General features: G+C 38.2%; 1 protein-coding gene across 1 annotated transcript; it reads left to right on the forward strand.

Annotated features, from left to right (window-relative positions):
* Window positions 1-921: 921 nt before the first annotated feature.
* Window positions 922-25,606, forward strand: LOC308655508 (ATP synthase F(0) complex subunit C1, mitochondrial-like; the record flags this gene model as incomplete). The annotated part of the gene is made up of 4 exons (XM_081305599.1): window positions 922-934; window positions 24,450-24,577; window positions 24,930-25,111; window positions 25,452-25,606. 4 exons carry the CDS (start codon window positions 922-924, stop codon window positions 25,564-25,566), a joined length of 438 nt encoding a protein of 145 aa, XP_081161725.1. The 3' UTR covers window positions 25,567-25,606.
* Between the last annotated feature and the right edge of the window lie 42,456 nt (window positions 25,607-68,062).

A 68,062-nucleotide genomic window follows, 5' to 3' on the forward strand; every position in this document is an offset into this window, starting at 1 on the left:
ATCATTAAAATTGCAATGATCACATCTATCTATAACATTGCTAGAAAAAGTGGAATAAAGTATGTCAACATGCTTGTATTTAACAGGAGTCTGATTTACATTTGTGAAATGATTGTTGAATTAGGCAGAAAAGATAAGGATATAAATGATATTTTTATTGGTTATTTCATTTGGCAATTGTTTAGGGTGCCTATTATATTCCAGGCCGAAGACAATTAAAATATAACCCTAACCCTAGCACTAAAAATTATATCAATATTTGGTATTAAAACTGAATGTACTGACTATTATATTATCAATATTATAATTTCAAGCAGGAGCTGAAAATTCAGCTCTTATATACCTAACAAATTTTTGTTAAGTGAGGGGAAGCCATTGGAAGACTGTATGAAAGGTTTACTCTGTTCAGATTTATGGCTTAGAAAGATTATTTAGGTGATAGTGTGGGGGGAGTGGGGACACAATACTCAATGCATGGAGAGTTAGGATACTGAAATTAGGTGGCGTAGAGTAATGGTCTAAAGTAAGACGTGTGGAGATAGCCCAGGTCTGGCTTCGCCATATTCTGGCAGTGTTATCATGGATGATTTACTTAATCTCTTTGCATCCCAGTTTTCTTAAACATAGAATAAGAATAAAAATAGTATCTACCTCACAAGATTGATGTGACATTTATAAGTGTTAATAGAATACAACAAATAGTAAAATAACTGCTGTATAATGAGACCAAATAAATGCTATCTTGTTGTCATTGTTAAAATATTAGTGCAAAAGAGAAATGATGAGGACCTGGGCTGAGGCAGAGGCATTGGGGATGGAGAAAGGGGGAAGGTGTCAAGTAAGTGGAATTGAAAGGACTGAGTAACAGAGTTAAGGTGAGTTTAAAAGCAATGGAGGAAATATTGGCTGGTGGCGGAGAAGATGGCGGCGGGAAGTGAGTAAGCCGCTCTGAGCCCCGCGCCGCGGCGTCTGAAAAGATGAGGTAAAGATCATTAAAGGAGATCTGTCGACAAAAACCCAGCACCGTGTCATGATAAGGGCCTAGGTGGAGTGAATCAGCCACTAATCCAGCCAAGGTGAAGGGAGTACAGCAGGACTTCAGCGCGAGCAGTAAGGCTGCAGCCCGAGCCGCCTGGCTCCATCAACCCCTTCTACTTCTCCCTCCCCTTCTCCTCTCCGCCTTTCCACCTTGCTTCTTTCTCCCCAGCCGTCTCTCCTCCCAAGCTCAGTCTCTAAATTTAGATCTCAACTTCTTTCCCCCACCCCGCCCGCTCTCCTGCGTGTCCGGTACCCGGACCGCGTGGCCTGAGGCGCTGCCTCCCCTCCCCCAACCCGCACCCCCTCCCCGGGGGTCCCGAAGGCCGCCGCTGCCGCCGCCGCTGCTGCCGCCGCCTCCCACAGAGCACCACAGAGCAGACGCTTCACCGCGCGATTGAGCTGCCGAATTATATGAAACAGCTGATAAGATGAGCGACAATTTAAAATCCAAGTGATCCGAGAACACGCACTGAGCTCTGGCCCGCTGAATTCAAACTCCCGGTCACCTGCTTCCCGCAGACAAACAGCTATGACTCGGCATTAATTCATCCCGCTGAAACAACGGGTCAGCCCTTCTCATCCTACGAAGGTAAATGCCTACCGAGCCTTCATAAGTAGTGGCCACAGGTTTGAAACGGGGCTTGGGAGAGAAGGACCCACCCGTAGAATTAGTCTCCCGGCAAAGGGAAACCGTGTCATCAGACTGCTGCGGAGATAACTTTGTTGAAACAGGTGTGTGATCCCATAGCCTTGCCTCTCCACACATCGGGAAAACTCTAAGAGCCCCTCCCAGCTCTCCCCTAAGGGCACCTCCCAGCTCTCTTTGTGAGTGCTTCAGCCAGCCCGAGGGAATCAGAGGTGGTGCGGGTCTCGCAAGCGGAAATACCGCTCCCACCTGGGCTGATTGCTGAGGCCTCTTGCACCACCTACGGGAAGTGGATACCAGAGGGCAAGTAAAAGCCGCTGAGGATTCTCAGCCCCAAACTCTACAAGCTTAGGGTCTGAGGGAATGGCAAACTGGAAGAGTGTGCCCAGTCGTTCATGAAAACAGGGCTCCCGGGAGCAGCAGACTTGGCGTGTAGCCAGTATTGTGGTGAGAGGGGCCTGGCTAGAGAAAAAGTGGGAAGTGACTAGACACAAGAGGAGGCCCTAGACACTCAGGATTGGAGACTCGCCCAGTCTGGGAGGAGCTGCTGCACAGTGATTGGTTCCCGCGTATTGACAGGAGAAACTTGACCTGGTGGGCACAGCGCCATCTACTGGAAGAGAAGTTAATCAAACTCTAAGACTGCAGTTATTAGGTTTTTTTTTTTCTTTTTCTTTTCTCCTTTTTTTTTTCTTTTTTTTTCTTTTTTTTTTTTGATTTAGGTTTTTCTTTCATTTTCATTTTTTTCTTTCTTGTTGTTTTATTAATTTTTTTTTTTTACAAAATATTTTTTAAATTTTTTTTTCTACTAATTTTAACTTAAATTTTTTTAATTATTATTATTATTTTTTTTAAATCTTTTTCTTTTTTAGTTCCTATTCTTTTTCTTCTTTAGTCTTCTCATTTTTCTTATCCCCCCTTTTTTCTTGAATTCTACCTGCCTACTCTCATTCTCTTTAGAGACTTCTTCCCTTCCCTTCAAATACCTTTCCTCCCAAGCATCAAACTAATTTATAGGAGTAAACAGTAACTCAGCAGTCAAACAGAACAAGAAACAACATGAGCAGCTTCAAAAAACAAGGAAGAAAAGGAGTACAAACAACGCAGGATAGCCTAAATATTCAGGAGGACCTAGAGTCATCAGAAAAATGGTCATATAAAGAACTCAAGGAACACCTAAGACAGATGGAATGGAACCTTAAAGAGGATACAAGACAGCAAATTCAAGCAGCGAAAGAACACATTGAGAATGCATTTCACAAACAGATAAAAGAAGAAGTTAAGCATCTTTATCAGGAGATAGAGTCTATAAAAAATAATCAAACAATAATTCTAGAAATGAAGGAAACGATAAACCAAATTAAAAACTCAATTGAGAGTATCACTAACAGAGTGGAGCAAGTAGAAACCAGAACATCAGATAATGAAGACAAAATACACCATCTTGAAAAGAGTCTAGCCAACTCAGAAAGGCTGGTAAAAAATCACGAGAAAAACATCCAAGAATTATGGGATAACATTAAGAAACCGAACTTGCGAGTCATCGGGATAGAAGAAGGTACAGAGATTCAAACCAAGGGAATGAGAAACTTACTGAAGGAAATAATTACAGAAAACTTTCCAGAAATAAAAAAGGAAACAGATATACAAATTGAAGATGCATACAGGACACCGAGCACACAAAATCACAGTAGACCAACGCCAAGACACATTGTTATGAAGATATCCAATATACAGAACAAAGAGAAAATATTAAAAGCTACAAGAGAAAGGAGACAGATTACATTTAGGGGTAAACCAATACGGTTAACCTCGGATTTTTCATCACAGACACTGAAAGCAAGAAGGTCATGGAACAATGTATTTCAAACACTGAAAGACAATGGATGCCAACCAAGAATTCTGTATCCAGCAAAATTAAGCTTCAGGTATGACAACGAAATAAAAATCTTTCATGATAAACAAAAGTTAAAAGAATTTGCAGCCAGAAAACCAGCATTGCAAAGCATTTTGAGCAAAACACTACACGAGGAAGAAATGAAAAACAATAGCCAAAACCATCAGTGGGAAGTGCCGCAGTAAAGACAGAGGGCAAGGGGAAAGACAATCATGGAGAGACAAACTAAATTTTTTTTTTTTTTAAAAAAAGGATAAACAATCAAACATGGATGGAAGTTCAAACCACATATCAATAGTAACTCTGAATGTTAATGGCTTAAACTCTCCAATAAAGCGACATAGGCTGGTATCATGGATTAAAAAAATAAATCCAACAATATGCTGCCTCCAGGAGACACATCTGATGGGAAAAGACATACACAGGCTGAAGGTGAAAGGATGGGAAAAAATATACCACGCACATGGTCCTCGTAAGCAAGCAGGGGTGGCCATCCTCATATCGAATAAAATCGACTTCAAGACTAAGTTAATCAAAAGGGATAAAGAAGGTCATTATATACTGTTAAAAGGAACCATTCACCAACAAGACATAACAATTATCAATATTTACGCACCAAACAATGGTGCTGCGACATTCACAAAACAAATTCTCCTCAAATTCAAGAATCAAATAGACCACAACACAATAATTATGGGAGACTTCAACACACCTCTCTCACCATTGGACAGATCCTCCAAACAAAAGTTAAATAAAGAAACTATAGAACTCAATACCACAATCAATAACCTAGACTTAACTGACTTATATAGAATATATCAACCATCATCAAATGGATATACTTTCTTCTCAGCAGCACATGGATCCTTCTCAAAAATAGACCATATATTATGCCATAGGGCAAACCTCAGTAAATATAAAGGGGTGGGGATAATACCATGCATTTTATCTGATCATAATGGAATGAAACTGGAAATCAAGGATAAAAGAAGGAAGGAAAAATCCTACATCACATGGAAAATGAACAATATGTTACTGAATGATCAATGGGTTACAGAAGACATAAAGGAGGAAATCAAAAAATTCTTAGAGATAAACGAAAATACAGACACAACATATCGGAATCTATGGGACACAATGAAAGCAGTTTTAAGAGGAAAGTTCATCGCCTGGTGGTCATTCCTCAAAAAAAGAAGAAACCAACAAATAAATGAGCTCACACTCCAACTCAAAGCCCTAGAAAAGGAAGAGCAAAAAAACAGCAAATGTAGCAGAAGGCAAGAAATAATTAAAATCAGAGCGGAAATTAATGAAATTGAAACAAAAGAAACTATTGAAAAAATTAACAAAACTAAAAGTTGGTTCTTCGAAAAAATAAATAAGATCGACAGACCTTTAGCCATGCTAACGAAGAGAAGAAGAGAGAGAACTCAAATTACTAACATACGGGATGAAAAAGGCAATATTACAACAGATGCTACAGAAATACAGAAGACAATTAGAAATTATTTTGAAAATCTATATTCCAATAAAATAGAGGATAGTGAAGACATCGATAAATTTCTTAAGTCATATGATTTGCCCAGACTGAGTCAGGAGGATATAGACAATCTGAACAGACCAATATCAATAGATGAAATTGAAGAAGCCATCAAAAGACTACCAACCAAGAAAAGCCCAGGACCGGATGGGTATACAGCGGAGTTTTACAAAACCTTTAAAGAAGAATTAATACCAATACTTTTCAAGTTATTTCAGGAAATAGAAAAAGAGGGAGCTCTTCCAAATTCATTCTATGAGGCCAACATCACCCTGATCCCGAAACCAGACAAAGACACCTCAAAGAAAGAAAACTACAGACCAATATCTCTAATGAACCTAGATGCAAAAATCCTCAATAAAATTCTGGCGAATCGAATACAAAAACACATCAAAAAAATAGTGCACCATGATCAAGTAGGATTCATCCCTGGGATGCAAGGATGGTTCAACATACGGAAATCAATAAATGTTATTCACCACATCAATAGACTTAAAGATAAGAACCATATGATCATCTCGATAGATGCAGAGAAAGCATTCGACAAAGTACAGCATGCCTTTATGTTCAAAACATTAGAAAAACTAGGGATAACAGGAACTTACCTTGACATTGTAAAAGCTATCTATGCTAAGCCTCAGGCTAGCATCATTCTGAATGGACAAAAGTTGAAGGCATTCCCTCTAAAATCCGGAACAAGACAGGGATGCCCTCTATCTCCACTTCTATTCAATATAGTTCTCGAAACACTGGCCAGAGCAATTAGACAGACGAAAGAAATTAAAGGCATAAAAATTGGAAAAGAAGAACTTAAATTATCACTATTTGCAGATGACATGATTCTATACCTAGAAGACCCAAAAGGGTCTACAAAGAAACTACTAGAACTAATAAATGAATTCAGCAAAGTGGCAGGATATAAAATCAACACGCATAAATCAAAGGCATTTCTGTATATCAGCAACAAAACTTCTGAAATGGAAATGAGGAAAAACACTCCATTCACAATATCCTCAAAAAAAATAAGATACTTGGGAATCAACCTAACAAAAGAGGTGAAAGATTTATACAATGAAAACTACAGAACCCTAAAGAGAGAAGTAGAAGAAGATCTTAGAAGATGGAAAAATATACCCTGTTCATGGATAGGCAGAACAAACATCATCAAAATGGCGATATTACCAAAAGTTCTTTATAGATTTAATGCAATGCCAATCAAAATCCCAACGGCATTTCTTGTAGAAATAGATAAAGCAATCATGAAATTCATATGGAAAAATAAAAGACCCAGAATAGCAAAAGCAATTCTAAGCAGAAAGAGTGAATCAGGCGGTATAGCGATACCAGATTTCAAACTATATTACAGAGCAATAGTGACAAAAACAGCATGGTACTGGTACCAAAACAGGCGGGTGGACCAATGGTATAAAATAGAGGACACAGAGACTAACCCACAAAGTTACAACTATCTTATATTTGATAAAGGGGCTATAAGCATGCAATGGAGGAAGGATAGCATCTTCAACAAATGGTGTTGGGAAAACTGGAAATCCATATGCAACAAAATGAAACTGAATCCCTTTCTCTCGCCATGCACAAAAGTTAACTCAAAATGGATCAAGGAGCTTGATATCAAATCAGAAACTCTGCGTCTGATAGAAGATAAAGTTGGCTCAGATCTACAGATTGTGGGGTCGGGCTCCAAATTCCTTAATAGGACACCCATAGCACAAGAGTTAACAACTAGAATCAACAAATGGGACTTAATTAAACTTAAAAGTTTTTTTTCAGCAAAAGAAACAATAAGAGAGGTAAATAGGGAGCCTACATCCTGGGAACGAATTTTTACTCCTCACACTTCAGATAGAGCCCTAATATCCAGAGTATACAAAGAACTCAAAAAACTAGACAATAAGATAACAAATAACCCAATCAACAAATGGGCCAAGGACCTGAACAGACACTTCTCAGAGGAGGATATTCAATCAATCAACAAGTACATGAAAAAATGCTCTCCATCTCTAGCAGTCAGAGAAATGCAAATCAAAACCACCCTAAGATACCATCTCACTCCAGTAAGATTGACAGCCACTATGAATTCAAACAACAACAAGTGCTGGCGAGGATGTGGAGAAAAGGGTACACTTGTACATTGCTGGTGGTACTGCAAATTGGTGCAGCCAATTTGGAAAGCAGTTTGGAGATTCCTGGGAAAGCTGGGAATGGAACCACCATTTGACCCTGCTATTGCCCTTCTCGGACTATTCCCTGAAGACCTTAAAAGAGCATGCTACAGGGACACTGCCACATCGATGTTCATAGCAGCACAATTCACAATAGCTAGACTGTGGAACCAACCCAGATGCCCTTCAATAGACGAATGGATAAAAAAAATGTGGCATCTATACACAATGGAGTACTATGCAGCAATAAAAAATGACAAAATCATAGAATTTTCAGGGAAATGGATGGCATTAGAGCAGATTATGCTTAGTGAAGCTAGCCAAACCCTAAAAAACAGATACCAAATGTCTTCTTTGATATAATGAGAGCAAGTATGAACAGAGCAGGGAGGAAGAGTAGGAAGAAAAGAGTAACATTAAACAGAGACTTGAGATGGGAGGGAAAGGGAGAGAAAAGGGAAATTGCATGGAAATGAAGGGAGACACTCATTGCTAAACATAATTACATATAAGAGGTTGTGAGGGGAATGGGAAAATAAACAAAGAGAGAAATGAATTACAGTAGATGGGGTAGAGAGAGAAGATGGGAGGGGAGGGGAGGGGGGATAGTAGGGGATAGGAAAGGTAGCAGAATACAACAGTCACTAATATGGCATTATGTAAAATTGTGGATGTGTAACTGACGTGATTCTGCAATCTGCATTTGGGGTAAAATTGGGAGTTCATAACCCATGTCAATCTAATGTATGAAATATAATATGTCAAGAGCTTTGTAATGTTGTGAACAACCAATAAAAAAAAATAAAAATAAATAAAAAATAAAAAATAAATATTAAAAAAAAAAAAAATAAAATAAAAGCAATGGAGGTTCATGGGAGCTCTTTCAATTCACTGGGTGAGTAGAAGAGTCTGGATTCAAAGCTGTTCTGATTTATATTTTCCTCAGTTGTTCTTCTTGACTAGGTCACACTATGATTCTATCATCCTGCATGTCCTGGATTTAAATCTCATCTACAAATACAGTAGTCTGCTGCAGTCTGGCTGGGCACAATTCAGGAGCCACTTGTCAAAAGAAACAAACTTTATTTTTAGAACCACACACGCCAAACAAAACAGCTCCTCAGGAAAAACCCTCAGAGCCCAACTGCCACTACCTGCTTCCCACAAGCCTCTCACACTAACACAAGCCTCGACTCCCACAATCCTCCTGCTCTTGAGGCCGATTGGCTAGGTCACGTGGGCGGAGCCAAAGAAGTCCCCCAATGAGCAGCTCCGTGGTCTGAAAGGGCAGGGAAACAGCCCAATGAGCATCACCGCAGAGGAGCCAATCAGCTAGATGTTGCTGGGGCCGCTGTGAGCCAATCATCAGCTGGCAGTCTGAAAGGGCTGGGAAACAGCTCAATGAGCATCTCCTATGAGCATTACCACAGAGGAGCCAATCAACTAGATGTTGCTGGGGCCGCTGTGAGCCAATCATTAGCCGGCAGCTGGAAGTTTGCTGGCAGCTGGAAGTTTGCTGGGGCCCCTTCGGCTGTGGCTCTCAACAGTAGTCCATAAAACATAAACTTAAGTTTTTTAAGCCTTCCCTTTGGGTGACAGAAACACATTTCAGTTACTAGAGTTTTTCCTCCTTTTTTCCATAATTGCATAAAACTGTCTTCTACAAGTGCCAGGATGAGAGAATGGGACTGCACACTATTCCTCCATGCCATCCGGCCAGGTCAGCATCCATTAAAGCTATCATCACCTTTAAGCTCACTCCTCAAGCCTTTTCACGTGTGACACTTCTCTTGGGCATGTCACAATCAATCATTCTGCTGCTTAGTCAGGTTCTACCACAAAATGCTGGAAACTAAGAATGTTAGGGTCTGTTTTAGTCCATTTTCTATAAAGTAACAGAACTTATCTAACTTACAGTTTTAGAGGTTAATTTCCTCCCGTTAGGCAAGGCCCCCCACCCTCTAAAGATTCCACCACCTCTCAACATTGCACACTGGGGATGCAAGCTTCCAAAATATGAACCCTTGAGAGAAGTATTGTGTCCAAACCATAGCAGAATCATTTCTTACTTCTGTCCTCTCTTGGCTACACAGTAATCATTGCATGTTTTCTGCAACACACTGGGAATGTGGGTGAGTCTAAGGTGCAAGTTCTTCACCAGTTTCTTGCCACCTGCAGGATCTGTTTTCTTGGATATCCTAAACCTAGCCAAGGTTTCAATAGAGTCCCTCAGATCCCAATCCACTTGAGAGATGGAATAAGGCAGTGCAGATGCCCTCTTCTTAAGGACCTTAGCATCTCTGCTCCCATTACTTCCCCTTAATTCTCCTTTCCCTTCCTCCTGCAGGCCTAAGCCAGGTTCTTACTTTTCTTTCTTCACTTATTTTCCTTTTTGCTTAACTGCCTTGAGTCTGTTCAGTTCCCCTCAGGCCTTGAGTTTTGAAACTCAAAAGCTAGCAAGAGGCTTTTTAAAATCCTCTTTCTTCTGTAACTTACCTTCCCTGAGGCAATGAAGGAGGGGAAAGTGTCAAAGAAAAATAATCCATTAATACTTCATAGACATTATCCAAATACATTTTAAACAGAGTCATGAGACAATAACCTACAATATCTTTTGTTTTTGAAAGTCTTTTATCTTTTCCCTAGTTGACAGATATGAGACATGGAATTTTGATAGTCATTTGACTTATTGATTCTGAGAATAGGCAGGGTTGAATGTAACGGGTGAAGAAATCTTTCAAAGACAAGAAAAACCCAGTCTCTTTGAATTAGAGAAAAAAATTAAGGTAGGAAAGAAAGATGAGTCTCTCTTCAATACCATCTTAGTGCCATGGGCTTAGGACAAGGCTGAAATTGGAAAGTGTCTATGGAAAGCTGGAATGGGAGAAGGCACTAACTGGACTAGAAAGAGCACACACATGGATTTTCCTGAGATGGTACTAGGTTATTCCTTTTTCTCATGTCCTTCGGGTTAGTGCCCACTTTAGTTAGTTAGTTCTCTCAGAACCATCCAGGGTTAAAAGGTAAATTATGTGGTGAACTGGTTTCTAGCTTATATAAGCCTCTATTGTTCCTATTTGGAAAGAGACTGGAGACATAAAAAGCCTTATTTACTAATTTTTCTCATATAACGAGGTCAAAGAAATTACTCAGAATTCTGAGATCAAGAAGGATTTTTGTTTTTAACTCTAAGACTATGAGAGTCAGTAGATTCTTTGATATAAAATCATGTTTTCATTATAAGTAAATAAAGATATAAAGGATAAATAAATATTTATTTCATTATTCACAACTATTGCTGTGGATTTATAAACCTTCTTTACTCATTTAATTTGTTGTGTCAAATTATCTCATGTTATCTACTGTCCTGTGTTTTATTCCTTTTTTTTGAATTCTTAATTGCTCTTGGGTAAAGTAAAAATATATACTACCTAGGTAAAATTTTCCTTTTCAACCATTTATATAATCTTCCATTAGGATTGTTTCTAGAAAAATGGACAAACTTAGATATATTATTCACAGATTGTGTTATGTGTGTGTGTGAATGCATGTACTCAGTGTTCTATGAAGCTGATTAGATTCTGAAGGGCAAAAATGAGAGACCTGAAGCCATAATGATTTCCAATAAATACAGTCCCTACTGCAAGGAGATGACTTGAAACACTGATGCGGGTCAAGTGTTAGTGCCATTGCTTCAAAGCAAATAGCTGCATTAGGCCTGTCCAGATTAAATTGAAGTCAGTGTTCAAATATTAAACATGCACTTAGGAGGACATTTGACAACCACAGTCAGCAGAATGGAACTCTAAGGAAATCAAGTTGTAAGAATTATCAGTTGGTGAGATCATCGAGGCATCTTAGAATCTGATGAATGAACTACAGACCAGAACAATCCCTTTTTTAAATATTTATTTTTTAGTTAGACACAATACCTTTATTTTTTATTTATTTTTATGTGGTGCTGAAGATCAAACCCAGGGCATCACACGTGCTAGGCGAGTGCTCTACCACTGAGCCACAACCCCAGTCCTCACCCATTCTTGTTACTAGAGTGTCTCAGTCCATTTGTGCTTTTATAAGAGAATATCACAGACTGAGTAATTTATAAAAACACAAAATGTATTTCTCACAGTTCTGGAGACTGGAAAGAGTCCAAAATCAAGGAATCAGTAGTTTTGATATCTGGTGAGGGAGGGTCCAGTATACCTGCTTCCAACATGGCACCTTGTTGCTGTAATCTCTGGAGGGGATGAGTACTGTGTCCTCACATGGTGAAAAGAATGGAAAAAGCAAAAGATCTTTTGTGCAGGAATTCTGTGAAGTCTCCTTTATAAAACCCTCGATCTCATGCATGAAAGAGGTGCCCTCATGGTGTAATTACCTTGTAAAGGCCACACCTCTAAGGTTACCGCATTGGAGATTAAGTTTCAACATGAATTTTAGAGGGACATGAATACTCAAACCATAGCATAGAGGATTCCTTTGGCTGTTCTCATTAGAAATCTGCAGTTTTGTGTAGGGAATGCTTTTCTTCAGCTCTCTTATTGGAAAGATAGTTATTTTATTGTTTGTTAATTTAAAACAGTTTCTTGTGGAGATGACATTACTGGTCCTCTTTTAAATGTCTTACTCTATAGCATATCTAATGGTCAATTTTTTTAAAAAAATATTTTTATAGTAGGTGAACACAATACCTTTATTTTATTTTTATGTGGTGCTGAGGATCGAACCTCATACATGCTAGGCAAGCTCTTTGCCAACTGAGCTATAACCCCAGTCCTAAGATTAATTTTGATGGAAAAATAAAACAATTCTGTTTTTGCCAATTTTAAACAGGCCTATTCAACCAATTTTAAGTGATTCTGTAAGTATTATGAAACAATTTCTTTATAATTTACACCATTTCAAGGATAAAATTTAATGGCTGTTTTGAGGAACCTGTAGAACATGTAAAAGTTCATAAAATATTTAAATTGTGAACAATATTTACAGTGATACAGGATAATGTGACTTGTAACCAAAATGTTGCAAAGATAAACATATAAAATAAGAGTAGCTTTTTAAAAAATGATGCATACTCCTATAACTTATCTTTTGGCTGTTGAATGAGTAAATTATTACTAAAGAACATTAAAAATGTGCAGGAGCTTAATTATTCCTCCAGGATATATGTGCATTAGATGAAATACTTCAGTTTCCAATGAAGAGACAGGAAAAACTGAAGACTATTGAGGCTTCATTAAATGTCTATTGCCAGTATTTCAAATATATTAGATAGTTCAGGAGATATTGGAGTCTACCTAGAGAAAAGGAGTTAAAAATTGGAACAAAGGATACATTTTCCATGGCAAATAGGACAGGAAGATATTTTATTGACCAGGTGAAGTGAAATATTTCCACTGGACTTATCTGACAATTTGTTACACTGGAATCAAGTCAGCTATTTCTCTCCATAGATAGGAGAATGAGTAAAATAGCAAGCAGGAAGGGTAAACAGATAGGTAGGCACATTAGCTTTTAATCACAATAATGAAATGCCTTACAGAGATTACTTAAAGAAAATTATTTGCTCACAGTTTTAGAAGTTCAAAGTCCATGCATGATCAGGTGGCCCCATTCTTTTGGCCTCTGGTGAGTGCAGTGCATGGTGGTACATTCATGGTGGAAGTGTGTGTAGGAGCAAGTGGTTCCATTACAAACAGGAGGAGAGAGAAAGAGTGGGCAGGTCCAGGCCTGGTCTTTTTATAATAGCCATCTCTAAGAACTACCAAAGGGATTGCATGAGAAATACCTAATACTCCCAGTGATCTAAGGACCTCCTATTAGGCCCACACCTTAAAGCTTCCACCACCTCCCAGAGTTCCACCATGGGGACTGTTTTCGTCAGTTTTTTTCGCTGCTGTGACTAAAAGGCCTGACAAGAACAACTTTAGAGGAGGAAAAGTTTGTTTAAGGGCTCATGTTTTCGGAGGTGTCAGTCTATATTCTAGCTCCATTCCTCAGGGCTCAAGAGAGGTAGAATAGTGTAGCAGAGGGAAGCTGTACACATGATAAGGAAGGAAAAAGAGACAGAGAGAGAGAGAGGAGAGAGAGAGAGAGAGAGAGAGAGAGAGAGAGAGAGAGAGAGAGAGAGAGACTGACTCCACTCACCAGATACAAAATATATACCCCAAAAGCACACCCCCAATGACCCACCTTCTCCAACCACACTCTACCCACCTTTAGTTACCACTCAGTTAATCTCATCAGGGGATTAATTCACTGATTTGGTTAAGGCTCTCACTCATTTCTCCTCTAAACCTTCTGGCATTGTCTCACTCATGAGCTTTTGGGGGATACCTCATATCTAAACCGTAATAGAGACCACGCCTTTAATTACAGTAGATTCCTGAGAGACATAAACCATACTCAAACAGCAGCAGGTATGAGGAAGAAGCCTGATCTTTCAGTTGAGTATTCATAGTAAGGTAAATGAAGGCAAAGAAAAGACAACATATCAAGTTGTAAAAAGCAAGTGGAAAGCAGATTCCATTACAGGTCCTTGTAATGATACAGCACTGACTCTTCTCATAATGATAACAGCAATACAACCAGAGTTAGTTATGACAGAGTGGTCTAAGCAGAGGAAACAAGATTTTAAAAATCACACAGTTTTGTAGCTACATTACCAGTTGAAAGAAGTATAATTAATTCAGTAAATTAAGAGTATGTGGAAAGAAGTAATATGGAATGATACAAGGGTATCCACAGGCTACAAACAGAAATGCTTATAGAGGCCATGTGGATACAGCCAATGAGTAAAGCATGCTGGGTAAAATACAGAAAGTGCAGGCTATGACAGATCAGAGAGCCCACATGCCGTCTAAATGGGCAAACTTTGCTCACTCCATCTGATGTTGCCTCTTGGAATGCAGGCCCAGATGTTGCCAGATAGTTTGTGTTATTTTTCAAAAGAAGTCTAGAATATAGATTTTTGTGAAATGTGAATTTCCCCAATGATTAAAATATCATATGGCCAGATGAAGTACATCTGCTTGCAATATCTGGACCAAATAATGATGACCCCTGTATGTTAAGATAAAGAGATTGAAATTCCTCCTGAACACATTCAGAAGGACATCACAGGATGTTAGGTATTAACACAATCATATTTATGTTTTGCAAAGATTACAGTTTATTGATAGAAATATGAAAAATGCATTGGAGAGAGGCAACACTGGAAAATAGATGACCTGCTAGACATCTATGGTAGGAACCCAAATGTAGCTGTAAGAGGCAGGGATGTTAATGAAAAGAAGGGAGATACAAGGTCAGTTTGGGATTCCCTGCGCTTAGTGACTGAGTAAAAAGGAAAGACAAAAAGAGACTGGCAATCCCGGATAATTCCCCTGTTCTGTACATCAACACTTTTCTAGAAGTCCAGAAACAAATCTCCTTTTGTGGAATGTTCTGCAGCTGCGACAGAGAACAGCAAAATATTCCAGAAGTTGTATGATGAAACGAAACCTAATTTAATGTGTTTTATGGACTTCAACCAGAAATTGTAGTACTAAGCCCTACACTATCCCTTCTGCATGACAGCTGGTTATAACTGTGAATTAGGTAGTTTTCCATTACCTTTTTTTTTCCCTTTTAGAACATCTCTTTTATAGCAATCAATTTATTTCAGATCCTCAGATCCTGGTTATTACAATGGCCACCTCATTATTCTTCTAGATTATCAGACTCCATTCTCCAACTGGTCCTTAACGTGCTCTCTCTTTCCAACTATAGCAAATTAAACTCCTTTTCTTGACTTTCAAGGCCTTCCAAAATCCAGCAACAATCCTCCCTTGAACTACTACCTAACTATAGTCTGACTTGTATCCTAGACAGTTCTCCTCAAAGTTCATTTTTGCCTTTAAGACTTGACTCTGAATGTCCTGCCTCATTCTCCCCTGCATTCAGAATGTTCTTTCCTCCTTAAAGGCCTCTATTTATTTTGGTCTCATTGTTCCTCTAGGTTCCTAAAATAGCTTGTGGCCTCTGCTAGAAGAGCCACAAGAAGAGTCTTTAAAAGGACCTCCACAATGAGGAATTGCTAGTTTTTCCCGGGTACACTGCAATGACTCTAGCAGGGTACTTACAATGACTCCAACTCAGTGTCATGGCCATAGTGGACTGGACTGGACAGACATTTCCTGTGCCAGAAACAACTGTATTTGGACCAAGTCATCTCAAACATGATTTGTCACAATCCTGACACCACGTTTCATATGGTGGCCAGTCCTCTGTTGAGGAAGGTTAAATAGATGAACAACCATTGTATTCACGTTGTTATGAGAAATCACACTACATCGACCAGTGCAGAAGAAACACCAAATCCAGATGCTCTGAATGGCTAGCAAAGGATCTCCTTCTGCTTATCCCAGATTCCAGCATATTTTTGCTAATTAACTCCATCATTGCAGGAAGTCTGTGCATGTTTTATATTAAATCAAGCAGTGTTTTTTTTTTTTCAAACTATTCTTTCACGGGCTTTAGGCATCTTTCCAAGAAGACCTCAGAGATACTTCAAATGGAAAGCACATGGGTAACCCCAGGCAAGACCTACTGGCTGCCCTGCAAGAAGCTCCACAGAATGGATTATCTTAGTGAATTTACCACAGCCCATTATCTAGCTCTCAGCTTTTGCAGATTTAGAACTGGGTTATATCAACACAGCACAGATCTATTTGTCATTAGTGGTTCACATTAATCAGTCCTCAAAGACCGATAGAAAAAGCCAGAACATCTATATGATTATCACTGTCTCAAGGCCTGGAATACTTGCTAGGAACATGAAATCTGAGTAAGGGGGGCTGGGGATGTGGCTCAACTGGTAGCGCGCTCGCCTGGCATGTGTGCGGCCTGGGTTCGATCCTCAGCATCACATACCAATAAGGATGTTGTGTCCACCGAGAACTAAAAAATAAATATTAAAAATTCTCTCTCTCTCTCTCTCTCTCCTCTCTCACTCTCTCTTTTAAAAAAAAAAGAAATCTGAGTAAGGGTTAAAGAGAGTTCTATGTGTTATGACATTCGTGAGAGGGAGATGCGTAAAGTTAGTGTTAGTGCCAGGAACTACACACAACCAGCAGTTGATATTATTGCTGGGGAAGCTGGCCGCAAACTACCATTGTCAGTGGATGTTTGTTCCAGATGTGATGGTTTTTCTTCAGTTTGGTGTTTGGTGGTGATCTATAATGGAGTTATAGCTACACAAGGCACTTAGATCTGTGGCCAAGGGTACTGCCTCCACTGGATGATGAAAATGACAACTCACATGTAAGAAGTTGACTGACTGATTGGATCTACAGGATGAGATAAGAATCAAGGATGGACTCACCCCACCCCCGCCACACACACACCAATTACTTTATGGCTTGAATAACTGTATATATAATAGAGCCATATTATTATCTAGAGATAAGGAACATTAGATCATGAATTCAGTTTTGGACATACTGGTGATTTAGGGATTTTTTTTTAGAGACCCAAACTGAAATGTCTTCTAGGCAGCTTAGATAACATATTCAGATTCGCCTTACTCAGAATCATGATCTGTGCCAGAGATGTAAATTTGGGATTTATCAGTGTATAGATAATTGAAGTCATGGGAATTAATAATATTTTCCTTGGGAGAAAATATAGAGAACAAAAGTAGAGGACCTAGGATAGAATTCTTAGGTACATCAGCATTTAATGGTTAGAATAACATAAAAGAGCAAGAAAGAATAGCCAAAAATGAGAAAGAAAATCAGGAGTGTGCTAGCATGGAAACCAAGACCAGAGACTATTTAAAGAAAAGTGTATGGATGCTGTCCAAATGGTAACGTAGGTTCTAAGTATAAAACGGCCACGACACTGCAAAGAGTTGAGTGTTTTGGATTTAGAAAAAATCTACCAGGACCAAATACTGTCCCAGGTCACTGGCAGCTATGTGTCCTAGCAGGGAGACTTGGGAAAGCCTTCTGTTTCATTTGGGCTGAATTTGCAGATTATTTGCTATACAAAGAAGGGAATGAGGAGCTTAATAGACTTAACAAAGAGAGGGGGATATCTTGGTGTAGCAATATACAAGTCTTAGATGATATTACAGAAGCAATGTTAACATAGCAGTGGAGTGGAATCAAAGTGTGCTGAGGGACCAAAGGCTTTCTCCTAGAGGAATACTGTGTGTGTGTGTGTGTGTGTGTGTGTGTGTGCGCGCGCGCGCGCGGGCGCGCACGTGCATGACAAATATGTTATTAAAGATCAGGGTAAGAACTGTATCAGAGTCTGCTAAATATATTTTAAAAAGTTATATTTATTTTATATTCAACCTTAGAAATTTCACTATAGTATGCTAGTAAGAGCCATCAGTAATGACTTTTAAAAAATTAAGTCTAGAAATGCTAGACCATTTCTGGGAATATTGGATGCCCAAGGAGACAACTTGAAACACTGACATGAGAAGAATGTTAGTGTCATTGCTTAAAAGCGAGTAGCTGCATCTGGCCTGTCCAGATTAAACTGAGGTCAAAGATCAAAACTGAGAAGTAGTAAACATACGCTGAGGATGACATTTAAAAACCACAGTCTGTGGGATGTGACTCTAATAAAATTAAGGGACATGTGCTACACTCAGGCACACATTCAACTCCCACTGCTACCTAGAAGCACCATTCTTGGCTAAACCACTCAGATATAAAGCATGCCATTCTTTTGCACTCCCTTTGGGAACAAATTAACTTTTAAAAATCCCCCAAAATGTCTGATTCATGAAGGATCAAGTAAAGGGGAAAAACCAGGTGCTTCCATGAGTAGAAGATATTTTCTCCTTTTGGGGTAGAAAGAAGGCTCAGAAGAGAAGAGGGGTTTTCCTCAAATAGTGATCCTACATTCACACACTAATCACAATTTAAAATAATTCTCAGAACTAACATTGTCTTTCTTCTCAATGTCAAAATTAAGCACAACTTTTTTTTTAAGAGAGAGAGAATTTTTTAATATTTATTTTTTAGTTTTCAGCAGACACAACATCTTTGTTTGTATGTGGTGCTGAGGATGGAACCCGGGCTGCACACATGCCAGGCAAGCGCTCTACCGCTTGAGCCACATCCCCAGACCCGGCACAACTGTTTTTTATCCACTCTCCATAGGACCAGGGTTCATTATACCAGGATGTAGCAGCTCCTGCAGTATGATTATCCTGGAATTGCAATAACCACAACTTGTATGGTTAAAGAATTTTCAATGGTCTCTGGAAAGCAGGCAAATACCAATCTGTTCTAAAGACCTGGAAGGTATGCCAAAGGAACCAATCTGCTTTGTTGCTTTCTGAAATGTCCTCAAGTGGGACAGCATTATTAGTAGGGCCACACCATAATTTGGTCAAAGACTAGAGGCTTTGGCATCAGATAGATTCTGTACCTACTATTTGCTAGCTGTATGAGTACTTTGCTTTGCCTCTTGGTGCCTGTTTTATTATTTGTGTAATAGGCACAAAAAGGAATATTGTGAGAATTAAATGAGATGATTCACATAAAAGCACCAACACAGTATTTGACATAAAGAACTCTGAATAAATGCTTTAAATATCATAAATTTAACATAACTGGCAATAATATTTCAAGTAAAAACTTATTGGAATCACAGATTTCATCAATGAACTTTATATATAATAGAAATTTTCTTCTAAAATTTAAATGACCTTTAAAGAGACTTTGATTATGATTTCTATAAGGGCAAGAATTGAGAGCCTCTTTTTCAGACAGTTCTTCATTACTATAAAACCATCCTGGGATATTTTCATCCAAAAATTCTCATAGCATCAGTGTTAGAAGCTCAGGTTGAGATGACATTGGTCTCTCTCTGGCTCCAATCCCAATTTTCATATTTAGTGGTTATAAAGTTGAATAAAACAATAAAGACATTTAAAGATTCAGCATAGAGGTAAATGAGCTTTAAAAATTTACGAGGTAAGGGGCTGGGGATGTGGCTCAAGCCGTAGCGCGCTTGCCTGGCATGTGCGTGTTGCTGGTTTCGATCCTCAGCACCACATACAAATAAAGATGTTGTGTCCGCTGAAAACTAAAATAAATAAATAAATAAAATAATAAAAAAAATTTACAAGGTAATGTAAATGTTGAAAATTCTTAAAACCAAAATTTCTGAAATACAGCTTTCATTTTTAGAGAAGAGAAACAGGGTGAAAAACAGTTATGGAATGAATAAAAAAGGATAAGTCTAGTTAATACTACAAGATATTATATTTTCATTAATCACTTATAAAATTAAAATTGACCTATCTGTAACTCCACTTAATGTATTGGTCATTGACTAAAAACATAACTCTCTTTCATTCATTCATTTAACAAACATTTATTAATAGCTACACTAAATCTTGGTTTTGTGGTGAGCTACAACAATCTTTAATGGTAAGATTTCTCTTGACAATAGAGCATCTCTACACACTGACAAAAATATGTTTATGCTTGGATCTTTTTTTTAGGATTTATAATCCATTATGTCCTTCCAAAAGGCAAATATGAATGAAGGTCAAAGTATTTTGTATCTGTTGACACAAAATAATGTGAGACCAGACACTAAAGAATTTAACTTGAAGTGAATGTTCTTATAGCATACAAAGCAGTCTTTGTCTCATTTTACTTGGCTAAGGGTGATAAAGAGTTTGAAAAGCAACAATATTGTCCGGAAAACAAAAGATCCTAGAGGCAAAAAATAACAGCTGGCTTCTAAACACAGCCCAAGTCACTGGCATCTAGTAAAGAATGGATTTAGGAATACAGTAAACTTTGTTTTCTTTGGAATTCAAACAACCAGCATATGCAAATAGCTAGAATGTTTTTCTTTCCTATTCTGTACTCTATTTTTAGGAAAGGAGATAAATAGGAAACACACTATTGCCAGAATTTTGGATTAAAAAACAAAAGAGGGTATGCCATAGATCAGAATAGATTCAGTATAATTTCTCACATATCACATACAGTTAGCTCTATATTGAAAATTGTTAAGAGTCACAAATCAAATTTAGCCAGACCAAACTTTACCATACATTTAGTTGTATAAGCAACAAGTACGTGTCAAGCCACCACATGACAGTTATAAAAAGAGTCCCACAATACAATTCTGTGCAAAGCATTCAGGGAATATGCATGGATTAGAATCTTCATGTAAGAAATTAGTGAGAGAATGTTGGAAAAGTAGTTTGGAGCCTGACTTTGAAAAGCCTGGAATAGCAAACTAAAGAATCATAGAAGAATTTTTGAGTCAAAGAATGAGGTGATCAAAGGATTTTATTGTACTCATTTGGAAGAAGTTTGCAAGCTAGTGTTCTCTCTCTCTCTCTCTCTCTCTCTCTCTCTCTCTCTCTTTTTGTTGGACCTTTGCTGAAATAAAATGTACAAAGGAGGAGAGGGGTTCTGAATTTGAAATCTTTCTGTGAAAATAGATGGTGCTAATTTGGCAGCTGTTGTCTATGTAGAAGTAAAGACAGTGAGGCCAGCTTTGGCACAAAGGTAGAGGTAGGGGTTGATTGCCTTGTTTTGGGATGGCTTTCTGGTCTCTGAGGTGGATTTCCCCAGAACGTGCTTGTAGGGTGCTGGTGTGAGTTCGGGAATAAAGAATTGCTGTTTGAGTCTACAAGGTGTGAGTGGCTCTTGATTTTGTGCCCAGCCAGACTGCGGCATTTGGCGGCCCGTGAGGGGAACATCTGAAGAGAAGGTAAGTGAAATTGCTTGCCCCTGAGAAGATCGAAAAAATGGGTGACCATTTCAAAATACAATGTGTTCTTGTTTTGATTTATTTTGTTTTTATTTCAAGTTGCCTGTTCCTAGAACTTTCTCAGGCAAACTGGGGAAAATGGTTGGCTCAAGGTTTGAAGTTGTTCGCCTCCGAGGAAGAGAAATTGTTAGAGGAAGGAGGCACCCCAGTAAGACCAAGAACAGTAAGGACATATGTTGATACAATACAAAAATGTAGCCCATGGCTTTTTAAAGAGGAGTTGTTAAATATATCAATGGGACCATCATGGTATCCTGTAGAAGGATTTTTCTTCAACAAGAAAGAGATGGCTGGGGCTGGGGATGTGGCTCAAGCGGTAGCGCGCTCGCCTGGCATGCGTGCGGCCCGGGTTCGATCCTCAGCACCACATACCAACAAAGATGTTGTGTCCGCCGAGAACTAAAAAATAAATATTAAAAATTCTCTCTCTCTCTCTCTCTAAAAAAAAAAAGAGAGAGAGAGATGGCTAGTTCTGTTTACTACACTTGTCTAAGATCTTGGTTTCTACAAAGATCTGATTAATTTACAAAGCTAAAGTGTTGAAACATCAACCACTAAATATAAAATCAAGTACTCTTTACTTATTAAGTTCCAAAAGGTAATATATTTAAACATTATGTGTGTTTTCATAAATTGGGAAATAGAAAAAAGTTTAATATTGCTTTGGTCTGTGTCTTTGCTGAAACAAGGTTACTAAGTGTTAAGATTCTATCATGTGTAATTTATATACATAGAGTATAAGAAGTTTCAGTTGGGTTTCAATCATAGTATTATAGTACCATAAAAAAACATGAAAGTATTTCATCTTATTAAAGTGGAGTAATTTGTCTAATCAGAAATTTTATAAGAGTTGTTTCAAAATGTGAATTTATAAAAAGGGTTAATGGCTAAAAAAGAGATATTAAAAGATTGAAGATGTGAAAATATATTTTAATATGGAAGGTTAAAAGAAAAAGAAATGTTTCTAGATGAGATGATCTCTGTGTGGTAAAGTAAAAAGTTGTAAAATGCCATTTAAAAAGAATTTGAGGAAACTAGACTTACTTTAAAAGCTTGAGAAAGGAAGAAAGAAAAAAAGGTATTTGTACATGGCAGATTGAGACAAAGCTTCTTAATGGAGTAAATTAAAAAAAAAGCCTTTAGTTGAAGGGCAGCCATGTAAACTAACATTAAGCGATTTAAACAGAATCTAAGCCTAGTTTAAAAGAGTGAAGCTGTAGGTGGTGAAAAAGTACATTTAAAAGTACAGTACATTACCCATACTTAACATGAACAATGAAAATATCATCTAATAACCCTGAAAGGCAATTTTTATTATACCCTTCTTAACCTGTAATTGCTAGATTGGTTGTAAATATTTTGGTAAGTCTAGACTTTGTTTTGTGAATGCAACTAAGGTACCCTTAATTTTATATTTTCTTTTTAGGAAGTTACATAAGCACAAGAATATGTGGTAAAACGAAGGTTTTATAGAAACATGTACATTGTCTGTGTACATAGAATACTTCCTGTCTGGGTTCACTACAGGGAATTATAATGGAAAATATCAAAGGTCAGGAAGTTCTAATCCTGCTCACAAATATGAATGGATGGAAGTTCCAAGAACCTGGACAAGAGATGTTACATATCTGCTTTTAAAAACCAGAAGTAGTCTTAACCATGTTATGCCTGTGGGGCTTGAAATAGTAAACTGTGCCTGACATATCTCATCTTTAATTTCTTTCCTATCTACTTCCTCTCCAAATAAAACACTTGGGTTATTGCAGCACCAGGCATTTAAATTCCAGAAGTATGTTTCCAAAAGGAGAGAGCTTGTGTTTTCCTTTTCCATCCTATAGTCAAGGTACGAATGAGCAGGGAAATAACCTAAAGGCAAGTAGTACTCATGAGGGTAGTGGGGATCTGAGGCCTCAGAATAGGCCACAGAATTAGTGTATAGGCCTGAATAATAGCAAGTTCTATGAATGCAAAGAAAAGGAAATTCTATATAAAGTACTTATTAAAGAATTTTAATGCCAAAGGATTTTATGAAAAAAAAAAAAACAGTCTTTTTCTTTTTAACCATGAAGCCTCATTTTTTTTTCTCCTAATAGAAGTCTTGAAACATAATGAGTATCTTTCTGATGATGAAACTATACACGGTCTGGAAAAGATACATATCTTTTATGATAATGGGAATTAGCTTATTCCTAATCATTACCAGAGTAAGATATTCTGAAAAAAATTAAAGATAATAGTAACAAATAGAATATACCAGATGAGGAAAACATAAAATGAAGAGATGTTAATTAAAATATATTTGTAGAAAAATACCAGGAAAAGTCAATTGAAGATTATTTGTTGCAATGAAAATATTTCAGTTCCATGCACTTATTTGGACTAGTTTTTACTTTGGGGGCAATTAATGTTAAAATCACTAATATTAAATTTCTCTTTTTAGAAGGGGTTACCAGGGTTTGAATTCAGGGTCACTCAATCAGTGAGACATATTCCCAGCCCTATTTTGTATTTTTATTTAGAGACAGGATCTATCTCACTGAGTTGCTTAGTGCCTCACTTTTGCTGAGGCTGGCTCTGAATTCAGGGTCCTCCGGCCTCAGCCTCCTGAGCCACTGGGATTACAGGCATGCGCCATCCACTTGGTTCCTTTTTTAAAGACAATCCGGCCATCTAGTGGTAAGGAGACCTACCAATGACATTTGACAGTATAAATTCCCTATGGATTACCTATGATGGATGATAAATGAAGGTCAGAGTTCTTTTGAGTAGATCACCTACTTTTTACAACAAAGAACTATCATGTAAAGATATCACCTTAGCTATACACAGTATTTTGTAAAAGCATGGTTTTTTTGCCTAATGTAGAGAAAGGGAGAACTTCAGCACAAATACACACACGAAAACACATACACAAAATGACTGAATTGATAGTAAAAGAAAATTAAATAACTATTTTATATTCAAGAGTTTATTTCATATGGTTGAGTTTCTTTGATCAAACTGAATGTTGGAGTACTCAGTTTTCTTCCTAATGGCTGTTTTAGTCCAAACAGACTTTTAACTTGAATTATTTACACATATCAACTAAAAAGTGAAATTCCAAATAATTAAGGCTTACAAATAATCAAGGCTTATTAATTGACTTTGTGAAAATCATTGTTATATACTGTGGACTCTATTCTGGAAATAGAAATGCAAATCATTCATCTAGGAATTTGAACTCACTGGTATATAAACATGAAGTGGTTTTATTTTTCTTCAATCATTGCTCTCTCAGCAGAATCTTTTTTTTTTTTTTTTATGACTTTGTAGTCATGTTTAGAGAAGCTCATCAATGAGGATTTTTTTTTTCCTTGCCTGATTTGGAGACATATGTCTTTCTAATTTTACAGATCCGCTGTAGTAGGGGTCTGATCAGGCCTGTGTCTGCCTCCTTCCTGAGTAGACTAGAGGACTCATCTAAACAGGTAAGGAAATAAGGCCCCTTTTAGAGATCTCCCCAGGAGAGTTCTTTCCGTTTGGTTTGCTTTTAGGCCTAAGGAGGACAATTAAAGGACTATGATGCTCTTAATAGTTCTGTTGCACCAAAAATGAGCATTGTAGGTTAGAAACTTGGAACAATGGGGTGTGCTTAACCACAAAATTTCACTGGCCCTATCTGAATACAGACCCTAAGGCCAATTCCCAGTGTACTTTCTGCATTCAGGATTCTGTACTTGTCAGTTTACCAGCAGTTTCAGAGCTCAGGTGGTTGGGGTGTGGAGTAGAATCAGCCATCTGTCCCAATGCCATACTTTCCTTTCTTTCTCCTCCTTCTAGACTTCCTACAGCAGCAGCTCCCCACTCCAGGTGGCCAGATGGGAGTTCCAGACCAGTGTTGTCTCCCGGGACATTGACACAGCAGCCAAGTTCATTGGTGCTGGGGCTGCCACAGTTGGTGTAGCCGGATCAGGGGCTGGCATTGGAACTGTGTTTGGCAGCTTGATCATTGGCTATGCCAGGTAAGTTTGAGGTGGCCCAAAGCATCTCCCACTGTAAGTTTCACCCTGTTTAGGCAAATCTTCAGTAAGGGGTGCTCCCTACTGGAGCCCTCAGTTTGATTTCATCTACCTCCCACTTTTTCCAGTGACCTCTAAACCAGAATCTAAATATGTGTCCAGCCAGGTTGACTTGGACTCTCCAAATTGTTGCTTTACTTGCCTACCAAATTCCTGAGATCCCTGCAGGCTAGGCCCTCCCAGTCATAGCACACTCTTCACCTCACCCTCCTGTGCCCTCTACCCCTATCCACACTCATTTTTTTCCTCTCCCTGGGTTGGCATCTATGTCTGTCCCTGGCAGGAACCCGTCTCTCAAGCAACAGCTCTTCTCCTATGCCATTCTGGGCTTTGCCCTGTCTGAAGCCATGGGGCTCTTCTGTTTGATGGTCGCCTTCCTCATCCTCTTCACCATGTGAGGCTCTGTGGGGGTCACCCACAGGTCCCTGCTGCTTTGACTCCACTGGTGCTGGAGTGTGCTGAGCTGTACCATTAAAGGATGTTTCTCTAAACCCATGCCTTTGTCTCTGTCCTTTGACCTTGGAGAGAACCTTGGTGGAAAGGTGGGAAGAGGGACTTGGGTCAGCTGTTGGTAATTAGGAAGTCCTTGGGGCTAGAGAAACCACTGCCACAACAGTGGCAACATGGAAAATTCTCATCTCACAGAGGAATGTGAATTTATCCAAATAATAATTGTACCTTCAAATTAGTATATTAATATGTAACATTTTTGAGGGACTTAATTTGCATCAAGCTCTATACCAAGTAGTTTTGTCTGTTTCTTTTTGTTTTTGTACCAGAGATTGAACCCAGGGGCGCTTAACCACCGAGCCACATCCCCAGCCCATTTTATATTTAGAGACAGGATCCCACTGAGACTGGCTTTGAACTCGCGATCCTCCTGCCCCAGTCTGCCAAGCCCCCGGGGTTACAGGTACATGCCAACACACCCAGCTTTTACTAAATGTTACAACAATGGTTTTATGAATTATAAGCACACCCATTAAACCAGTTTCATAAATGAGAGACCCATGCTTAGGGAAGCAAAATAACTTGTCCAGAGTCACAGGGCTGATAAGAGGCAGAATCCCCAGTTCTCCCTAGGCCAGCCTGACTCTTTCATTATTAATTGGTTAGCTTTGGAGATGATCATATGGTTCTTATCTTTAAGTCTATTGATGTGGTGAATAACATTTATTGATTTCCGTATATCGAACCATCCTTGCATCCCAGGGATGAATCCTACTTGATCATGGTGCACAATTTTTTTGATGTGTTTTTGTATTCGATTTGCCAGAATTTTATTGAGGATTTTTGCATCTAGGTTCATTAGAGATATTGGTCTGTAGTTTTCTTTCTTTGAGGTGTCTTTGTCTGGTTTCGGAATCAGGGTGATGTTGGCCTCATAGAATGAATTTGGAAGAGCTCCCTCTTTTTCTATTTCCTGAAATAACTTGAAAAGTATTGGTATTAATTCTTCTTTAAAGGTTTTGTAAAACTCCGCTGTATACCCATCCGGTCCTGGGCTTTTCTTGGTTGGTAGTCTTTTGATGGCTTCTTCAATTTCATCCATTGATATTGGTCTGTTCAAATTGTGTGTATCCTCCTGACTCAGTCTGGGCAAATCATATGACTTAAGAAATTTATCGATGTCTTCACTATCTTCTATTTTATTGGAATATAGGTTTTCAAGATAATTTCTAATTGTCTTCTGTATTTCTGTAGCATCTGTTGTGATATTGCCTTTTTCATCCCGTATGTTAGTAATTTGAGTTCTCTCTCTTCTTCTCTTCGTTAGCATGGCTAAAGGTCTGTCGATCTTATTTATTTTTTCGAAGAACCAACTTTTAGTTTTGTTAATTTTTTCAATAGTTTCTTTTGTTTCAATTTCATTGATTTCCGCTCTGATTTTAATTATTTCTTGCCTTCTGCTACATTTGCTGTTGTTTTGCTCTTCCTTTTCTAGGGCTTTGAGATGAAGTGTGAGCTCATTTATTTGTTGGTTTTTTCTTTTTTTGAGGAATGACCACCAGGCGATGAGTTTTCCTCTTAAAACTGCTTTCATTGTGTCCCATAGATTCCGATATGTTTTGTCTGTATTTTCATTTATCTCTAAGAATTTTTTGATTTCCTCCTTTATGTCTTCTGTAACCCATTGATCATTCAGTAACATATTGTTCATTTTCCATGTGATGTAGGATTTTTCCTTCCTTCTTTTATCATTGATTTCCAGTTTCATTCCATTATGATCAGATAAAATGCATGATATTATCTCCACCCCTTTATATTTACTGAGGGTTGCCCTATGGCATAATATATGGTCTATTTTTGAGAAGGATCCATGTGCTGCTGAGAAAAAAGTATATCCATTTGATGATGGTTGATATATTCTATATATGTCAGTTAAGTCTAGGTTATTGATTGTGATATTGAGTTCTATAGTTTCTTTATTCAACTTTTGTTTGGAGGATCTGTCCAATGGTGAGAGAGGTGTGTTGAAGTCTCCCATAATTATTGTGCTGTGGTCTATTTGATTCTTGAACTTGAGGAGAATTTGTTTTATGAATGTCGCAGCACCATTATTTGGTGCATAAATATTGATAATTGTTATGTCTTGTTGGTGAATAGTTCCTTTTAACAGTATATAATGTCCTTCTTTATCCCTTTTGATTAACTTAGTCTTGAAGTCGATTTTATTCGATATGAGGATGGCCACCCCTGCTTGCTTACGAGGACCGTGTGCATGGTATATTTTTTCCCATCCTTTCACCTTCAGCCTGTGTATGTCTTTTCCAATCAGATGTGTCTCCTGGAGGCAGCATATTGTTGGATTTGTTTTTTTTTAATCCATGATACCAGCCTATGTCGCTTTATTGGAGAGTTTAAGCCATTAACATTCAGAGTTACTGTTGATACATGGTTTGTACTTCCATCCATGTTTGATTATTTATCCATTTTTTAAAAAATTTAGTTTGTTTCTCCATGATTATCTTTCCCCTCACCCTCTGTCTTTACCGAGGCACTTCCCACTGATGGTTTTGGTTATTGTTTTTCATTTCTTCCTCATGTAGTGTTTTGCTCAAAATGCTTTGCAATGCTGGTTTTCTGGCTGCAAATTCTTTTAACTTTTGTTTATCATGAAAGATTTTTCTTTCGTTGTCATACCTGAAGCTTAATTTTGCTGGATACAGAATTCTTGGTTGGCATTCATTGTCTTTCAGTGTTTGAAATACATTGTTCCATGACCTTCTTGCTTTCAGTGTCTGTGATGAAAAATCTGTTCTTAACCTTATTGGTTTACCCCTGAATGTAATCTGTCTCCTTTCTCTTGTAGCTTTTAATATTTTCTCTTTGTTCTGTATATTGGACATCTTCATAACAATGTGTCTTTGCGTTGGTCTACTGTGATTTTGTGTGCTCGGTGTCCTGTATGCATCTTCAATTTGTATATCTGTTTCCTTTTTTATTTCTGGAAAGTTTTCTGTAATTATTTCATTCAGCAGGTTACTCATTCCCTTGGTTTGAATCTCTGTACCTTCTTCTATCCCGATGACTTGTAAGTTTGGTTTTTTTATGTTATCCCATAACTCTTGGATGTTTTTCTCGTGATTTTTTACCAGCCTTTCTGAGTTGGCTAGACTCTTTTCAAGATGATATATTTTGTCTTCATTATCTGACGTTCTGGTTTCTACTTGCTCCACTCTGTTAGTGATACTCTCAATTGAGTTTTTAATTTGGTTTATCGTTTCCTTCATTTCTAGAATTATTGTTTGATTATTTTTTATAATCTCTATCTCCTGATAAAGATGCTTCTTCTTTTATCTGTTTATGTAATTCATTCTCAATGTGTTCTTTCGCTGCTTGAATTTGCTGTCTTGTATCCTCTTTAAGGTTCCATTCCATCTGTCTAAGGTGTTCCTTGAGTTCTTTATATGACCATTTTTCTGATGACTCTAGGTCCTCCTGAATATTTAGGCTGTCCTGCATTATTTGTACTCCTTTTCTTCCTTGCTTTTTGAAGCTGCTCATGTTACTTCTTGTTCTGTTTGACTGCTGAGTTACTGTTTACTCCTATAAATTTATTTGATGCTGTAGCCGCAGGTTTCAATGAAGTTATCTCCTCCGCCGCAGTCTGATGACGTCAGTTCTCTGCCATGGTGGTATCTCTTGCAAATGGCGACAGTTCGTTTCCCTTTGCCGGGTGACCAATGCAACGGGTGGGTCTTTACTGTCTCTCCCAAGCCCCGTTTCAAACCTGTGGCCACTACCTATGAAGGCTCGGTAGGCATTTACCTCCGTAGGATCAGAAGGGCTGACCAGTTGTTTCAGCCGGATGGATTAGTGCTGAGTCACAGCTGTTTGTCTGTGGGAAGCAGGCGAACGGGAGCTTGAATTCAGCCGATCCGGGCTCAGTGTGTGTTCTGAGAGGCCCAGACTGTTCGCCCCAGATCCACGTCAGCTCAGCATTGCCTAGTGATCCTGAGCAAACAGATTTAGGTTGTTTACGACTCCCTATGCCTGCACAGTCTCAGCAGAATCTTAAGCAGATCCATAACTTTCATGTCTCCTTCAGTTAGCAAACAATGTAATTGATTTAGAACTCTAATCTCATCTTTTTTCCTTCCTCTATCCTGGCTTGACTATGGCTCAAGAGCTAGAAAAGGAGAGCTAATTATTATTATAATTATTATTATTATTATATTTATTATTATTATCATTATTTTGTCTCATTGCTTTTCTCTCCCTCTCACTCTTCAAGTTCTCTGAAGCTTGAAGACAGGGAGGAGAAATGAAAGAGAAAAGGCATCAGTCTTTTTACTTGGTTGAGCCTATTATTGAAATTGTGGTAAATGTTAACCAGGCATTCGTACCCTCTCTGTGTCAGTTAACCAACTGCTAGTTTTTGTGGGGACAATTACATGGTTCTCTAGAGGAACCACTTCCTTGACACCCTCATGTGTGCCGCACTCCATTGCCTCTTGGTGCTGGGGTCATGTCAACCAGTAGAAGGCCCATCTAGCCAGGACACCAACAGGGCTTATGTCCTACTCTCTTGATATTTGACCCATGGGATACGATGTTTTTGCTGTGCAAAAACAATCACTTCTCTCTGCCTCTATCCAGTTACCTTCTCCTTGCTTGTGCAGTTGCAGAACTGGTTATTAAGATATGTGCCTAGGAAGATGCCCACCTAGGGAATGAAATTTCAGTCTATCTGTATTATGTACACATCAATCTCTCTATTTTTTTTTTCTTGATGCACCATTCATGCACCGTTCCGGGCAGGGGATACCCCATGATAGGTTTCTAGATCATGGAACAGGAAGTGAGAATCCAGATGGAGTGTAAAAGAATCTCTGAGTTGATTGCTGAGAGTCCAAGGAGACCAAGTCCGCTGAAGTTCACTGGAAAGAGTTTCAGAGAGGAGAGAGATACAAAGACAGAAAGAACTCCAGAAATCGGCAGTCCTCTCAAGTGCTCAGCCGAATACTAATAAGCACATCACATAAGGAATGATTCTTACCTTTAGATGGGGAACAAGTGCTTTTTCCCAGGGAAGAACTACACAAACAGATTAGAAATAACAGGGCCAGGAATAATGCTGGTTTCTTGGCAGTCAAACAGGAAAATCTCAAAGTTCATCAGGAAATGGGTAAAGTGAATAAAAGTTTCTTGCCTCAATAGTGGGGAAGAGGGCTGGGGATGTGGCTCAAGCGGTAGCGCGCTCGCCTGGCATGCGTGGGGCCCGGGTTCGATCCTCAGCACCACATACCAACAAAGATGTTGTGTCCGCCGAGAAATAAAATAAATAAATAAATTCTCTCTCTCTCTCTCTCTCTCTCTCTCTCTCTCTCTCTCTCTCCCCCCCCCCCCTTTCCTCTAAAAAAAAAATAAATAAATAAAAAAAAATTAAAAAAATAGTGGGGAAGAATTAGCTCTAGACTGAGCCCTTCTTTACTACCATCTAACAATTTTATAGCAGAACACAAAAGGATCAAACTGTTATCAAGTGACTTAACTCCATTTGAGAATAAAGTCCAACAATGCTTACAGAAATACAAAAACATCTAGTACCTAACAAGTTAAAGTTCATGCATGTGACTTCAAATAAAAAATTATACAGAGAAACTATACAGAGAAACAGAAAAATACAACCTATAATGAGAATAAAATTAATCAATTGACGAAGACTGTACTGACACGGCATCAGAATAGCAGATAAGGACACTAAAATAGATATTATAACAGTGTTCTATACCATCAAAAAGTGAAATAGAGACATTGAAGACATTAACAAGACACAAGTCTAACTTTCAGAGATAAAACATTAATATTTAAGACAAAAATATTTGAGATATATTGGGTAGAATTAATAGTGCATTAAACACTACTGTGGCACATACCTGTAATTCCAGTTCCTCAGGAGGCTGAGGGTATGGGGTTGTAAATTCAAGGCAACATAGGACAACATAGGGAAATTCTGTTTCAAAATAAAAAGGGCTAGGAATATACCTCAGTGGTAGAGTGCCCCTGGGTTCGATCTCCTGTTCCAAAAAATAGTTAGAAAAAAAATTTTGTTAATTCAAAGATAGTAATAGAAACAAGCTAAAATCAGACAATGGAAAAAATGTTTTGAAAGAGAAACAAGCAGCCAAATACACATAATAAAAGGAGGTGGGGGAGGAAGAGGAGAAAGAGGGAAAAGGAGGTAAAAGTACTTGAGGAAATAAAAGCCAAAAAGAGTTTAAACTTGATGAAAAATATAAGCCTACAGAGTCAGAACTCAATGATACCAAAGCACAAGAAAAATAAAGAAACTTACACTGTTTAATTCTAGTGTGGCAGAGAAAAATCATAAAGGCAGCCAGAAGAAAGAAAAGCCACCATATGTACAGAGGAACAAAGATTAGAATGATACCACTTTCTCCACTGGAAACAATGCAAACGAGGATGGTGTAGCAACATATTTAAAGTACTAAAGTGGGCATCAGCTTAAATCCCATATCCAGTCTATGCTGGGTATGGACTTTTAAAAATTGAAGGCAGATAAATACTTTACAACATACGCAAGTGCTGAAAGAAGTCATCACCAACAGACCTCCACTGTAAGAAATGCTAAATAAAGTCTTTCAGAAAGACGGGAGGAAAATCATTCTACACTGGAAACACGGATCTCACAGTAAGTAATGATGAGCTACAGAAATGGTATCTACATGGGTAAGTTTTTTTCACTTATTATTTATTTCTCTATAAAAGATAATTGACTATTTATACAAAAATAATAAGCATGTATTATGGGGATTATAAGATAGATAGAAGTAAAATGATCACTGAACAAACACAATGGCTATGAGAGAAGAGATGGAAAAATAGTACTATAAGTTTCTCATATTTGATTTTTTTGGACAGTCATAATATTCCTTTATTATACTTTTAATGTCCATGCAATTGTTAGTGATAGTATCTTTTTCATTTTTTTATTAGTTCTAATCAGTTATTATTTGAAGTTTCTTATATTTGAGTTGGCAAAATATCATCTGAAGGTAGATCATGACATATAACAATATGTTAACAATATACATTCTAAACCTTGAAGGAATTCCTAAAATTATAATAATACCAAATGTTCAATTAATAAAATAAGGCAGAAAAGAGGAAAAAGGGAACAACAAATATATGGAAAAATAAAAAAAAATCAATCATTAACTAATTATTAATCATACTAATCATTATATTTTATAATTTCTTACTTGTATATAAGATTTTAAAATCTTAAATAATGCAGTTAATATAAATTGTATCTTTTGCAAGTAAAATTAGGATTGAATTAAGCCATCCTAATTCCAGAAGAAACCTAGAGGAGATTTTAGGGCAATGATGGGCTGGGCTGATGTTAGCCAAGGAGCTCAGAGAAAAACGGATAAAATCTGTTGCCTCATTACATTCTTTAGAAAATAACAGTTCTACCATCTTCTTCATAGCATGAACAACTAAATTTAGTATAGGTAAGTACAAAAAACATATTTTTGTGAATACATTAAAATTTATATTTTTGTTTTCTCCTCTGACAGTTCATAATAATGACATCAACAATGTTCATTAGTAAGTTTTCATAATGTAAGTTACTATGCTAGGCTCTATATGCAAAATCTTATTTCTTCAACACTTTTGAGGTTGTTATCATCTGTTCCATTTAATAAGTGAGGAAACTGGGGTATAGAGAAGTTCAGTGACTCATCCAGGTACATTTGGCTTTAATGTGGAGCTCCAGGGCTGGGGACATAACTCAGTGGTACAGAGCTTGCCTAACACATACAAGGCCCTGGGTTCAATCCCCAGTACTGCACACAATGTAGGTCTCCAACACAGGTTTGGGTAATGCCAAAGATCCTGCTCCTAGCCAAACCCTATGCTTCTCTCCATAACTTTTCTTCAAATAATAAGCACAATGATGACTTTGAAAGTCCACTTTTCAGAAAATAATAAATTAAAAAATCAGATACTCATTCTAAGCCTGTGAGTTAATAATTGGCATAATAATAATATTGTAGGTAAGAGAAAGAAGAATCTCCTAATGGTCTCAAAAGAAAGTAATTAGTATGACTTCTTTAGCATTTACTATGAGCAAATCTTGGAAAACACTATTACAAATTATACTTTTTTCCATACTATAAATTGGTCTACTTCTCTTTGTAAGAAACCAAAATCTATGAACTTTTCAGTCACAAAGATCATGGATTTCAAAAGATCTTCTATTGTACTATTTAAGTCAGAAGTAAACTATGAGATTTCTACTTGTTTTTCATTTACTTCCAATAAGAAAAAAGTTTGGAGATTTATAAGAAAATTATTTTAAACCCTAAGATAGAACAAAGAAGCACACTGAGCAAAAATCTAAATCCAAGAGCTTGTCAGAAGTGTACAAAAATCTCAGCAGGCAAATATGAAATGTTTTTGCCATACCCAGCAGACCATGCACTGAAACCCTGAGACATAAAGCAACCCATCAAAGCAGTAATCATCTAGAGAGAAGAAAATAACAGGTTTATCACTTAAGGCATTGGGCTTAAAATATTAAAGATGAGGCAATACTTTAGAAAGGACTCTGTGGCTATTGTTAAAACAGATTTTGCTTGAGGACTGTGGTTTAGTGTGTCAAAGTAACTAGTTCCCTAAAGCTGTTTTAGCCTATCCCAGTCTTCTCCTGATCTAGGAACACTTTGATTAAAGGGCTACAGACACACAGAAAACTTGGACCCTGTTTATTCCTTTGCACCCTTGAAGTTCTATTTCCAGTATCATCCTATTATACTATTGCTAGGGAAAAAATGAAAAAAGAAAAGAAAAATGCTGTAGCATTAAAGATGCCACTTTGTTTTTAATTTCAAATTGAATCAATTGGACAAGTAGTATCATTGATTTCTTTATTTTACTAAACAATGATAGTAATGTACCAACACATCATTATGAAACGTGTGGTTGATTGGAAGACTCCAAGGAATTCCCCACCCATGAATAATCCTTGAAAGTATGGGAAGGGAGACAGACAGGCTGGAATCCTGTCCCTGTTAACTGCTTCTGTCCTTGCTTTAGGCAGAATCACTCTATTTACTGATTGCTTTGGACTTTGGACTTTTATACAAGATTAAATTTTTTTTCCCTCTAGCATTGGGGTATTTTTGTTATTCTTCATCTATATAACTCGTTGGTATACAGGCCTATGTTTGTTAAATTATAAATTCAGCAACAAGATAAAGACCCACATTAACAACCTAAACCAACCATGGCCAAGCCAATTCAATCAAAAACAGTTGAGATTCTGTTTAAAAACAATCATGGCAGGATAATTCACAACATCTCTAGTTATCATCACTAGTGTAAGAAGAAAAAGGGGAAGGAAGAAAAAGAGGAGGAAATAAAATAGGTGAATGAGAGGAGGAGAAAAGTCCTTAAAGGAACCTTGAAAATAATGACCTTTCTTATGAAAACATTTTCCTTATCTTGTCAAGATTTGAGCAGATGGGGACAGTGGAATGTCTGTCTGGGGAGCTCCAACCACTCACTCCAACCACAAGACAAGGTCTCACTGAGTTGCTTAGCTCCTTGCTGTTGCTAAGGCTGGCTTTGAACTCAAACATCAACATCTTAAATGAAGACAGATGTTTATTTCTTTATTTCTTCTTGTGTAACAGTTTGGTGGTTGGTCGTACAGGGACACAAGGGCAGTTTTACTCCAAGAGGCTATTCAGGCACCTAGATTTTTTTCTATCCTGTTGCCACAAGGTATTTCTCATGTACGTGTTGCCCCAAGTGATTCAACACTACAAAGGGGATATAAAACCAGTGAAGAGAATAACCCTTCCCCTTAAGGGTAGACCAAGAGGTGCATACTTTCTTCTGTTCAAATACCACCGACCAGAGGATAGTCAGATGGCTGTATCTAGGTGTAAGAGAGTGGGAAGTAGAGATTTTATTCTGAGCAACTAAAATTTAGAATTTTCATAACTGAAGAAAGAAGGAGAGAATAGATTCTGCATAGCAACTCATAGCCTTAGGCACATGGCCTTAATTTTGTGTTTCTAAAATTAATAACCAAAATATTTCCACTTCATATTAATGAAGTTCTCTGGATACTTTCTGAAACTTTTTATATTTATTTTGTGAATATTCAGCAGATTTTAGACTGTTATCATTTTTAGGGAAAAGGGGGAAAGGACTTGGCTGTTGTCCATGTCTTAGCCAGAGCCAAATTTATAAGAGGGATGCAATGTGGGTACCATGGTGGCACTAAGTAAATTTAAGTGGTTGGAGCTCCCCAGACATTCCACTGTCCCCATCTGCTCAAATCTTGACAAGAGAAGGAAAATGTTTTCATAAGAAAAGCCATTATTTTCAAGGTTCCTTTATGGACTTTTCTCCTCCTCTCATTCACCTCTTTTATTTCCTCCTATTTTTCTTCCTCCTCCTTTTTCTATTAGTGATTATCACTAGAGATATTGTGGATTATCTTGCCATGATTATTTTTAAACAGAATCTCAACTGCTTTTTATTGAATTGGCTTGGACATGGTTGGTTTAGTCTAGGCAAGTGCTTTACCATTGAACGATAAGTCCACCCAGTGATTAGTTTAGTCCAAATATGAACAAGAGTCCATGTGAATTTTTTTTTTCTCTTTTGGTGGTGGGGTACCTGGGATTGAACTCAGGGGCACTCAACCACTGAGCAATATACCCAGTCCTATTTTGTATTTTATTTAGAGACAGGGTCTCACTTAGTTGCTTAGCACCTCACTGTTGCTAAGGCTGGCTTTGAACTCAAGATCCTCCTGCTTCAGCCTCCCAAACCCCTGGGATTACAGGCATGCACCACCATGCCCTGATCTGTATGAAATATTAATAAAAGACTTCCAATCTAAGCTTTAGATGGTGGTGGCAGCTGGACGTTTACCCAAAGTGGGGTTCATACTGTAGCCATTCAGTCAATGAGAACAAGATATTATTTTTATAGAAATAAAGTATCACTACCTCAAAGATAAGGGATAAATCTTCAAGTTAAAATACAGCAGAGTCAGAGGTCAAAGTTTTTTAATTGTGATTGATTATTCAGAACAGAACTTTCAGTTGAATATGTTCAATTGAATATGGTCCATCTGACTATCCTATCTATCTTTGATGATGTTAGAGGAAAAACCTGTGTTCCCAGAAGGAACTTTTGAAAGCTTCCATATAATATTACTTTAAAAATATTTATATATGCATATATCAATATTCAAATTATAAAACAGAATATGTTCAACAGACTTGGATACTACTTTCTAAGAATTGATGTAAAAATTGGCATTGTTAGCTCAAACTACCAAATTTCCTGCACAGAATAGTAATAAACAGCAAAATAATTAGTCTGTCTAGCTTTAGTGACCAACTTTGAGTTTTTGTGGCCTGAAAAGTCATAATTTTTTGACACCATCCAGGCATTGTGGTGCACACCTACAATCCCACTTCCTTGGGAAGCTGAGGCAAAAGAATTGCAAATTCAAGGCCAGCCTGGACAACTAACCAAGACCCTATCTCAAAATAAAACTTTAATTTCACTTTTTTTTTTTTTTTGTTACCAGAAATTGAACCCAGGGGCACTTAACCACTAAATCACATCCCCAGACTTTTTAAAATGTTGAGACAGAGTCTCACTAAATTGCTGAGGCTGACTTTGAACTTGTGATCCTCCTGCCTCAGCCTCCCAAGCTGCTGGGATTATAGTCTTGGCAGATGCTGACTCACAATAGGAAGCAGGTAGGAATGGAGGGGTGGAAGTTCACCAATTGGACAGTAGGGAATGGGGATGGGAAAGACAGAAGAATACATCAGACATAACTTTCCTATGTTCATATATGAATTCACAACCAGTGTAACTCCACATCATGTTCAACCACAAGAATTGTAATTTATACTGCATGTATGTATGCTATGTCAAAATATATTCTACTGTCATGTATAATTAAAAAGAACAAATAAGACATTTAAAAAAGAAAAAAATTAAAAATTCTTCATCTAGTTAATTAATAAGCTACATAACCATAGTCTATTTTGTTGACATAGTATTCTAAAAGAAAAGGAATTGAAACACACACACACACACACACACACACACACACACACACACACACATCTTAAGTGATGTTCATATAAACCTCCAATTAACCAAACTTTAGATCTTTAGTTCTTTGACTTTCATGAATTTGGGCCTGACAGTTTAATATCCCCTGTCTCTGCATAGCAGGGTGTATCTGGGGATCCAGGGACCTGGAAGTAGTGGGGTCAGAGAAATGGAGGCTATGGTTTTGAAACAAAAGACTAATTGAATTTAAAAATGAAGATGGAAACTTGATAAATAATATGGCTTTACTTTAAATGTAGAAAGCTATGAAAAAACATTGTGACATTAGTTATATTTCAGATTTACCAGTGATTGTTTTGGTAATGACTTTCTTATACATAAATTATAAGTAATATTGTTTTTTCAGTTTTATGGATTAGAGGAAAGAAGTGATCAATTAAAATTTACTTATTCTTCTCTGGGTCAGAGTCTGTACTATGAATATGATACATGCTTCATGAAACAGATATTTAAACAAATGATAACAGTACAGCAATATGTAGCACAGAGTTATGTAGGTTACTGTGGGGACACGGGAGGAAGACCCCTTAGTCCAGGAATGGAGACAGGGATACAGAAGCATTGTGGAGAAAGACTTCTCGAGGCAGTAAGGAATATTGAAAAGAACAGAATATTGAAGACAAATTATTTACCAGCCAGGGAGAAAAGGACATTTAGCTAGAGGGTTTGTGAAGATTAAAGTTTGGACCCTTGCTCTCATGGGGAGTATGATAGTAACAGTGTTTGTGTGGCTGGTGATAGATGATCTATACTGAGAAGTGGTGGTTCATTCCACTTTGTCCCTAATCTTCCTCATCTACATTTATGAAGTCCTCTGTTTCTGTCTTAAGAATATCTCCAGAATATGGCCACTTTATTGAATTCCATCTCCACTGTATTCGATCGATCTAAGCCACTATCATCTCTATCCTCACCATTGTAGTACCTTCCCGAGTGGAGTGTTTCCGCTGCCACTTTCACTCCCATTAAAAATAACCTTTAAAAAAATAAATCAAGTGAAGTTACTTCTTACTATGGCTCTGTATAAACTGTCTTCTGTCTGTCCACTGTCATGTCATTAGCATGTACCTTAACTATATTAACTAATTAATGAAAGGAAACACACACACAAGTTTAGTAACATTCATATAAACTTAATTAGTTAATTTTTTAATTTTCAGTTTTACTGGCTCGTGTGAACTCCATCAAGGAAAGCCTTGATGCTTGTTTGTATTTCCAGTGTTGAACACAGAGCAGAAACAAATAAGGAAAATAGGAACGGTAAAAGAAAAAAGAAAGCAATAAAAAGCAAGTGCTATGATGACTAAATATAATGTAGAATCCTGACTGAGATCCTGGGGCAGAAAACAGGTAAAAACTAAGGAACTATGAAAAAATATGGACTTTGTTTATAGTAATGTATCAATATTGGTTTGTTAACTAAATGTATCATATTAATGTAAAATGTCAATAAGGGAAAACTAGATTCAACCTATACAGGAACACTGAACCATCTTTGCAATTTTTCTGTAGATCTAGAACTACTCAAAATGACAAGTGTATTTGAAACAAACAAAGAAAAAAAGGAAGAAAAAGTAGCTAATATATAGCTGGGGAAGTAGGCAGGAATCAGTTAAGAAGTTCTTCATATGTTATTCTAATGAGTTTGGCTTTTTCCCCAAAATAAGTGAATGAAAAGAAGATTTGTATTCTAGCAAATAATGCTCTAATGTTAGAAAAAAAAATCTTTGTCCTAAAGAGCCAAGTAATCAATATTTCAGAATTGTATGCTATATTAGATGCCTAAGCCTCCAATTAAAAAATGACCACATCCATTGTGGCTTAAAACAAATGAAATTTATTCTCTCTCACATCTGAAGGCAAGAGGAACAAAGTCAAGGTGTTGGCAGGCTTGTGTGGCCCCCCAAAGCTCTAGGAAAGATGCTGTTCCTTGTGTCTTCCAGGTGTTCCTTGGCTTGTGGCCACGTTACTGCAATCTTTCTTTGTCTTTATCTTTGCATTGCCCTTGGCTCCTTGTTTTCTTCTCTGTGCGTTTCTTATTGAATTTAGTGCACACCTGGGCTATCCAAGATGATCTCATCTTGAGATCCTTAGGGTAATTATATCTGCAAAAACTCCCCCCCCCCCAACTAAAGCAATGCTCTAAGGCCCCAGGGATTTGGAAATGAATTTATCTCTGGGAATGAGGGCATGATTTAACCTACTATGCAGACCATATGGTCTCTCACAAACTCCTCAGTTCTTCAGTAACACCAAAGCAGCCACAGACAATGTGTAAATGAATGCATGTGGCTATGTTTCAGTGAAAATTTATGGGCTGGCTTTTACCCACGAGGCACAGTTTGATGACTCCTGATGGCAGTAAGAAGGAAGAATTGGAAGGCAGCAAATGAAGGCAGTTAAGCAAGTTAGGAAGGAATTATAATGGTCACTATTAAGGGTGAAAAGTATTTGAATAATACAACAGCAATACAGGGGAAGGAGAAGAACTGAGAGCTAGTGAAAAGAATCAATAGGATTGGGTGATCTATAAAAGGGGAGAGATAATTAAAGTTCATTAGAAAGGTGGGAATCATTATGTCACACTATAAGGGCAATAGTTTTGGATATTTAGAAGACCAACTTAAAACTTGTTTACTTTCATTACTTGAAAACTATTACTTTTGTACTGGTGTTGTATCTCAGTGGTACAGCACATGCCTGGCACATGAGAATCCAGGGTTCAATCTGGCACCACAAAATAAAATAATAACTTAAAAAAATTTTAAACCCAAAGTAAGGGATATTTAAAAAAGAAGAACTATCATTTTTATCAAGGCAAGTTTGTATAAAACAGAGACAAGTACTAAAAATTAAAAAGGTTCAAAAAGTACTAAGATATTTTACTATGCAGTCAAAGCTACAATGTAAGGGAGATTTTTAAGTCAAAGAAGAAAATAGTCATTTTGTTTATTTCTTAAAAAGGAATAGGACAGGGCGAAGAAGGATGTCTTTCTTGTTAAAAATCACAATGTATGGATAGTCTTTCCCATCATGCAAATATTATGGTGGTTGAAGTGGTTAATTATATATAACAAACTTTAGTTAATTATAACTAATATTCATTTATACTTACCATAGCTCTAGCATGATACATCATGTTATTTGGTCCTAAAAACATCTCTGAGGTAGGGAGGGCAGATATAATATACCTGAGGTGAAGAGAAGTTGAATGACATGTTCAAGGTCACACAGGAAGCAAACAGCTGTTTATTCTGGTATCCTAATTCCAAATCTTAGGCTATTTCTTTTCTCTTTTTTTTCCTTTCTTTTAATTGATTTTTTTTAATACACGACAACAGAATGTATTCTTATTACACATACATAGGCTATTTCTTTTGTTGTCTCTGAAGTTGGGTCAGAGAGCTGTGACAGTGTGTGGCTCCCACAGCCAGGGTGGTCAGCATGACCAGGCAGATAAGGAGGAGATTTATGGGGCAGTCAGGGTGGCCTTCCAGCTGTCCTTGGAGGGCAGGTGGCCAAATAGAAAATGCAGCCTTGAGAGCAAGAGCAGAACACATCATGGCAGTGAACACATCATGAGAGAAACTGGACCTAGAGCAGGGTTACAGAAATTATAGAGTACAGAGATAAAGCAGCAATGCCATGAATGTAATCCAAAGGGTGGTGCCAAATTCTAGCACAACACTGACTTGCAGAGCTTGCCAGCAACACAGCTTCTCCAGTTTAGAAACTTAAACAGCACACTGAGTCTTTTGATTGAGTCAATCTTGCCTGGGGGGGCCATGAAGGTAGCCCCTCCCCAGCCTAAGAAATCTGATAAAGTATATTAATAATCCAGAGAATAAAAGAAGCAGACAACATTTAAATAGATTTTTTTTTTCTGAAGCAAAGTGTTGGCAATGTTAAAACCTGGGGTCTTCTGGGAAACTGAGATAGCACAAAGACTCCCTTCAAACCCTGGTTCTTGTGATCAAATTGGAAAGATTTCAGACGTATTGCTTAGAGTAACTGCCCTGAGTTTATTTGAAGGGATATGAAAAGGGAAAAGGAAACCCTGTCAAAGAAGAGATTGGGTCCTCTCAGAGAGAGGGAAGTGTACCTCTCCTGTCCTTCAGTTTCATTGGGGTCTCAGGGAATTTTCCAGAGAGTATACCTCTAGGTCCACTTCTTGACTTTTGACTGTAGGTTGGATCAGACTTTCAAGTCCCACTGCCATGACAATTCTATGTCCCTTTGGTTGATGCTGACCAGTTCTGATTTGAATCTGTTCTTACAGATTTTATTATCCTTAGGAGGAATTATCCTTATCTCCCTGAATTTCAGGATTGGGTCTGTGAAAGGGTCACAAAAGTTCCCCCTTCAGGGTAACACGTGTTTCTCTTATCGTAATTATCTGGGGCCTATATTTCTCCTTCAGATAACAAGTAGTTTGCTGAGAAATGTAACATATCTTGTTCACTTAAGCCAGGCAGGGCTGCAGGTAAATTGCTTTTCAAAGGCAAATGCATGTGGGGGTCAGCAGAGTAGGCTTGGTTTATAGAATTATTCCCTTAACTTCATGTTCCCACCACTCCTGTTGGACTGTCCCTATTAGCAATATAATGACTTCTATTTTAAGAAACAGCAGCAGGAGTCTAGGCCTTTCTTAGAAAATAATACTATGTAATTTTTTTTTTTACACCCTCCAGTACCACTCAGTTACTGGGGATATAGAAGTGAATAAGGAATTCAGACAGACTTAGTCCTTGTGCTTCTAGGTGGCAGACTGATATTAAATAATTATATAGTTATTCTATAATAATCAGTATTATACAATGGTATGAATGTATTTTAAGAGAGACATACAGGGTATCAAAAAGCAAGGGACAGGGACTGGGAATGTAATTCAGTGGTAAAATACATGCTTAGTATGTGTAAGGCTCTGGGTTCAATCTCTAGTACACATACAAAGTAAGCCAGTCACATAGGAGTACATATTATAAAATTCATTTTATATAAAGTTGCAGTGCAAGCAATATTAACCCATGAACATTACCTTTGGAAAAGGATCATTATTTTATTTCTTGCTTAGGGGTATGGTAAGGCGTTAGCTTAAAAAAAAAGATTTTTGTACTTTCTATATGTTTATATGTTATAGTTCAAAATGTTTACTTGAGACCATCTAAATCTCTTGCTCTGAAAGGGTAAAGTTTCTAAGCTGGAAAGCTTGAATTAAAATGTAAAAGATTAGGTATTATTAAGTTCCTCTGTTACACCCAGATTCCTGAGATAGTTAAGACAACGCCCTACTGGCCATTCAGCCTAGGGCCCTGTGCAGTTTGTCACAGGGCCCGAACCAATCAGTTTGAATGTGTACCCAGTTTAGAAGTGACCAATCACCCCTGCCCAGCCTGTTCCTGCCAATGAATGGACTAATCATGTATCAGAGTTGTTGTTCAATTTTCCCACGCCTCATGATGATTTGTTCTGATGTATGCAAAGCCCCCCACCCTCTCCAAAAAGTGTACTTAAGCTCTGCTTGACCTCTACTCTGGGCTCTGGGCTGCTCTCCCTTCTTGAGTGAGCACGGAGCCCCAGCGCACTGGAACGGATCCCTAATAAATCCCCCTTGCCATTGCATGGAGCTAGTCTCGTGTGGTCTCTCCTTCTCCGACGTTTCGCCGGACCCTTACAGCTCTTTTTCCTTAGAGCACATTTGTGGTTACAACCTGAATAGCAACCTACTAAAATTAATAGTAGAAAATTCTAGAGTTAAATTTGTTTTATTAAAAAGTAGTTTTTAAATGTATCTTTCATGTGATTTAGTTTTACATGATTACTTCGATTCTAAATTCCCAAATGGAGGATATTGAGATATAATAGAGGAAAAATGACTTGGAGTATTAATTAAGGTAGGCAAAGTTATGATGTAGTAACAAAGTTTCCTCCCCTCCACACATACTTCAGCCCTGCTCCCAAATTTCAATGGATTAAAATAATAAAAATTTATTTCTAACACTTATCACAGTCTAATTAGGTATTTGACAGGTGGCCTTCCACATTCAAGGATCTAGCCTCCTTCTATCTAATGACTCACATTTCCTCTAGCACCTCCAGTACCTCCTGGATCCTACAAAAAAAGAATGGAGAAAGCATACTTGGCCCCAAGATGACATATACCTTCTAGTCATGTAATAAGAATTAGTAACGTGGTCCAGTAAAACACAATGGGCTGGGAAATGTAGTAAATTATACTGAAGAAGAGCAAACATGTTTTGTGAGCTGCCAGATATCTGATACATATGGAACTAGAGTCAGATCATTGAGGTGTTTAGCAAGGAAATAGAAATTTGAACACAAAGAGTTACCCAGTGGCATCTTAATCAGGAATCCTATTGCATTAAAAGTTACGAGGAAGAAATGTCCTTTCATGATTTGAGAGGAGATTTTTTTTTTGAGAGGGAGATATCATTAAAAAAATGATCTGGGTGCTGTGGCATGTGCATGTATTCCCAATAACTTGGGAAACTGAGGCAGGAGAATCATAAGTTCAAGTCCAGACTCAGCAATTTTGTGTGCCTCAGCAGGGAGATCCTATCTGAACGTCAAAAATAAAAAGGGCTCAGGATGTAAGTCAGTGGCAAAGCTCCCCTGGATTCAAACCCAGAAAGAAAGAGGGTGGGGGGGAGAGAGAGAGAGAGAGAGAGAAGAAGAAGAAGAAGAAGGAGGAGGAGGAGGAGGAGGAGGAGGAGGAGGAGGAAGGGAGGGAAGGAGGGAGGAAAGGAAGGAAGGAAGGATTTAGTTTTACATGATTACTTCGATTCTAAATTCCCAAATGGAGGATATTGATATATAATAGAGGAAAGGAGGAAAAGAGGAAAGAAAGAAAGAAAGAAAGAAAGAAAGAAAGAAAGAAAGAAAGAAAGAAAGAAAGAGAGAAAGAAAGAAAGAAAGAAAGAGAGAGAGAGAAAGAGAGAGAGAGAAAGAGAAAGAAAGAGAGAGAGAAAGAAAGAAAGGAAGGAAGGAAGGAAGGAAGAAAGAGAGAGAGAGAGAGAAAGAAAGAAAGAGAGAGAGAGAAAGAGAAAGAAAGAAAGAAAGAGAGAAAGAAAGGAAGGAAGGAAGGAAGGAAGGAAGAGAGAGAGAAAGAGAAAGAAAGAAAGAAAGAAAGAAAGAAAGAAAGAAAGAAAGAAAGAAAGAAAGAAAGAAAGAAAGAAAGAAAAGAGCCTAGTGACTCTGGAAGGTTGAGGCTTGAGGACAACCAATTCCAGGTCAGCCTGGGCAGCTAAGCAAGATCTAGTCTCAGGGGAAAAATAGAAAATGACTGGGGTGTTGCTCAGTGGTAAAACACCTCTGGTGCAAAAAGAGAGAAGGCCCCATCCCACCAGAGCACGCACACGCAGTGAGATGAAAACTCTATGAATGGAGGAAGAGATATATCAAGATTAAATATTTGAAGCGGACTATGGGAAGTTGGCGAATTCAGGAGATATTGTATAGGTGAGAAAAAAGAGGGAGATGAAGCAGGTAAGACTATGGAATATTTAGCAGTCTTTTGTCCTTAAGAATAAAGTAAGTCAAGAACATTGCACATATTTCACCAAAAAGAATCAATTCTCACAGAAAATGCTGAAACTTATAGCCACCTCTCAATGTCCTTGGTAATGGGACTTGTACTTAATACCAATAACATAATAGAGAAAAATATGTAGGAAACATGAATTAAACTCTAAAGTAAGGGCCCTGCAATTGTTCAAAATGGCTCCTGGGCCTCTGGGCCAGGCTTTGGGAAAGACTGGGAAGAAAAAGGTGGGTGGGGTTTGTGCCAAAGAATGAGGTTAGGAGTTGAAGAATGTGAATTATTTTAAGATGTTTACTTTCAATCCTTTCATTTCAGAGAGCCTCTGGGAATGAAGCATATATGTTATTTCTTATGTTGACCTTGGTCAAAGTTACTGCAGATGATAACTTATATTTACATTGTCCCACTGCCTAATCAACTGACAGCTGCCTGGGGAAGGGATGTTCTACTTGGAGTGGCAGATGTTCACTGTTTGGGTGCCCTGTGTGAAAGGACATGAGGCAGTTGTAGAATCTGCTGCTTAGGCTGTTCTTCCCACCTTTACTGTCACCTAAGAGTTTAGATGTTAGTATTAGTAAGGACAAGACTAGCCTGCTAAATCAAAGACACCTAACATTCATTCAGTTTTTTTTTTAAAAGGTAAAGTTTTATTCCTCTTTCATGTAGTAGCCTGCTATGAATATTACAGGTTGGCAGGCAGCTTTCTAAGTGTGTTCATTTAGGGACCATGTTCTGTTCCTCATGTGGCACTGTCATCCCTGGGGCATTCTTGTCATCTGCTTAGTTAAACTGGATCATTGTGGGTTTAGTTGATGGGAAAGAAAATGCATCTTAATGTTTTAGTCAGAAGTGACACACTCTACTTTCATCATATTTTATTGCCAGAAAGCCCAGCCATGTGGCTATACTTCACTGCATGGGAAGTTATAAACACTGTCCCTTGCAAGATAATCCCAGTTATAACTTTGTTTGTATGGAAAGTGGGAAGATATATTTGGGTGAATGTCTGGTAGTATCCATCCAAATAATACAAGGAGTAAAACAGAATTATTAAAATTGTTTTACATGAATTGGCTGGGGATATAGTTCAGTAGTTAGAGCACTTGCCTGGCTTAGCAAGGCCCTGGGTTCCATCCTTAGCACTGACAAATAGAACAAAATAAAATAAAATAAAAGTAATATATAGGTGAACATTATTGTTATTAGAATTGTATATAGCATTTGTTATAAAATATTTTTAAATTCTTAAAATTATAATTTTTGAAACTACAATGTATATTACAGATTCAGAGAATTTTCACTCCCAGTTCTGACTTAAATAGTCAAGATTTCTAAATCCATATCTTCTTTTGGGAGAAGAGGATACTGGAGATTGAACACAGGGGCCCTCAATCACTGAGCCGTATTCCCAGCCCTGTTTTGTATTTTATTTAGAGACAGGATCTCACTGAATTTCTTAGCACTTCACCTGTTACTGACACTGGCTTCCTACTTGCAATTCCCCTGCCTCAGCCTCCCAAGCCACTGGGTTTACAGGCGTATGCCACTGCTCCTGGCTCTAAATCCATATCTTTAAGATTTTTCTGTCCCTTCCTTTCTTAAGTCATTAGTGATAAATGAGCAAATACTTTCAATGTTGAGAGAGACCTGCTGCAGTTACAATACAGGCAGGTGGCATGTGGCAACCAACATTTCCCTAGAAAGTTGCCCAGTTTCTGGATGGAGGACTCAGGTGAAGGATACTGGGGCAACCAGGGCTGCAGCAGACAGAGGGGGAGTCACCACTATGAGGCTGCAGCTTCACAGATAAATTGCTACATCTTGCATTCAGTTAACTGTTTCTAAGGGCATTTCACCCTGGATTCAGAATTACCACCTTATAGTTCTTTCCTTTAGTGGTTTAAAAATGTTAGCCCACTTATTTCTGGCTTTCATATTTTTTCATGAGAAATGCTGTTATTTAAATTGTTTTTCAACTACAGATTATGTGTCATTTTTCTCTGGATGCTCAACGTTTTTTGTTTCTTTTTTGTTTTGCTTTGTCTTTAGGTTTCAGAAGTTTGATGATGATGTGTTTTGGTGTGAATTTCTTTGGATTTATCTGTCTTGGGTTTGCTTGGTTTCTTGGATATATAACTTATGTCTTTTCTAAATATGAGAAATTTCCATAAATTATCTTTGATTACTTTTTCAACTCTGACCCTTTTAACTTCTTCTAGTATTCTGATTATCAACCTGATTCTTTGGCTGGAGAAAGCAGGCTTTTGTTGGTGTTTTGTTTTGTTGGTGTTTTGTATGTGCCCTTGGTGTTTCTGGTTTGCTGGCTTCATCAGCTCCATGTTTGGGATAAACGAGACAAAAAGAAAACCAGAAATTCATCACTATGTGATTCCTCATGCCCCAAAGTTCCTAAGTGGTTTGCCTTCTTCTCTCTACTTTTCAGAATCTCCTTATGTTTATTCTAAACATAATGTCCAGGGTCTTAGTTATACTAAGTGGAAGAAATAAAGAATAGTATGGCCATCTTGCCAGAAATGGACATCTCCAAAATGGAAATTTTACAAATGAAAACTATAAGCCCCAGAGACAGAAGATGGTGGAATATAAGAAACTGCATTCCAAGAGGTACTGTGGCATGGGACCAAAGCAGAGGGTGTACAGATTCTCAGTGAGGTGTGTGAAAGAGGGATTTCACTAAAATTTAATATTGGATACTCAAAGCAGCTTAGGGGACTCAGAAATTTAGGTACAATAAACAAAGAAGAAAGGATACATTGGAGCTGGCCCACTGACCCAGCCCACTGACCCCACTGCAGGTGCAGATTCACCACAGGGGAGGGGGAACATAATCTTAGTATGGAGAAACCTGAAGTAAAAAAAAAAATGCTGCCTAATCTTAGCTGATCCAGAGGCTGCACTACATGGAGGTGCTTGAAAAGCGTGCTTTTGACCCAGGAGATCAGAAAAGCAAAGCAAAAAAGACACACAGCCACAGTATCCCAGTAGGTACCTATTGACACAGTGTGGACTGTATGCAGGGAGATTCCAGCCAGAAGGGCAAGGGGGAGCCTGACTGGCTTCTCCCTTGCGTCTGGTGGTTCAAATGACCAGCTAAAATGCACCAGGAGTCTGAGCAGTTGGGGGTGAATACACTCCAGGACTAAGCCAGGGAAGACGCTTGGGCAGTAGTGACTGAAGGATCAATCCCCCTTCCCCATTATTGGATTTCTTGGGAGGTTCCTGAGAACCAAACCTGCATCAGAGATCTGCTACTATCTACCACATGGGCAGGTCAATCTAGTCTCTCCTGTTGGAGTCCAGCTCCAACAGGGGGTCTCAGGAGATGAACAGATGGTGAGGAATCGGTGGAGAAACAACACAGACACCAAAGTGAAGGTGTTGATCCCAATCTTTACTGGTGAAGTTGATCATATATACTTTTCATTTTGGCAGGCTCACAGTACTTTGTGGTTACAAAACAGGAATCATTATTCAAAGAAACAAAATATTACATAGTTACAATTAGAATAGAAGAATGTATCTTGGCTTATGCATAAGCAAGCATTTGTACTTTCAGTTCGCGTTTTGCTTTGAGCTGTTTCTGCTTAGTTAACTTTTAATAATAGTTAGAAATGTCCCAAACTATTGGCCTATACCTCAACTATTCTTTCTTGACTTACTGATTGGAACCGGTGCCATGGTTATGGCAAGTGGTTGACTTGTTATTAATTTTAATCAAACAAGAGTAAGAGCACAAACCATTGTGCACAGGAACAAGAACAAGTTGCCCAGTACTAAGCACTAATCTGTCTTCTTAACATTAATTTTTCTTCTCTAGATTTTAATTTAATTTCTCAAAAACTTCCTTGACAGGAACACAGGGAGTTTTTCACTAGACATTAACAATTTACACTCCACAGCTGAATCATTGCATTTAGAGCAAACAGATCCATTCTTTAGAAGTAGTTGCATTAATTGGGAAAGTCATGTTTTTTCCTTCATACTTAATGGTAATATGAGAAGTCACAACTATACTTATTAAAGGAATACAAAAACAAATCAGCCCATTCCCAGAAACATACTGCGCTCCTCCAGAGGATGGACGCCTTGCGCCATCCACCTCAGTAGGGCCTTGCCATTGCCTGAGTTGGGCGGGGGGGGGGGGGGGGGGGGGGGCACAGCACTCTCCAAAGAAGACACCATCAAACAAAGCCCCTAGGGTCTGATTCCTCGTGATCTCTATCTGCTGAAACTCCCCTCACAGAATGCTGCAGAAGTGGTATCCAACAGAAAAACAATAATCATTCCTCTGGATGTACTAAACTGTTCTGAATAGACAAATCATCAACTGACAATACATTTTAACCCAATCCCATCTCATATTGCTGAGAAAGAAAGCAAAGTCTTATATTAAATAAAGTCTTATATTCAAACATAGGCTGCTCCAACTTGCAGCTCAGGGAGCAACAAGAAAATAGGAAAGGGTTATCAACCTCCACTGTTTACTCTATCAGTGTACTCAAGAAGAACTGGAAAGAAAGATTGTTGGACATAGACAGAGACCACCCAGCTGGTCAACTATTTTGACCACCTCAGTGGAAGGTTCCTTCATCCTTCATCCTTTCATCCTTTTTATTATTTTATTATTTCTGTGTGTGTGTATGTGTGTGTGAATGCTGATTAGAGACATATATACATACATATATGCATACACTTATGTGTTTTTTTGTCTAATTTTTAGCATTCTTTAAATGTAATTATCTTTTCATAGCATTGTTTTTTAAAGATTTGGGTTTTTTAGATTGTATATTTTGGTTTGGTTTATATTATTTTCATTTGACTATGTCTCTTGTTTCTCTTTCTCTCCTATCTTCTGCTAGTGGACAAATTTTCAAATTTTATTGTTCTATCACCCTCTTTCCCAATACCTTGCTTCTTCTAATTTTCCCCCTTCTTTAATATAAATGTCACCTGCTACATCTCTTATGTATCATGTACATTCATTTTTTGAAATGGTAAAATCTTTTCCAACTTCCTAATACATTTCCTATTTCCCATAATTAACTGTATTTTAACATATTTCAGAATTAATTTGTTTACATAGCTCCTGTCCCCACCATTAATGATAATGCGATCATTACTGTTGTGGATGATATTGTTGACACTTGCTGTCTGCCTTAAAGCCAGGTCTAGTTCATGATTTTTTTTTTCTGTTGACAATTGCTGAACCCACCATTCCTCTTTACTGGTGACAATTAATGTTGATGTCATCGTAATAGGAACTAGGTATTTACTTTAACATTCTGAATTGTTCATTGTTTGCAACTGTTGTTACTATTGTTTTGCCTTATTCTGTGAAGTGCTGACAACCTACAGGGACACAACAGTTTACAAATTTGAGACTCTGCTTCTGAACTTAACATTCCCTGACATTATTTCAACTCAAGAAGTGAGGAGATAAAAATCTCAAACCAACAACAAGAACCAAAGGAGAAACAATCAGAGAGGGAACTTGGGTCCCTCCATTGGCATCTACATATACATCAAATACAGAGAGAAGTCCCACAACTTAGTAAGATAATCACACATAAAAGGACACACATTAATAAAAGATGTAGGGGGATCCACCTCCTACACAAGTCCAAGACCTCTGAAAACATAAGAAAACAGGCAATCTCCCCCACCTCCAAATCCACAATTTCCCAACAAAGGATCCCACTGATAGGCAAGGTGGATGAAAACCCAGAGAAAGTTTATTAAAAACTGATTATTACAATGTTCAATTAACTAAAAGAAGATCTAAGGAACGAATTAAGAGAGCAATTATAGGAGAGGAAAGTCCACTTTAATAAAGAAATACAAATAGTAGAAAGAAACCAAGCAGAACTCCTATAAATGAAAGACATAATCACTCAAATTTAAAATTCACTTGAAGGCATCACTAACATATTAGATTGCATAGAAAATAAAACCTCAGCCCTTGAAGACAGAACTTCAAGCACTGAAGATAGGATATGTGATCTTAAGAACACAGAAGGCAACAAAGGAAAAAAAATTATAGAGCATGACCGGAATATACAAGAATTCTGGGACCACTTTAAAAGACCAAACCCAAGAATCATTGGGATAGAAGAGAATGTGGAGACACAAACTAAAGGCATAAAGAAAATTTTCAATTATATATTTATAGAAAACTTTTCCCATATTAGAAACAAGATAAACATCCACATATAGGAGGTTTACAGGACCCCAAACAGACCTAGGCAAATAAGAAGCTCACCTAGACATATAATGAAAATGCTCAACATAGAAAATAAGGAAAGAATATTAAAAACTTCAAGAGAGAAACATCAGGTCACATTTAGAGGCAAACCAATAAGGTTCAATTCTGATTTCTCAGTTCAGATCTTAAAATCAAGAAAAGCCTGGAATGAGATACACCAAACCATAAAAAATATAACTGCCAACCAAAGTTATACCCAGCAAAGTTGAATATCAAATTTGAGGGGAAATAAAAATTTTATATAACAAGAATAAACTAAAAAAATTCAAGCCAGCACTACAAAGAATATTCAAAAATAAATTGCACACAGAGAAACTAAAAAAACAATTCCCCAAACTCCCAAAGGAAGTTCAATAGAATAATTCATTAAATGAGAATCAAGATAGGTTACATATAGAAAAAAAACAAATTGACAGGAAATCACAAACATATGTCTATACTAACATTCAATGTTAATGTTCTCAAATCCCCAATTAAAACACACAGATTAACAAAATGTATCCCTCCCCCCCCAAAAAAAGATCCACCAATATTCTGTTTATAAGAGACTCATAGGCAAAGACACCAATAGGCTGAAGGTAAAAGGATACAAAAAATATTCGATAACTACAGTCCAAGAAAACAAGCTAGAGTAGCTATCCTCATATCCAACAAAGCAGATTTTAAGCCAAAATTAATCAGAAGAGATGAAGAAAGTCACTACATCCTAATAAAAGGCAATAATCCAACATGAATATGAAGATATATAATAATAGTAAACATTTATGCACCAAATGCCAACACATCAAATTTTGTGGGAAAAAATATTCCATGACATTAAATCCCACATACACCCCAACACAATAATATTGGGTAATTTCAATACAACCTTATCACTAATAGTCAAGTCATGAAAACATAAAATCAATAAAGATCTCTCCAACCTAAACAACAGTATAAATTGAATGGGCCTAATGTACATCTTCAGAATATTCCACCTTGAAACAGATGAATTTATCTTCTTCTCAGCTGTCCACAGAACTTTTTTCCAAAAGAGACAATGTTCTAGGCCATAAAACAAATCTTAGCAAATACCAAACAAACAAACAAACAAAAAAAAAAAAACAATGTAATCCCAGTTAGCCTATCAGATCAATAGAATGAAGCTAGAAATCAACAGCAAGAAAAAGAATAGAAACCATATAAACACAAGGAAATTGAACAATACTATTTTAAATGAAGAACAGATCAAAGAATAAATGAGAGTAAAAATCAAAGAGATTCTTATAAACAAATAAGGAGGGTAAACAACATAGCAAAATCTCTGGGACAGTATGAGAGCAGTTCTAAGAGGTAAATTTATAGCAGTGTGTGCCCCTACATTAAATAATTAAAGAGATCCCAAGCAAATACACCTATGCTGCATCTCAAGGCCTATGAAAAAGAAAAACAAACTAACTCCCAAATTAGTAGAAAACAGGAAATAATTAACATCAGAGTAAAAATCAATAAAGTTGAGGCTAAGAAAATAATACATAGGATTAATGTAGTGAAGAGTTGGTTCTTTGAAAAGATAAATAAGATTGATAAAACCTTAGCCAAACTAACCAAAAGAAAGAGCTATAAGAAGCAAATACACAAGATCAGAGATGAAAAAGGAGATATCACCATGGATACTTCTGAAATCCAGAGAATTATCAGAACCTATTTTTAAAATCTATACTCCAATAAGCTGAAAAATCTGGAAGACATTGACAAACTAAGAGTCACATATGACCTACCCAAATTGAATCAGGAAGATATAGAAAGCCTAAAAAGACCAATATTAAGTAATGAAATTGAAACAGCGAATAAAAGCCTTCCAAAAAAGAAAAGCCCAGGACCTGATGGAGTCTCAGCTGAGTTCTATCAGACTTTTGCTAGAAGAATTAACACCAGTCTTTCTCAAATTATTCTATGAAATTGAAAGAGAGGAAGCATCCTCAAATACATTTTATGAAGCCAGTATAACTCTGATACCAAAACCAGACAAAGATGCTGTTTTAGTCAGCTTTTTTGCTGCTGTGACTGAAAGATCCAACCAGAACAATTGTAAAGGAAGTTTCAGAGCTCTCAGTCTACAAACCGCCAGCTCCATTCCTCATGGCTTCAGGTGAGGCAGAACAACATGGCAAAAGAGTATGGCGGAGGGAAGCGGCTCACATAATGATCAGAAAGCAGAGAGAGAGACTCCATTTGCTAGATACAAATATATACCCCAAAGCCCCACCCCCAATGCTACACCTTCTCCAGCCACACCCTACCTACCTTCTGTTTCCAGTCAATTGATCCCATCAGGTGATTAATTTGCTGATTGGGCTAGGCTCTAGTAACCCAATCAGTTCTTCTTAATCATTTATTAAGATTAATCATTGGGCTGGGGATGTGGCTCAAGCGGTAGCGCGCTCGCCTGGCATGCGTGCGGCCAGGGTTCGATCCTCAACACCACATACCAACAAAGATGTTGTGTCCACCAAGAACTAAAAAATAAATATTAAAAAAAAAATCAATCTCTCTCTCTCTCTCCCTCCTCTCTCACTCTCTCTTTAAAAAAAAAAAAGATTAATCATTAACCTTAATCATTTATTCTCTTAACCTTCTTGCATTGTCTTACACAATTGTCACATTGTCTTACAGAATTTTGGGGGACACCTTATATCCAAACCATAACAGATGCATCAAGGAAAGAACACTGAAAACCAATTTCCCTGATGAACATAGATGAAAACATCCTTAATTAAATATTAGCAAACTGTATTAAAAAACATATCAAAAAGATAATACATCATGATGAAGTGGGTTTATTCCAGGGATGCAAGATTGGTTCAACATATGCAAATCAGTGAATGCAATTCTTCACTTAAATAGAATTAAGGACAAAAACCACATGATCATCTCAATAGATGTAGGAAAGGCCTTTGACAAAATCCAATACCAATTGATGTTAAAAACACTGATTGAAGGAATTTACCTCAACATTGTAAAGGCCATTGTGACAAACCCAAGGCCAACATCATACTAAATGGAGAAAAATTAAAAACATTTTCTCTGAAATTAGAACAAAACAAGACTGTCTACTCTTACCACTTCTATTCAATATAGTCATCAAAACATTATCCAGAGCAATCAGGGAAGAAAAGGAAATTAAAGGGATACAAGTACATAAAGAAGTCAAACTATGTTTGCTGACGATATGATCCTATATCTAGAATACCCGAAAAACTCCACCAAAAGACCTCTGAGCTTATAAATGAGATTAGCAAAGTAGCAGGATATAATATCAACACCCATAAATCAATAGCTTTTCTATATTCCAACAGTAATCCAGCCAGGGAAGAAGTCAGGAAAAACGTTCCATTCACAATAACCTAAAACAACAACAACAACATCAAATACTTGGGAATCAATCTAACAAAAGAGATGAAGGACCTCTACAGTTAAAACTATAGAACACTTAAGAAAGAGATTGAAGAAGACCTTAGAAGATGGAAAGATATCCTATATTCTTGGATAGGCAGAATCAATATTATCAAAATGGCCATACTACAACCAAAAAACAATATGCAGATTCAATGCAATCCCCATCAAAATACCAATGATATTCTTCACAGAATTAGAAAATGCAATTCTTAAATTAATTTGGAAGAATAAGAGACCCCCAAAAGACAAAACAACACTAAGCAAGAAAAGCAAAGCAAGAGGTACCATAATAACTGTTCTAAAATTGTAGTATAGAGCTTCAGTAACAAAACAGCATGGTATTGGCATCAAAATAGACACAGAAACCAAAGGTACAGAATAGAAGACACAGAAACAATCCACATCGCTATAGCAATCTAATATTTGACAATGGTGCCAATAAAATATTTTGAAGAGAAGACAGTCTTTTAAACAAATGGTGCTGGTAAAACTGGATAGATGAATGTGTAAAAATGAAATTGGACCCCTCTCTCTCACCCTGAATAAAACTTAAATTTTAAATGAATCAAAGACTTAGGAATTAGACTAGAGACCTTACAACTGCTAGAAGAAAACATAAGTTCAACACTCTCTCTGGCTCTGACTTCCTTAACAAGACTCTCAAAGCACAAGAAATAAAACCAAGAATCAATTAATAAGTGGGAAACCTTCAAAATAAAAAGCTTCTGCACAGCAAAGGAAATTATTAAGACCGTGGAGAGAAAGCCTACAGAATGGGAGAAGATCTTGGCGGTTTACTCCTCTGATAGGGAGTTAATATTCATAATAATTATGTTCATACAAAGAACACAAAAAAACTTAACCTCAAAACACACACACACACACACACACACACACACAAAATGACTAACCCAATCAAAAAAATGGGGAAAAATGACTAAACAGAAACTTCTCAAAAGAAGAAACACAAATGGCTAACAAATATAGGAAAAAATGTTCAACATTTCTAGCAATCATGGAAATGGAAATCAAAACAACATTAAGATTTCATCTCACTCCAGCCAGAATGGCAATGATCAAGAATACGAACGTCAATAAATGTTGGCAAGGTTGTGGGGGAAAAAGGTACACTTGTGCATTGCTGGTGACATTGTAGACTAGTACAATCACTATGGAAATCAGTATGAAAATTACTCAAAAACTAGAGATGGAACCACCACATGACCCAGCTCTATTTCATTCCTTGATTTTTCCCCAAAAGATCTAATATCAGCATACTATAGTGAAATGCCGTATCAACCTTTATAGCAGCAAAATTCAAAGTAGCTAAATCATGGAATCAACCCAGATGTCCATCAGTAGAAGAATGGATTAATAATTGTGAAATAACACACACACACACACACACACACACACACACAGAGTTATACTAGTCCAGCCATAGAAAAGAATGAAATTAAGACATTTGCTGGTAAATGGATGGAAATGGACATCATGCTAAGTGAAATTAGCTAAACTCAGAAACTCAGAGGTCAAATGTTTTCTCTCACATGTGGAAGCTGGAGTAAAATAAAGGAAAGGGGTAGGAGAGGATAGGATAATATAAAGAGCCAATAAAAGATAAATTAATAGATGAGCAAAATAAAGCCCAGTAGAATAGAAGAAGGAGAATGGAAGAGGGGAGTGAGGGTGGGAGGGAAAAGGGAGAGTCATGAAATAAAATCAATTTCCATGTTTGTGTGAGTTTGTTGGAATGAACACAGTTACTATTGTAACTATAAAGCTCTAATAAAAAATAAAATTCTAATCTCTGAAATATAATTTCTATGACTATATCAAAGTGGAGATGACAAATTAGTCAGTAAACTAGAAGACAGCTTAATAGAAATGATTAACACTAAAGAAACAATATGGAAAAAAGATTGAAAAAAATAATTAACTGAATCTCAGAAACTTGTGGGACAAAAACAAAACATCTAACATGAATTTATTAGAGCTGAAACAGAAAAGAAAAAAAGGGGGAAGCAAAATATATTTGAAGAAATGACACAAAACTCCCCAAATTTGAAGTAAGACATAAATTTTTAGAATCAAGAAGTTTGATGGACTCCAAATGATAAATCTGGAGAAACAGAGCCTAAGCACATCACAGTCAAACTACTGAAAACCAAAGAGGAAAACCTTACACCAAAGTATAATGACACAAGTAACATAGTTCAGATGATTACAGACTTCTATAGAATCAGAAACCATGGTGGCCATAATACAATGGAGTAATATGCTAAAAGAAAAAAAAATCAACCCAAAATTCTCGATCCAGTGAAATTTTTTTTTTGAGAAATGAAGCCAGATTAAAGACATTCACGTTAGAAAGAAAGAAAGAAAGAAAGAAAGAAAGAAAGAAAGAAAGAAAGAAAGAAAGAAAGAAAGAAAAGGAAAGGAAAGAAAAGAAAAGAAAAAAAAAAGAAAGCCTAAGGGGATTTATCCCCATGGCCCTATGGTACAAGAAATGCTAAAAGAATTTCTTCAAATTGAAAGGAAATTATACCAGATGGAAGCCTGGCTCTTCAGAAGAAGAAGGAGGATGAAAAAGGCTAAATATATGGGTTAAGGTAGAAAACTATTTTTTCTCATAATTTCTTTAAAATATATACAAATTTAAGAAGCAAAAACGAGAACATTTTCTTAATGGGTTTAAAACATATGTGTAATACAGGGTGCACACATGCCTGTAATCTCAGCAACTAGGAAGGCTGAGGCAGGAGAATGGCAAATTCAAAGCCTGCCTAGGCACTTTAGTGATAGTCTGTCTCACACACAATAAACAATTAAAAGGACTGGGGATGTAGCTCAGTGGCAGAGCGCCCCTGAGTTTCATCCCCAGTACTACAAAACAAAGCAAAAGTATGTAGAAGTCATACCTAGAACAGCCATAACATAAAGAATGGTGGGAATGGGGGTAAATAGACCTAAATTGCTGTAAGATACTATATTAACAGTAATTAAATTGTGAAAATTTAAGCATGTATATATGTGATACCTAAAGCAATTACTAAAATTTAGGAAGAGGTATGGTTGAAAAGCTAACGTATTAAAATGAAAATCTAAAAACTATTTAAATTATTTGAAAAAACCTAGGAAAGGAAAAACAGAGAAAGAGAAAAACTGAGATGACAAATGGAAAAATTAATAAAATGGTAGCTATAAATCCAACCGTATCAATAACTACAGTAAGTGTAAATAAACCAAAGATTCCAATGGAAAAAAAAAATGATAATCAGAACAAGCTAAATAGCAGAACTAACCATCAACTGATTATAAGAAATGTTCTTTAAATATGAAGCTGTACTTTAAATATAAAGCTAAGGTTACATACACACAAACACATACACTAATGGAATCAGTGTCAAAAAATTGAATCTCAAATATATATCAATTTATTTTCAATGAAATTGCAATAGCAGTTCAATAGGGAAAGGAAAATCCACAAACACTGATGGAGAAACTGGATATCCATATGGAAACAACAACAGCAAAATAACATCTATTTTTGCTTCATATAATACATAAATAAGAACTAACACATTCCTTCAGGTGGTTAGAACCTGAATGGAATAGACCTCAGCTGACTCTTAAAAGATTCTGACATTCAGAATCTTCTGATCTTATATAAGATTGTCAAAATGAAACATGGAATGCATTATATCTGTAAAAAGATTACTTGAAAAAACTTTCAAAAGCCACTAAAAGACATTTTAAAGATATTTAAATGTCAGGAATCAGATTTTTTAAACCAACATTTTTGTTCTGTCTTTATCTTAAGGCAAAAAAATAATTGGCAGGATCTTGAAATAATATGATCAAGGATTATTTAATATTGTCCACATATTGTTTAGAAATAAGATAGTTTCTAGAGATTATATTAAGAGATCTTGTTGTGTTATAAATAACCAGTATGAAGATTCCTTGGAACACTTGGAATGGAACCACCATTTGACCCAGCTATCCCACTCCTCAGCATATACCCAAAGGACTTAAAATCAGCATACTACAGTGATACAGTCACATCAATGTTTATAGCAGCTCAATTAACAATAGCTAAGCTATGGAACCAAACTAGGTGCCCTTCAACAGATGAATGAATAACAAAATGTGGTACATATACACAAAGGACTATTACTCAGCCATAAAGAACGAAATAATGGCACTTGCTGGTAAATAGATGGAACTGGAGACTGTCATGTTAAATGAAATAAGCCAATTCCCCCCAAAATAAAGGCCTAATGTTCTCTCTGATATAAGGATGCTGACTCACAACGTGGGGAGGGAGGAGAATTGGAGCGGAGGTTCACCAGATTGGACGGTGGGGAGGGGTGGAAGTAAGAGAGGGTGGATGAGAATGGAAAAGACAGAATGAATCAGACATAACTTTCCTATGTTCATATACAAATACACAACCAGTGTAACTCCACATCATGTACAACCACAAAAATGGGAAGTTATACTCCATGTATGTATGTCAAAAATACATCCTACTGTCTAAAAAGAACAAATACAAAATTTAAAAAATAAACTAGTCTTTCTGGAAATTATATATTGCCCTACATTTTTATTTGAAATGAGGTTCTCCCTTAGCCCTAGTCCACATGAATCTACCTTGTTGATCCATGATGATCCTACCTCCCTTCCCATTGATCAAAAATCTAAACATAAGAGCTTAACCTATAAAACTCTTGAGAATAAAACCCTGGAGAAATCTTTTTAATTTTGGACTTCACAACAACTTCATGGATATGACACTAAAATCAGGGCAACAATAGAAAAAACAGATAAATTTGACTTCATCAGAATTAAGAACTTTAATGCACCAAAGTATACTATCATAAAAGTATCATAAAAGACAATCTATTGAATAGGAGAAAAGATTGCAAATACACACACACACACACACACACACACACACACACATACAGGTTCGCTGAGGGCAGGGTTTACAGTGCACTGCAGTGATGGACCCCACCCCACTGTCTGGCAGAGGTCCATCCCAACCAGCAACACATCTCTATACCACCAGGAGCACCCACAACCCTCAAACCCAGCAGTCCACTCCCCACCTAGTGGTACTCATGGTGTTATAGTTAAAGCTTCGTCCCAGGGTTTCATAAACTGACTTCCAGACCATTCACGTATAATCGAATCAAGCCTTTATTGAAGCACACCAGTGGCAGATGACCAGAACATAAAGCTGTTCCCCTGATCAGCCCCGAACAATTGCAAGGGCACTCCTTATAAGCCTGAAAAGGGATGTTGGGGGGGGGGGCGGGGTCTAGCCAATGCAAGCAAGCCAGGTTACAGAAGCAGAACAGTGCAGTCAAGCGGAGGGAAGCCTAACCAATCACAGTTAGCCCAGTCACCCCAGTTACAGAAACAGAGCCCCGTTACCCTAGTTACAGAAACAATGCCCCATTAGGTAGTTCCGTGTTCTTAAAGGTTTCTATAGCAAAAGGAAAAGAACATCTTGCTCCAGTCATGACTCTTCTACTTGGCATGGTTGTTTTACAGGATGAAGTCATAAAACAAAATGGAGTCACATTTGCTCCTACTATCACAATGGCCTGATGATTCCACTTGTATGAGGAACTTAGAATATCCAAGCTCAAAGACATGCAAAGTAGAATAGAGGTTGCTAGGAGTTGGAGGGGAGGAAAGGAAAAAGAGTTATTGTTTAATGAGGACTACATCTTGTGGAGGATGATGAAAAATTTTAGGTATAGATAATGGTGATGGTTATACAGCAGTATTGTAAGGGTCCGGCGAAATGTCGGAGGAAGAGACCACAAGAGACTGTTTTATGCAACAGCAGAAGGGAGGGTTTATTTGGAGCCCAGCATGCTAGGGCCCAGAGCTCTCTATAGCAAAGAGAGATAGAGTCCTGAGAACAGCTTAAGCAGAGCTTATATACTTTCCTTGGAGAGGGCAGGGAGAGAAGTTACATTTTGTAGTTTGGCAGTTGGGGACAGCTCATTCTGGGAACAAGATTAGCAAACAGTTCACAGTTGGGGACAGCACACCCTGGGAACAAGATTAGCAAACAGTGTTTTGTTAAGCATATAGAAAAACGGAGTGACAAGTACCTATTTTATTAACCTTTCATTCCCCACTTCTTCTTCTGGTTACTTTTAATCATAAAAGTGATCATTGGGGGGTGTCACATTCTGTGTCTGCTAGTGGGGTATATTGTTGTCTGATTACCATAAGTTTGATTTGTCTAATTTTGGGCTTGGAGAAAGGAAACTACACGGTTGAGTAAACAGGGTCCTAGAGTTAACAACAATATAAGAATTATTAGAGGACCGGCCAGGGCTGATAAAAGCGTAGTTAACCAGGGGGACTGTGTGAACCAAGACTCATACCACCCTTTTTGGGTCTCTCTCTCTCTCTCTCTGATGCTCTTCAAGGCGTCTTTTTAGTTTACTCATAGATTTTTTTACAACTCCAGTATGGTCGGCATAAAAACAACATTCTTCCCTTAATGCAGCACAAAGGCCCTCTTCTCTCAAGAAGAGGAGGTCCAACCCTCGCCTGTTCTGTAAAACAACTTCAGAGAGAGAGAGGTTAAAGATTCCTGCAAAGCTGTGATGGAGGTTTCTAATATCTTTAAGTTTTGGTCCATTGCTGTTTCTAATTGGGTCATTTGTTGTGTCCCACGGACCAGGGCAGTGGTCCCTGTGCCCACCCCTGCAGCAATTCCCATTCCTAATGAGATGGCTAAAGTGAGGGATACAGGTTCCCGGCGGAACCGGGTTGTATGTCCCCTTATTTGATCTTTAAATGAACCTGCGTCATGATAGAGCACTCTGGGAAACATCTGCACTATTAAACAATTAATCACATCTGTTGACCATTTTATGAAAACATAAATAATGTTTAAGTATATAGAATTATACTGTTGTAGGGATGGACAAGGCAAGGCACCTAAGATAGCACTGAAGACAGGGAAACAGTCTTATTTGGTTGCAACCGGATTCAGAGGACATTGCTTCTGTTGTAATCAATTAATCCCCTGAACCCCAAGTTTAGGTAGTTTCAGAATTTTGTACTCAACATGTAAGGGAAGGGGCTCAGAAGTTCACAGTCTGTAGAAGTTCACAAAAAGCAGTTTTTGTTTCTGTTTTTTTTTTTTTTCTCTGTTCTGGGCAAGTTAACTTTTCAAGGACACCTGGGAGGGGGAGAACTTTTTTTTTTCCTTGTCAGCTGTTACTATGAAGCCCAGTTGATAACTTTTTTATCTTAGAAATGTAGCCATCTCTGTGAAGCCCCAGCTCAAGGCCAGAGGCCCTGTTCACATATTTTGTGAAAAACTAGTAAGGGGGTGTCTAGCTTAGGAGTGCTGATTTTTCCAGCCAGTGGCCAAGTAGAACAGGGCAACATGAAAAGAGGAAGTTTATCTATACTGAACTCTTTTATAGGGACTCTTTTGCTGAAAGTCCTAAAGTCAGTCATGGTGAAGACTTCTGGAGAAGGTCAGTTAAGACTTTTCTGTGGCCCTGGTACAGAGGGGGAGGACGGGGAAGGCGGTGCTGAGAGCAGCTCCGTGGATTTGAGAATGAGGAAGGCTAGATGTAAAAGAATAATGGGAAAGGGGTTTGGGATTTTCCTAGCAACAAAAACTTGAGTGGTAGAACAGGTAGAGTAGAGGGGAAGACTGGAGTGAGTATCCCAAAAAGCCTGTGAGGGACTTTAAATTTTTAGTAACCTGTTTTCAGTGATGACAAAGTAACTTTAAAGGCCATTTTCATTACATCTTGGATATGGGTCTGAGGGCTCTCCTCAGCTGGTTTGAGCTTTGGGATAGCTGGTAAGAGGACCTGGTGGGACCCAGTGTGGGCACTGACAGGAGAAGAGAGGAGTGAATAGGTGGAGAGATACCTCAGTACCTGTTACTTTAGCAAGGGGGCAATGGTCTGAGAACCGGCGGAGGTTTGGGTTCCATCAGGTAGCCCCTGTATGTTTACATCCTTATGACTTATAGAAGAAGTCGGTTTTTCCCCCACACAGCCGTGACTGTTTGTGGCTTTGATAGTCCGCCGGGCAAACATAGTAATCTAGGTTAGCCAACCTACATCTGGCTTGCATGTCCCTACATCCATAATGTTTGTTTCTATTATTTATGGTACGGAAGGGTTTTAATGGAATTTTAGTGGGATCCTCTTCATCAGGGATACCCAATAAGAAAGACCTATAGCCAGCTGACAAATGTCTGGGTGGAGAGATGGCCATTAGGTCCCTAAGGGGGCTGTATGTGAGATAGATCATACTTTTTGTCCAGTAGGATTTGTGATTAGCCATCGCTGCTGTACGGGCTGATGAGGGTTAGGACTACTGGTGGTCAAGGGGAGAGTCTATAGCCTTATCCACATGGCAAATACGCAATTTGAGAGGGTTACCAGTTTTTTTCAATTTTTAGCTAGAGTCTGGACAGGGCGCAGGCTTCAGATGAGAGTCATGGATCCAGGAAGTGATTCCATTTACCTTTACCGCTGTAGGTGTTATAAGTAGTACCTGGTATGGTCCTTTCCAGCGGGGTTTTAGGGATGACACCTGATGTTGTCTTACGTAGATGAAGTTTCCCACTTGATATCGGTGTGGAGTCCCTTCGTCCCTAGGTTGGTAGGCAGTGGCCAGCTGTTTCCACAGGTATTGCTGGGTTCTTTTAAGAGCTTTAAGTCTGTCAAGCAAGGGGGTGTGGAAGGAATTGTTAGGTCTTAGAGTTGGGGTTAGGTCCCTTACTGGAGGAGGGGCACCATAGAGAATTTCATAGGGGGTGAGGTTACACAAAGAAACAGAGGGAGTATTTCTTGTATGAAACAGTGCATAAGGCAGGAGCATAGTCCAATCTTTTATGCCGGTCTCTAAGCTTAACTTCGTTAAGGTCTCTTTAATGGTTCTATTTATTTTTTTTATCTGTCCTGAGCTCTGGGGTCTATAAGCATAATGTAACTTTTAATTAATCCCCAGGGTCCTGGCTAACCCCTGACTTACCTGGGCCATGAATGCCGGTCCATTATCAGACCCTATTACCTTAGGCAGGCCGTATCTTGGAAAAATATCTTCCAGGATCTTCTTGACCACCATTTGCACCGTTTCTTTTTTTGTGGGGAAGGCTTCAATCCATCCTGAAAATGTATCTCAAAGATTAGGAGATATTTAAGTCCATACCTTGCTGGCTTAATTTCAGTAAAGTCCACTTCCCAAAATTATCCTGGTCTGGATCCTTAAAGGCGCCTTCCTGCAGGAAGCTTGGAAGGGTAAGCATTAACCAATCGATAGACCCGACAGGCTTTTGTTACCCGTTCAGCTATTTCCTTTCGCTGTGAGCCGGTTAGTGGAAAACTCTGTTCTTGATCCTTCAGAAATGCCTGCAATTTCTTTGAACCAAGGTGAGTGAGTTGATGTACATTTTTAATGTAGTGTAAGGCTTTCTGAAATTGCAGGCTGGGCTCAGTAAAGTTGAGGAGTTCAGTGTCTGTGTCCTTATGTTCCCCTGGTGTGGAAAGTGTTAACATGGTTACTCCATTTAGGGCTGCCAATTTAGCCTCTTTATTTGCCCTCTTGTTAGATGGGGGTGGTGTCTGCACAACGGTTTGTTTTCTGGGCTCAATGAGCCATTGTTTACCGCCCCTAAGGGAATAGTCCAGGAAGATTACTTCTTGCTGGCAAATTTGGGCCTTTTTGGCAGAAGCTCTATACCCGAGTTGAGCAAGCTCGGATAATAGTGCTTGGGTCCCAGACTCACAGTTTTCCTTGGTACCGGCTGCGTAGCAGGTCATCCACATATTGAAGCAGGGTGACTTCAGGGTGCGTAGTTCTGAAGTTGTTGAGATCTCTGTGGAGGGCTTCATCAAAGAGAGTGGGGGAGTTTTTGAACCCCTGTGGGAGTCTAGTCTAAGTTAGTTGACCAGACGTTCCGGTTTCTGGGTTTACCCATTTGAAAGCAAACAGCAACTGACTATCTTTGTACAGAGGCAAGTAAAAGAAAGCATCTTTTAAGTCCAGAATAGTATACCATTTTCGCTCAGGGTTCAGGGTGCTAAGCAGATTGTACGGATTAGGTACTGTGGGGTGAATGTCCTGCACTCTGTTGTTGGTCTCTCTTAGGTCTTGAATGGGGCAATAGTCCCCGGTTCCTGGCTTTTTTACTGGTAGCAGGGGAGTGTTCCAGGCCGATTGACAGGGCCTTAGGACCCCTAAGGCCAGATATTTCTGAATATGGGGCTTTATCCCATCTTTAGGTTTTTTTGTTGTTGTTGTTCAGAGGATATTGGTTAATATTAATTGGGGAGGCTGAGTTTTTAACTCCACTGTTATTGGAGGTTGTTTTATGGCTAGGCCTAAATTAGTAGTTTCTGTCCAGGCATCTGGGTAATCTGTTATCCATTTCTGGGGTAGCTTGCCTGTTTGATCAGTCTTGGGGGGGTGTGAAGAGTTGATGTTCATCTTTTACTGACATAGTTAAAGCCATGACTATAGGAGTTTTTACTGAAGGATTTAGAAATTTCATTTGGGGGCCTTTAGGGTTAAAAGTTATTCTGGCCCAGAGTTTGGTGAGCAGATTTTTGCCCATCAATGGGGCCGGGCATTCTGGGATCATTAGGAAGAGTGATGGATTTTTTTTTCCCCAGGTCCATGGGGTCCATGGTCGTCTTAGTTGTCCAAGCCCGATATTTACTGCTGTTAGCCCCTTGAACTAGAGACCTTTTAGTTGATAGAGGGCCCAATGGGGCCTTAAGGGCTGAGTATATTGCCCCTGTATCCACTTCAAAGTTTACTGGAGTCCCCTCCACTTCAAAAGTTACTTTGAGCTTGGGGAGGGGATCCGAGCCCCAACTTTCTTAGTTATCCTCCAGAGTTAGAATGGTTGGTTGGCGTGGCTGTTTCTTTTTAGGGCACGCTTTGGCCCAGTGTCCTTTTTCTCTACAGTAGGCACATTGATCTGAGGCCAGAGGTGGCTTTTGGCGTGGGCCCAGGTATCCCTTTCTGTCTCCCTGTCTTTTAACTTTTGGCCTATTTGTTGTTGTAACCAGGACCTTAGTCAATGCCTCAGTCTGTCTTTTGCTTCTTTCATCCTCCCTTTGCTCCCTTTCTTTCTCCCTCCTTTGTTCCTTCTCTTCCTCAGTTTCTCTCTTATAGTATACCTTCTCAGCTTCTCTGACTAAATCTCTCAAAGTCATATCTTGTAATCCATCTAAGCGTTGTAATTTTCTTTTAATATGCAGGGCAGCTTGCCCAAAAAATGCCATAATAACAGATGCCTTTTGATCCTCTGCCTGAGGATCAAAAGGAGTATATTTCCTATATGTCTCCATAATTTTTTTCAAAAACATAGAGGGAGATTCATTAGGCCCTTGAATAATCTCTCTTACCTTGGCCAAATTAGTTAGCCATCTAGTGGCTGTTCAGAGACCCGCTATTAGAGCCCGGCGATAAGTGGACAGATGTTCCCTACCTTTAAAGGTGTTGGGGTCCCAGTTGGGTTGGTTCAAGGGGAAGTTGTGTTGGTCGCCCATCTGGTCCGAGGATATTTTTTTTTAGCTTCCAGGAGGATGCTCTTTTGTTCCTCTGTCATGAAGAGAGTCCCTAGGAGTTGTTGGCAGTCATCCCAAGTAGGCTGGTGTGAAAATGTCGGCGGGTTCTTTGAGTTCTTTTAGCTGGGCCAGTTTCTCCTGGGGAGGAGGGGCTGTGTGTGCCATGGGGGAGTCATTTGGAGGGCACTGGGCCAGCTTAGCTTCCTCCAATGGTGGAGAGGCTGAGTCAGCAGCAGGGGAATCATTTGGAGGGTGTTGGGGGTTGGGGGATGAGGGCAGGGGATAAGGAGTGGGAGGAGAGTCCAGTAGAGTGAAATCTTGAGATTTAGGGAGAACAGAGGGTGGTGGAGGAGGAGGAGCAGAGGGTTTGAGAGACAGAATCGTGGGGGAAGGAGTAGGAGCGGGGGCAGGGACAAGGAAAGGCTTCACCCATGGAGGAGGAGATTTGCAGAGGTCCTGCCAAGTTAAGATATACAGCTGTTGATCTGGATGGCTATGTGGCCCCGGCTGAAGAACAATATCTCTGACTTTTTGAATCAGTGGGGAGTAGAAAGATCCTTCTGGAGGCCATCCAACTCCAAAGGTAGGCCATTCTGTGGCACAGAGAGTCTGCCAGGTCTGGCGTTTTACTGAAAAAGAAAGATTCTGAGCCCTTATGTGGACTTCAGTCCAGTGATCAAGGGCCAGGGACAGAGGCGTGGAATGACTCTGTCCCATAATGAAAGTTACTTGAACAAAGACAGGGACAATACAAACGTGACACAAACACGGACATACAGTAAACAGTAAACGTGTAACACAAGTTTAGAGGCAAAGATTAAAAACAGACAGTGAATTCAACCTGAGAGAAAGAATCGTTGCCGGCAAAACCAGACGGGTTGGCAGCAGAATACAGATGAGGGCACTTCCGTCCCTCCCAGATGGGGGCATCTCCATCCCCCCCCAGAGTCTCTCAAAGCGTCCTTTGAGAGACGTGGCCTGTGGCTTCAGGGACACGTTTGTTCACCACCGCCAGGGGGAGCTCATGCTCTCCATTGATAACCACATTCTGCCAACCCAAACCAAAAAAAAAAAAAAAAAAAACCAGAAGGCTCTGAGAGCTCACGCTCTTCGCTGAACCAAAAAACCAGAAGGCTCTGAGAGCTCATGCTCTCCGCTGAACCAAACCAGAAGGCTCTGAGAGTTCATGCTCTCTACTGAGCCAAAAACCAGACTCTGAGCGATTGAAAAGGAAAAACAAGAAGGAGAAGAAGGAGGAGGAGAAGAAGAAGAAGAAAAGGCGCCTTATTTACCCCCCCTAAAGGAGTCTTGTTGAGGTCTCCCTGTCCGGTGATGCGCACTTCCCGGCCAATGCACCAAATGTAAGGGTCCGG

The sequence above is a fragment of the Spermophilus citellus genome (assembly GCF_964194105.1).
Source record: "Spermophilus citellus genome assembly, chromosome: 9".
NCBI lineage: Eukaryota > Metazoa > Chordata > Mammalia > Rodentia > Sciuridae > Spermophilus > Spermophilus citellus.